This window comes from Ambystoma mexicanum, chromosome 4q (genome assembly GCF_040938575.1).
Source record: "Ambystoma mexicanum isolate Mex_15411 chromosome 4q, UKY_AmexF1_1, whole genome shotgun sequence".
NCBI classification, from domain to species: Eukaryota; Metazoa; Chordata; class Amphibia; order Caudata; family Ambystomatidae; genus Ambystoma; species Ambystoma mexicanum.
The window spans coordinates 758,753,034-758,825,122 of record NC_090928.1 but is presented as its reverse complement, the minus strand read 5'-3'; positions in this window follow the sequence as shown (position 1 = coordinate 758,825,122).

Here is a 72,089-nt window from a genome sequence, read left to right as displayed (position 1 = left end):
TACGGTCATAACACTGCATAACCACTGAATAATATCATAATACTTGCAAACCACCAGCAGAAACCAAACGCATAAAGAAACAATGGTACAAAAAGGAAGCAGTGAAACATTTACAAATCAGCATCTGCTATAGAATGCAAACCATCCTACCAACACGTATAGTGCACATATCGTGCACCATTACATTTCCTCCTACTTCAACAGTACACCTTAAAAGGTGCTGTAACCAGTGCAAACGTCACTATCACTCATTGTGCACTATTTAGCAACTCATTTTCGACGTTTTTTTTTTAAATCCAGCATGGATTTATTTCCACCACAGACCCAATGATTATGCAAAGAACCACAGGATTTGCTCTGATTGCACAGAACACTGGTTCAAAGCATAGTACTTACGAAGTGCTAGTCATGAGGGTCAATAAAATAAAGAAATGTATGCTATGTAGTGTACTTCAAAGTAACGAAATACCTGCGCTAACAGTGTGTTCTCTTTTCCCACAGATAATACAGCAACCAGTACGACAACATTTTGCACTCCATACCCAAAACACAGTGCAGGGCTTCCTCAATGCAAACAGTAAGTCTTCAATGATTGCTATTATACTTCTGTACAATATCCACCGTGCAATAAGTACACTTATTTCTGTTATACACATACCAATAGCACCACTGACAATGCACAACTATATTATACTATGCGGCTTGTGGCCACACCCTACACGCTTCACTATACCCTCTACATTGTAGGGCCTCCAGCCATACACTAAACATTATACACCCTGCCCACTATTGCCGCTGCGCTGCAGAACTACACATACAAACATCTATGCACATACAACTAACCCCACACATAGCACAGCCACCTACCCCTTAGCCACTGAAGTTTACATTGCCTACTACTTCTTCCACAGAATACATAACCTGTTTCCTACGTACACTGGTCACCTAACCCTATCATAAGTGCACACACTGAATTAATAACACTACAGTAAACTACCCTAGAATCTGCTCAATTACAACAATGCCACTTCATGCATGCATCCATACATCTTACGTAATTCTCCTAACTTCTCCAACATTTGCCTCCTTGCTTTACACTGCCACCATGTACGCCATTAGGTCACTATCAGTGTTATGTACACCATTTTCAAAAAACGTAGCCAACCCATATTTCAGTACAGCGCATACATCATAGCTCCCCAGCCACATTGCAACCACTACCGTACCGCTTTACTTTTTCAACTTCTGTTACCCTTTTTTCTTCTGTAAAGAAAACACCATTTACAGGCCATAACCGCCTTACAATGTTAAACAAAAGTTCACACTAACTGCTTTGCTTTCGTAAACAGTCGCCCCAAAAAAGGTCATGCAGTACAACACCAAACTGCGTACTATGGACCACCCATCCATGTGTTCTCAAACGGCAAACACAGTGTCACATTACCCAATGTTGCCCCGTAACACAGTGCACATCTAACTTTTCCTTACACACTGTAAAAACGCATTTTGTGTATTTTGCCATCTGTGTATTAAAGTGGCCATTTTTACAGCACCATCATATCTACTTGTACGTTGCACTACCTTCACTGTAATGACACTAGCAACATTCCCGGCTAACTCCTTCTTTTTTTCCTGCCTCATCTCAGGAAATCGAAACTTAACATACCTCTCCTTAAGCAGAACACACGCTCATTGTAAAACAGCCTTGAGGGGGAAGCATGTGTAGCTCCAAGGTCATATATTGTGTTGAAGTCTAGCAAAACAAGATACATAACTTGCACTGCAGTTCCTCTGTCCATGTGCCCCAAATGTACTCTGCAACTATCTCATATGTAGTGCACTGCCATTTCACGGCCTCCAAATAGAAGGATTGAATTTGCCGAAATTATGTAAGTACACCTTTACATCACATGTGTATTACACATGTGTATTACGATTAACAGTTATTTACGTGCTCCTCAGTATGCATATTTACAAACTTGCCCTACCGCTCACTTTCTCTCCATACATTACACAGACCTTTGTGATGGCAGTAAAAAAACACTGTCATACTGTCATGTCTCCACCATTCCCAGTAACTTGCTACTGTCCTTGTACTTTCTTTTGCTTCTCGTACACTAAAGCACCTCACCTTCTACGCACTCGTACACTGCTATATTCCCTGTTCTGCACTTTGTATGCCCTTTCACACAATTACTACGTCTACGCACCCTCAGTGTAGTATATGTTATAACCGACACAGGTGCACGCAGCGGTCAACCGGCACACAAGTATGTACAACTCACATTTTCTTCACGCGCTTTTTACCAAAGCAGCTACTCCATTCTCCAGCAATCCGAGGTAACCCCCATTTCGTTTCCTATTTTATTACTTTCTTTGTAAACACACTGATACATTGCACCGTGGGTCCAACTACACTCGCTACCACTGTCAGCTTTTGTAAAAAAGCAATACATGAAAACATCATCTTGTCCCAACGGTTCCCACACATTTTCTTCCGTGCACCCGTACAATCACTGTATTACCTACAAACCAGACACCAAGGCAGTGAGTTCAGATATGGTGCTACGCACGAACACACACGTCATTGTTCCTCAGCCATTCAGCTATTACTACATTATACTTCCCGCAAAGTTTTGTCCTGTACGCTACAACTAATAGCCGCTACTTACATGTACTCTTATTCCACTTTCTACTCAGATATGTTGCACCCTACTGTGCATGCCACACCTTCCACATTCCAATAGACGGCTGGTGCACCAACCATTGGGAGATTACCATAAGCAATGTCTTTTCCATCGTTATTATCTGGGCCGACTACTATGGGTCGGTATGTCCACTTGCGGTTCCTGCTATACGAATCAACCTGCAAACCTACATTCTATAAGCCATCCCAGAGGCACCGCAAGCTACCTTCGCTACTTTTCAGAGACAATGTCTTCTTCCACATGGACCACCAAGCAGCACTACATACTCCTTTTCCCATTGTGCTACACGAGAACAGAAGAACATAATTGCACAGACGGCATTGGTCACTGTATTTTGTTTTGCGAAATAAAAGAGCAGTGAATCCACCAACTGCGTTTACATTCTGTGGCAAAATAAAGCACTTCCAACCACTCACTGTATTATTCGTAAAGTATGGAATGATCTGGAAGCGTACAGTCTGTCTCTGCAAGCCTGCTTTTTCTTTTGTTTATGTTGTTCCTTTCCAGAGCTAGGTGATCACATGACAGAGTGCACTACGCTTGGCACAGACATAAAATAAATACCTGGAGTGCACGCCGTGAGGAACGACTGTCACAAGTAAAGTCACTGACTACAGTGACTGCTGCAATGGTGTATGCGCTACACAGGCGTAGCTAACAGAATGTCACACACATTACAATTGCACACACTTCAAGCTCCACTGCCTTCCTTTCGCCATCTGAACAAGTACGCGAAACAAAGGTAACAGACAGATGGCCTGCTATCGTGTATATAGCTCCACTTAACGGCGTTCATCATGTTGCCGGCTGCAAATGTATGTGTGTTCGAATATGCATTCTCCATAGTGTTCATATGTAATACTTATTACCTTGTGTCATGTCGCACTGCCTTCCTTCTCTCTCAACGTACTAGGTGTTATGAGAGGTGTACCATACTGTACAATAATTGTGTCATCTCAGCATGCAAATGGGAACAAGGCCAATAACGGTCACCATATTCACGTGTTGTCACTTCACACAACCTCTACTGGTATGGCACCTGCAGAATTTCCTCCACAACCATGCTGTGACAGTGAGCATCCACAGTAGACATACATATTTCCAGGGCTGTACGCTGGACTTAAATATCAGTCTAAGAACGGACCCAAAGAAGGGAACATTGTTAAACCTACTTCCGAACAATGTCCACATTGTTACGGCAAACGCCCGTAGCCATCCATACACAGCAGTACGCGCTTGCCACTCCCAACACAACATGATACACCAATTACAGCAATCCGTATACCATCTGCAATAGACTCCCCAACCCCAATAGCCTCGCAAGGTTATCACCTGCGCACCTACCCCACAACTGTTTATGTGTTAGTATCTGAGTACATGTGCCATGTCGCAAACGTTTAGTACTAAAACAAGTCGTGCATTTCCGACTTTCTTACTGCACTCTCTGAACCGAACCTCTGGTCACGTACACACCCCTCCGAACACAAATGATGTCATATCAGCAATTCCCCTTTACGACCAGCACCATGTCCTCCACATTAATTCTGCAGAGGGGCGGATCTTACGGCACTTACATATTTACAAGTGTATTTCATGGCACAACATGAGCTTATAATTTACTGCCTACAAGTACGTATAGATACAACAACATACTCAAACAAGGCAACATTCTCACACCTACTTCCAGACTGGAAGGGCTGTACCCATGCACACAAGCCAGGATGGGTTTTACAGGCACAAGACAACATGGCAGTCCGACTGCAAAATTCCTCATGTTGTCTCCAATGCACTCCCCATCCCCAATAGAGTCTGCCTGCACTCACCAAAAAATAATAGTCGCCTCCACAAGTGCCCATCAATTAACTATCTGCGAGTACCTGCATATAAATTCCTTCCATCTGCCAATGTCTACCTGCCCTTCCTAAAGCAAGGCTGTGCCCAAGCCCTACGCTCTTGGGTACATAGGCGAATACACAGATGCATGGAACATATCAGCACTTACCCTTTCTCTCTAGAGATACATATCGGGTCAGTAATACACCCAATCGAGTCAAATTTCTGTTACCTACTTCTAACCAGTACCCACCCTCGTATGTGCAATGGCCCCACCCATGTGCAAAAGTCAGTATAGGTTTTGCAAGCACAAAACCACATACCACTAATGCTGCAAATATCCTCATATTCTGTACAATGCCCTCCCCAATGGAGTCTGCCAGCACACACCAAAAAATGATAGTTGCCTCCACAACTGCCCACCAATTAACTATCTATGAGTACCTCCGTAACAAATGCCTTCCATCTGCCAATGCCTACCTGCCCTCCATAAAGTAAGGCTGTGGCCAATCCCTAGCCTCTTGGGTACATAGGCGGAGGCATATGGCCTCCGCCCATGCACCCAATTGCCTAGTCCTACTACACACGCACTAGAAGGCAATACAGGCATGCATGCTAACATTTCCAATGATGCTTGCCTGCCTACACGTACATATACGTACAGTAAAGGAGCAAACCAAAACAGGATTCGCACATCTACTTCCAACCAGTGGCCACACTGTTACAGCCACAGGCCATTGCCATGCACACAAGGCAGTAGGGCCTTTGGAGGCACAACAAAACATAGTACACCGACTGCTAATATCCTCATATTATCTCCAAGGCACTGCCCATCCCCGATAGAGTCTGCCTACAGTGACCAACATATCATACTTCCCTGTGCAACTTCCCGCCATTCCAGTGTATGTCAATAGCTGCGGGATTGGTGCATATCTCGACAGTGTGCTGCCAAACAATCCTTCTTTTTCCCTGTGTTGTTGTGCACTCCCTTGCAGCAATGGTGTAAGAAAACTCGCCCACCTACCTAATCGCTATGTGCCACATTGCTCTCCCATATATTCAGCCCTTACATTAGGGAGGTTGTACCCAAGCCGTATGCGCTTTCTACATGGCATGGCCATGCAGTGAAAAGCCTACGCCTTACCCAGACCCACAGCGAGCCAAGTAAAAGAAGCAGGTTAATATTTCCTCACAAACCCGCCGCAACAAAACAACTCAAACGCACAACCTCAACATAACCACCGGCAGCCGTAGTGTACAGCACAAAATATTGGCAATATCTTCGCTTCCCCCTCTGTCACCCAGCCAATCCTGCAAAGCAGTCTTTCGAATGCCTTTCGGCGCACCACTATCTTCCGATACACCATGGTGGCGTCTCTCAAAAACCTTGACGCACAGCACGCTTCCTTCCAGCCAACCACCGGCCGCGTCCACTGTTCGCCGATAGCACGGTGTACCGCGACCCAATCAGAGATCGGTCCGCAGGGCGCACTGGGAAATGGGTCAGTGGAGCAGACCCAGATATCACCAATTTTTTGGGACGTACATTTCAGTGTTTTGCAAAAATTTACCGGTCCGATTTCCATCGAATACACAAAAGCACGCTTTTTAGTCCAAGCCCCCACTCCTGGCGCACATTTGTTGAAAATCCATCCAGCCGTTCGACCTGTAGCCGTGCGCAAAGATTTTCCCCATTCAGTCTATGGGAAAAAAAATGTTGGGACCCCCCTATAACCCCCCCGCACGAAACCTCGCCAAACTTGCCGAAAAAAATCAGAGCCACCCATATACTTTTTTTTGCAAAGTTTGGTGAGGATTCGTCCAGGGGGAGCGAAGTTATAAGTCGCAGAAAAAGTGCTCTTCCTATGAGTTTAGCATTTTAACAAAAACATATATATATATATATATATATAGAGAGAGAGAGAGAGAGAGAGAGAGAGAGAGAGAGTTCCTTGATCATGCAGAGAAATAAATGGAAGAAGTTTAATACGGAGTTTATATAAATCTGCATGCAGTGGGGTTTTGTAAGTTTACTCAGACTTTGTAGTTAGCAATTACACATTGCATTTTAGGCAGCAGGGACATTCTCGATTTTCTGGCCTGGGGGGGGGGGGGGGGGTTGAAGGATGAAGGAGTCATCCAGTAAAAGGTCAGCTTGCGAGCAGGACGAAGGTTTATGATTAACAGTTCCACAAGGAAAAGATGTAATCTTGCTCGTTGCATTGAAGTCGCGTAGAGGGGGTTGACCATTTTCTTTCAATAAAAATGGGGCCCAAGGCAATAAAAATGGGGCCCGAGGCCATGGTGTACGGTGGTCAACTGTTTTCCCAGGCTGAAACTAGAGGCAGTACGTGCTGGAGTAGTGGTCACATAAATTAGTATGTCTTAAGATCTTAAGAGAAGCCTGGAGTCTGGGGCGGATGAGATCGCAATCTATAGTTCAAAGACAACCTGTTTGTTCAGGCCTTCATCGTATTGCTAAAAAATATCCAAGTGGATCATGTGCAAATCATACATATGATATGATATATTTTATTTATATTGCGCTCATACACAAGTGTTTAATAGCGCGACCAACCAAGGGGAGGAGAACAAGGGAGACCAAAAACAGAGATCTTACTAGGCCCAGTGACATTAAGAACGGGCAAGTGCATGGAAAAGGGGGAAAGTGCATGGAGGGGGGAGGAGTGGAAAGTGCGAAACTGAGGAGAGAACAGAATAAATAATAAGTGCACTAAATAAATAAATACAGGCAGTGAAAAAGTGGTAGTGCAGCCAGCTAGTCGCAAGAGCTTGATTAGTCAGATAGGGTATATCTAATAAGTGCAGAAGAAAAATGGGGGACTGTATGGGTAAAGATACAGATCCTAGTGCAAGAAGGGGTGGCCCAGAGGCAGTGCAGGAGGGAGGCAGGGTGAGCAGGTACCTGGGCCCGAAGGACAGAGGGTGGCCAGGTGCACGTGCCGAGAGAGAACACAGATCAGCAGGTGAGAACAGCAGCAAAGGCAGAAGGGAAGAGGAAGGTCTTGAGGTGCTTCCGGAACCGGAGATGGTTCTTCTCAAGTTCCATGGCGGCCGGGAGGCTGTTCCAAAGGGAGGCCCCAGCCGAAGACAGAGATCTGCCCCCAGCTCATTTCTTTGCAAAACTACTGACCCTAAGGGAGTTAGAAATAGAAGAGAGAAGGGCTCGAGAGGGGATGTATTTACGGAGGGATAGTTGAAGGTATTTTAGACCCAGGCCCCAGAAAGCCTTGTGGATAATGCAGAGTGTTTTAAATGTAATCCTTGCATCCACTGGGAGCCAGGGAAGGGATTTCAGAGCTGGAGAGATATGATCCCAGGGCTTGAGGCCAAGGACAAGTATCGCAGTTATGTTTTGGATTTGTTGTAAAGGGCGGAGAGTGCAGGCAGGTAGATTTAGAAAGAGGCTTTACAATAGTCCAACCTAGAGAGAACCAGAGCTTGGGAGACAGTGAGCTTCTGGGGGAAGGAGAGGAAAGGCAGAGTACCTCTAAGGAGGTGCAGTAAGAAGTTTGACGTTTTAGAGATGTCAGAGATGTGTTCAGAGAAGGAAAGTGTGGAGTCAAAGATGACCCTGAGATTCTTCGCCTCGCATATAGGGGTAGGAGGAGGGCCAAGGGAGGCAGGCCAGAGAGTGAGGGGAAAGGAAGGTGAAGGTGTACCAATGAGGGGGATCTCAGTCTTGTTGGCATTTAGACAAATATTGTTTGCTGCACATCAATTTTGAATGGCAATTAGGCAATCGGAGATGAGGGAAGGAGAGGAGGAGTCTGAGGGAAGTCTGAAAATGAGTTGGGTATCATCAGCATAGCACTGGAAGTTTGAGAGGAAAATGGAAATGTAGTAGGCGAGAGTTGCCAGGTATTGGTTAAAAAGCCAGGGCGAGAGGTTAGACCCCTAACACCACAAGTACAGAGGGAGATAGAGGATAGGAAGGACCCAAGTTGTACCTGGGAGGGTCGATCAGAAAGGAAAGAGGTCAGCCAGGCCAGAGCCTGATGGGTTATACACAGGTTGTCACAGAGACGATTGAGCAGGATGGTATAATTGATTGTGTCGAAAGCAGAGGAGAGATCAGAGGGAATGAGGATGAGGACAGAGGGAATGTTAGAGGGAATGTTAGAGTCAAGGTTGGAGAGAAGGTCCTCACGGATGTTCAGGAGAGCACTTTCCGTGATTCTGGCGGCTCTGAAGCCAGATTGATGGTCATGGAGAAAGCCAACAGTCGGAGTGAAGGTTAAGCTGAGAGATGGCCAGCTTTTCCAGGAGCTTCCCCAAAAAGAGGGAAATGGAAATTGGGAGATAGTTAGCCAGACAAGAGGGATCACCTGTGGGTTTCTTGAGGAGAGGATGCACAAGGGAGTGCTTCAGAGGGGAGCGGATAGATCCAGAAGCAAAGGAACTGTCACAGAAATCAGCAAAGGCCGGAGCGAGGGTATCGATGTGGTCCTTAAGGGTTTTAGAGGAACAGGGATGGACCTGTTTTGAAGAGGCTTTCATAGATCAGACCTGTCTAGCAACCTCATCAAAGGAGAAAAGAGGAAAGGAGGAGAACGAAGGAGGGGAAGATGCTGTGGAAGGATCAGCAAGCCGGGAAGGAGAGGGGAGAGGAGGAGGGGGCAGAGGAGAGGGTGGACAGGATGTCCTAGGTTTTGGAATTAAAGTGAGAGACAAGGGCATTGCCAAGAGCCTGGGAGGCGAGGGGAGGGGTGTAGACTGCAGCAGGGTTGGCCAGCTCCTTTCAGATTTTAAAGAGTTTGGCCGAGTTACTGGAAGCCGCAGAGACACAAGCTTGAATGTGGCCTCTCTTCTTGGAGTGGACAACGAGACAGTATTGACTTTGGAGCAGGCGGCAGGCGGCAGGCCAGTTTATCAGAGGATGAGCAGGAGGTCCTCCATTTCCTCTCAGCCGCCTTAGGCATATGTTTAAGTGTAGCTAGGTCAGAGTCATACCAAGAGTTGCACTTAGCTTTGGACTTCAAACGGATCCTCATGACAGGGGCAAGAATATCAAGTAGTTGCAGAAATAGAGGAGTAGAGCAGGGACAGGGCTGTGTCAGGGTCTGAGGTGGAGGCAGGGGGGAGAAGGTGGCAGCGAAAGCCTCGAATGACACACGCCAGATGTCCGAGAAGATGGGTGGCAATCTTGGGGTAGGCTTGGCTTGGGTAGAGGAGATGGAGAGATGAGAGGAGAGGAGGCAGTGATCACTGCAGGAGAGAGGAGTGGTAAGGGAAGTAGAGAGGGGGAGGCCGGAGGAGATCAAGACATCAAGTGTGTGGCCGGCAGAGTAAGTCGGCCCGGAGGAGAGGATAGAGAAGGAGAGAGAATCGCAGAGGTCGTGAAAGAGCGCAGATGAGGAACAGGGAGAATCAAGATGGATGTTAAGGTCACCAAGGAGGAGGTGTTGAGTGGTAGAGGCTGGGGGGAGGAGGAGAGGTCTGCCCACTCAGAGAGAAAGAGGGCATTTGACCAATGGGCCGATAGAGAGTAGCAACAGTAAGAGAGTGGCTTGGAGAGAGAGAGAGCCTGCAGACAAGGCATTTGAAAGAACAGTACGTCTGAGTGGGGATAATAGAGGCAGCAATCCACTCAAGGAAGATCAGGGCTACACCCCCTCCAGGCCTCCACACTTAAGGTTAAAGGCACTAGGCCAGTTGTTACTAAGTAATGAATTATGTTGTATGTGAATGTTTCATTATACCATGATATCAGGTCCTACCACGGACCAATCCCCAGCAAAGACGGACTTCGAATATGATCTGAAGATGGTCATAAAAGATTGTCAATGACCAATGAGAAAGAATGAATTTGTAAAAGATGGAAGTTCTTTGTAAATGCTTTGTTCAATCATGTTTGAGGGGTGGGTGGTAATACAATCTGGGAGTGTTTTAACTGTTGCTAAAATGTATACAAATGTAACAATTGATGTAGTCAGTTCAGACTTGAGTTGGTTTGGTTCTACAGGACTAACAAACTGCACCCTGGATTTTTCTACAATAAACCTTGCTTTATGTACACAAAGTGCACTTGTTCCTCATGTGGTGGACCCCGGTTTGGGCTGAGGTAATTAGGAGTCTACCCCTTTACAGATTACTAGGTGGGAGTTGTTCCAGCTAGGCAACGGTACCGAGCAGGGGTTAAATCCAATCAGAGAAGAACTCAGGGCCTTTAGTTTGGCCACCCTGCAAAATCATTATGTCCTCGACCTCATAACATCTATGGAGTGTTTGTGAAGATAGGAAGCTCCTTCTGCACTTTTGTGCACTCAAATGACACAGAGAATGGAAACTTGACTGAAGCTATCAGTGCACGGCATACACTCCACGCCACTATGGAAAAAGAAAGCAGCAGGGTGGACGAAGATGACTGGTACTCGAAAAGAAATTCTTGGGTGCCCACTTGGTTGAGTACAATCGTAAAAGTGAAAGTTCCTCTTCTCGTAGTGGTGCGTGTTGCTCTTTGTGTATTTAACAGTTTTCTGGGTTGCTGCAAAGGGGGTGGGGCAAAGGAGACATCTATGATGTCTGTTACAATGAAGAATCTCATGACACTGCCACACCCCTCTCAAGACATGTACATCAACAGACAGATAAGTGGAATGGAGAGATTGAACAAAGTATGATCCAGAAAAGGAATCTGATTGGTCCCGCGAGTACGCTCTCTAATCCATCTCCAGATCCTGAAAATTACACTGAACCTTGGGTAGATTGTAATGCCGATGATGATTGCGCTTTTATGACCTGTACACCTGAGGAGTATGCAGCACATGGAGAAAGCTTACATGGTGTCTGTAATATATGGATTCCAAACGATGGATGGAATAGGAAGAAGGAGGAGTTATTAGTTAATGAATTAACTGAAGAGGGAGTGTCAACATCCATTCCAACACCCTAAAGGGGTGTGCAAGTACTAGATAACAAAAATCTTTTAGCAAGGCATCAGAACCCTGGTAGGGAGCTAGGTGTTACTTGTTTCCTGTGGTGTGACATTGTAGGTAGAATAGATGTCATTTTGCCACACTTCAGGGAATGTTTGGGCTGTATGCTGTATAGAAAAACACACATGCAGAAAAGTAGTTCTTCATATTCTTTTTATAACACTTATAGTATTGGATAAGGTTATGTAGTTTGGATTGTGTAGGTTGAGTTTTATTAAATGTAGTTGGTAGATGATGTATTGAGCAAAAGGTCTGCCATGTCAGAATACACCATTGTTAAAGGCTGTAGATTTTCCCATTCTAGTGTGCTAGGCCACATTTTCAAGCTATGATCATTTAATTGAAGGTTTATTTCTGCTGTTGGACAGAAAGTGCCAAGCAAGCCAAGGTTAAGATGGTATGAGATGCAGAAAAGTGTTTCGCTAATTGCTGCAGGGAATACGTTCTCAGGACTCTGAAATGTGACTCAAAACAGCATGTGCCTTCCCAGATGATAGCGAAATGAATACATAAAGTTTGTGAAGGACACACTGAGACACACAAGAAAGCCTGCACAGTAGTATTGTCAAATTGAAGAGTAGGATGTAAGCACAGCGCCCACACTGAGAGCAGAGCATGTAGTTTAGAGGTACAAGTGCCAAATAGAAAGAATTAATTTGCCAGATTTGCATATGGTCTTTGCCCTTCTGTAATGGCTTGGTAGGCGAAGAACGATGGTCTGGATGGTTGCCCAGAGCTATGCCAGTGATTAAGATTCATTCTAAACCTTCCAGCCATTACCTCTTTGTTTTTGCTTTGTCACCACGAGTGGGACAGGTATGCCCAGACGTGGGTCCCATGCCTGCTGGGCCTAGAGACCCAAGCTACTCCTCACTGATGAGACCCAACAAGGTCGAAACATGTTTGGGGATGCTTGTGGGCTCGTGCAGAAGGGATGTGACCTAGCAGTTCTGGCTGTACTGCCCTTTTTTGGGGTGGGGCCAAGCCTGATTTGCATATGGTCTTTCCCCTTCTGTAATGGCTTGTTAGGCAAAGAACGATGGTCTGGAGGGTTGCCCAGAGCTATGCCAGTGGTTATGATTACTTCTAAAACTTCCAGCCATCACCTCTTTGTTTTTGCATTATGGGGAACATGACATTATGGGGGACATCAACAGGAACATGGCGAGATAATCCCACATCTGCTGAATTTCAATGGTTTTGTTTGTTAAATCTGCACAACTTAACTGCACTGTAACAAAGGTTTTTTCAGTGTATATATATGTGTATGTGTATATATATATATATATATATATATATATATATATATATATATATATATATGGGATACATTACTCACCGTAATCGTATTTCTGATGCTTGTATCTGCTTAGATTCACATGCTGTGCATAGGCCGACATCTAGTGGAAGCTGCGGAGTATTACAGTTTGTTTTTCGAAAGTCGAAAATGGGCGTCGACACAGGCGTGCCAGTAATACTATCCCTAGTGTGACGTCCACTGTACCCAAGATCCCTCACGCGTGTAGGATCCTCAGATTGTATTTTTTCTGACATGAGGAAGCATGAGGAGTAGCGTGAGTACAGATAATCCAAGCAGATAGACAGAAAGGTAAGACTACAAGCAATCATGCGCCTTCTCTCGGAGGGGAGGAAGGGTGGGTCGCATGTGAATCTAAGCAGATACAAGCATCAGAAATACGATTACGGTGAGTAATGTATCCCTTCTGAGGCTTGTGGAATCTGCTTAGATCACATGCTGTGCATAGATTAGCGAGCAGTACCAGAAGAAGGAGGTGGGATGTGAGAAGGGTCATGAGCAAACAGGTGTCTTAGAACCGCGTGTCCCACTTGTGTATCTGTCTTGGAATGAGTGTCAATGCAGTAATGCTGAGTAAAAGTGTGAATAGAGCTCCAAGTAGCCGCTTTGCAAATGGTGTCGAGGGGAACATTTGCAATGAAAGCCAGAGTGGCACCAATGCCTCTAGTAGAGTGGGCCCTTGGCGTAAAAGGCAGAGTCTTTTTAGAAAGAGAGTAACACAGCTGTATACAGTTGATAATCCACTTCGAGATAGCGCCCTTAGAGACGCGATCCCCCTCTCTGCCTGTAGCTACGGAGACAAACAGTTGATCTGTTTTCCTTAGCGGTCTGGTTTTATTTACATAGTATAGGACCGCCCTACGCACATCTAGGGTGTGTAGTTTCACCTCAGCCGAGCTTTGCGGGTTCTGGAAGAAAGTCGGAAGCTCGATGGACTGGTTTACATGGAACTTGGATATGAATTTAGGAGAGAACCTAGGGTGTGTGCGTAAAACCAGTTTGTCCTTGTGGATAGTAAAGAAAGGATCCTGCACTGACAGAGCCTGAATTTCACTGACCCTTCTTATGGAGGTAATGGCTACTAAGAAGGCCGTTTTATAAGTCAGGTGTTTGAGACTACTTTTATGCATGGGTTCGAATGGGGGTCCCATGAGCTTAGCTAGCACCACGTTGAGGTCCCATCCTGGCGGTGGGTTCGAAATAGGAGGGTGAAGTCTTTTTACTCCTTCCATGAAGGCTTTAACCACTGGTACTTTCCACCACGAGACCTTGTTATGGGATGTGGTGTAAGCCGAGAGGGCTGCCAGGTGTACTTTCAGCGAGTTAAAAACCAACCCTGCATCCAGCAGGTGGAGCATGTATGTCACAACGTTGGAAGGAGTGCAATCAACCGGGTTGATTTGTTTATTCTGGCACCAGATAACGAATCTTTTCCACTTATCAAAGTAACAGTGCCTTGTATTTGGTTTCCTGGACTCCTTTAGAATGTCCATACACCTCTGTGGTAATTTGAGATGTCCAAACTCTATGACTTCAGGAGCCATGCTGCTAGGTTCATAGAGTTGGGTTCCTGGTGCACTGTTTGACCCTGTTGCTGGGACAGTAGGTTGTACCAGGCTGGGAGTCTGATGGGTTCGCACACCGCCATCCTGCGTAGGTGTGGAAACCATGGTTGTCTCGCCCACATGGGAGCAACTAGGATGAGCGTCATCGATTCCTTGTTCATCTTGTACACCACCTTCCTGATGAGAGGAGTTGGTGGAAAAGCGTACGCAAACATCCCCGACCAGTTCATCCACAGGGCATTCCCTTGGGAGTCCGGCTGGGGGAACCTGGATGCAAATCCTGGGCATCGTTTGTTTTCGCTTGTGGCGAATAGGTCTATAGTGGGGAAAACCCCACTGAGAGAAGAGATCTTCTACTACGTCTCTGTGAAGGACCCATTCGTGTTCTTCTGGGAGGGAGTCTCTGCTTAGAGCATCCGCTAGGGAATTGAGCTCCCCTGGAACATGTTGCGATGACAGGAAGATGTTCCGTCTGAGTGCCCATATCCATATTTTCTGGGCAAGCTTGGACAGATTTGGCGAACGAGTCCCCCCTTGCTTGTTCAGATAGAACATGGCTGTCGTGCTGTCCGTCCTGATCTGCACCGACAAGTTCAGTAGATGGGGCTCGAACGCCCTTAGCGCTCGGAATACTGCCAGAAGCTCTAGCATATTGATGTGGTTCTTGGCTACTGAGTGAGACCAGAGACCCTGAGCTGTGTGGTGGAGATGGTGAGCTCCCCACCCAGTTAGGCATGCATCTGTAGTCACCATGGCTTGTACTTCGGGATCGTAGAAGGGTTTCCCCTTTGCGAGATTCTCTCTTGTCCACCAGTGTAGGCTTTTTACGAGTGTTGGCGAAACGACCACTAGATCGTCCCAATGACCACTTGCCTGAGACCACTGTTTCGCCAACCATTCCTGCATGGGACGCATGCGCAGACGCGTGTGGGGGACCAGGTAAATGCATGACGCCATCATGCCCAGTAACCGCATAGCTTTGCGTACTGTTATCTGTTGACCTGACTGATAATGCGGAATTTGCAGAAGTATATTCCGAATTCTCTCTTCCGAAGGGAAGGTCAATCCTTTCTGAATATCTAGGATAGCTCCTAGAAACTGTTTTGAGGTGCTTGGCACCAGACTTGACTTTTTCTCGTTGATGGAGAAGCCTAATTCGTGGAGGAGGTCGATAGTCCTCTGAATGTTCGATCTGCAAATTCTTGGGGTTTCCCCCGTTATGAGCCAGTCGTCCAGATAAGGGTACACCGGGATTGCTTCCCTGCGTAGGTGTGCAGCCGCCACCGCCAGTACCTTGGTGAATACCCTTGGTGCTGAAGCTATCCCGAAGGGCAGTACCTTGAATTGGTAGTGGCGACTGTCCACCTTGAAGCGCAAGTACTTTCTGTGCGCTGGGAGCATGGAAATATGAAAATAAGCATCTTTCATATCCAAGGTTGCCATGTAATCCCCCTTTTTTAGGAGGGGGATTACCTCTTGTAGCGTGGTCATACGGAATTTTTGGGGCTTGACATACTTGTTGGCAGGCCGTAGGTCCAATACTGGGCGCATTGTCAAATCTTTCTTTGGCACAAGGAAGTAAGTTGAATAGATACCCTTGTTTACCTGGTGTCCTGGGACGAGTTCTATCGCGTCCTTTTCTAGCAGAATGGCGATCTCCTCGAGAAGGATCTTTTGATGCTCTAGGGAGTGCACTCTTTGTCGTGGAGGATGATTCCGGGGACGCTGCAGTAGTTCTATACAATATCCTGCGGATACTGTTGACAGCACCCATCTGTCTGAGGTGATCACTTCCCAAGCCTGGGTGAAGGTGGAAATGCGTCCCCCTACTGGGGTTGCGTGGCAAGGGACCCTGAACTGAGCGTCACTGTTTTGGTGGAGGCGTGCCACCTCCCTTGTTGGGGCTGCCTCTGCCTCTTCCACGACCTCTTTTGTTACCCCTGCCGTAACCTTGGGTAGACTGCTGGTTGTTATTCCATTGTGTACCTTGTCCCTGGGCATAGTTGCCTCTTTGTGAATTTTGGCCGCGTGGGCGACGAAAATTACTGTTCCCCCTCTGGTTAGGGGGTTTGTTGGTAAGCTGGCCAAGGGATTTGAGAGTCTCATATTCATCTTTGGCATTTTTAAGTGCGTCTTCGACCGCTTTCCCAAACAATAGGTCGGGTTCCACTGGCTTGTCTATTAAAGAAGCCTGGGTTTCTGTCTTGAATCCCGACTGCCGTAACCACGCATGTCTCTTGATAACAGTACCCTCTGCTATCAATCTCCCTGCGTTGTCAGCGGCGTCGAAAGTTGCTTTTAAAATGCAACCAGACACGGCTCTCCCCTCTGCTGAGATCCGAGCCAGCTGGCCTTTTAACGGTTCTGGAGCAGAGGCAATGAGCGCCGCGACTTCTTCCCATTGATGGCAATTGTAACTAGCCAACAGGGTGGTGGAATTCGCAATCCTTGCTTGGTAGGCGGACGTTGAGGCTACCTTCCTGCCAAACCCGTAAAGTTTTTTTGCTCTCCTTATCGGGAGGAGCTTCTGATGAAGATAAGGGCGTGCCAGCCCTTTTTCTAGTGTTGGTCACCACTAGGGAATCTGGTTTAAGATGTCCCCTTATATACAGAGGGTCAGACTGGGCTGCCCGGAAAATCTTTTCAATTCTGGGGTTGACAGCTCTGGTGAGGTTAGGATTCACCAGGGAAGGATCTATTCTTCGTTGGATGGATTTGAGGATAGGGATGGTCTGAGCGACCGGTTTTCTCTCTCCTACAAACTCCTCCGCGAAGTCCCTTTCCTCCTGTACACCGTGGGTGTCGATGTGGAAGTGTTCCGCTGCTCGAGCGAGAACCTCGTTGAGGAGGGGCTGGTTATCAACTGGAGAGTCAGTAACTGGGGCTTCGCTTTGTACTGGGGAATCTACTCTGTAAATTTCCTGCTCATCTTCTCCCTCCTCCAGGTCCTCATCCTCTGCATAGTAATCTGTCCCGGTTTGTTCTTCCATAATTTCAAACTCCTGGTCCTCTTCAGGGAAAACTTGTCCCCGGTAACTGGGGAGTGGAGTAGAATATGGAGTGGAATAAGGCTGAACCTCGAATGGTTCAGGTCTTTCGACCCGGGGCTTTTTACTTAGCGGGATAGGATCGGAGGAGCCTGAGGGTGTGGCCCCCTGAGGGTTATATGAAAGAAAGTGTTCTGGGTTCTTATCATAAAAATCAGCCAAGGAAGACATCCTAGACATAACCCTGTCTATGTCTTCACTGGACCATTCCCTGGAACAGGGTATTACTTTAGCAGGAGATGATTTATGGGACTTTTCAAGGGTAGACTTGTGTTTACTTGTCTGCCTAGGGTGAGAGGATGGCTTTACAGGGGTGGAAGGCTGTGCTTTCCGCTGTTTCCCCCCCTCCCCGTGCGTGGAAAAATGTTTTCCCTGTCCCTTGGAGGCCCCAGAGATTTTCGACGCCGGGCGCCGAGGGTCTGGAGAGGTATCTGTGTGCTTCCGTGGGGCCTCACTGGTGTTAACCGCGGTCTCGGTATCTTGGAGCGCGGCCTGGGGGTGGAAGTCGTCTTCGTCTCCCGACGATCGAACTTCCGTTAATGTGTGTAGCGAGGCACTCTTGGCAAGAGTGGATGATTGCCTTGCGTCGTGAGGTGATCTCGATCGAGAGCGCCCAGAGGACACCGAGTCGGACCGTTCTTTTTGTGCCTCTTTCCGGGAAGTCGACGTCGTCGAGGTCCGGTTGGTCTTAGTGTGTTTAGTGTGTGTTAGGTGTGTAGCGCTTGCGTCGCCGGGGGTCTTCCCCATAGCCGCCCTGCCGGACGACCTTCCGAGGTCGGGGACCTGCGCTCGCCGGCTGTCTTTCGACGCCGTAATGCCCTCGCCGTCCGAAAGTACGGCGTCGCTGCCATCGCTGAAGGCGCCCTCCGCTGCCATGGCCTCCTGCCTGGCGTGGTGGGCCCAACGCTTTGTCGAACGGTCCTTAAGTGTCTTAGGTTTAAACCTACTACACGCTCTGCAGTTCGCTTCGGGGTGATCCCTCGGCAAGCAGAGATTGCACGTGGCGTGCCTGTCGACCCAAGGGTATTTGCGATTGCACTTGGGGCAGAATTGAAAAGGGGTACCCTCCATACGCACCTTAAGGCAGCGGGCTGCTAAGTGTAGGAATATATAAAATGTAACTATATATCAAGAGTGAAGAGTATGTACCACCCCCCACTCTCCCTACTTGTAAGGGCCGAGGCCAGCGGCCTACTAGGCCCGGGCCGAGGCCAGCGGCCTTCCGAGGCCCAGATCCGTCGTGCAGCAGTCGACGGTCGATGACTTCTCCAGCCGTCGTCGAGGTTGAGGGTCGACGTTGGGGTGGGGAAGGGAATGAATAAGAATTATAATTATAATAACAGCAAAGTATGGCTAAGGCCAGGGAACTCCGCAAGATGCTTCCGACCAGTATGGCGGAAAAAAACAATCTGAGGATCCTACACGCGTGAGGGATCTTGGGTACAGTGGACGTCACACTAGGGATAGTATTACTGGCACGCCTGTGTCGACGCCCATTTTCGACTTTCGAAAAACAAACTGTAATACTCCGCAGCTTCCACTAGATGTCGGCCTATGCACAGCATGTGATCTAAGCAGATTCCACAAGCCTCAGAAATATATATATATATATATATATATATATTTGGGATGCATTACTCACTGTAATCGTATTTCTGATGCTTGTATCGGCTTAGATTCACTTGCTGTGCATAGGCCGACATCTAGTGGAAGCTGCAGAGTATTACAGTTGTTGTTTTTGAAACTCGAAAAGGGATGTCGACAGGGTGTGCCAGTAATACTTTCCCTAGTGTGACGTCCACTGTACCCATGATCCCTCACGCGTCGAGGTCCCTCAGATTGTTATTTTTCTGACATGAAGTAACATGAGGTGTAGCGTGAGTACACTTGTATCCAATCAGATACGTACCAGACAAGCTCATAAGCATCCATGCGCCTTCTCTCTGAGGGGATGAAGGGTGGGTTGCATGTGAATCTAAGCAGATACAAGCATCAGAAATACGATTACGGTGAGTAATGTATCCCTTCTGAGGCTTGTGGAATCTGCTTAGATAACATGCTGTGCATAGATTATCGAGCAGTGTAAGAAGGAGGTAGGATGTGAGAAGGTTCATGAGCGAATAAATGTCTTAGAACCGCTTGTCCCACTTGTGTATCTGTCTTTGAATGAGTGTCAATGCAGTAGTGCTGAGTGAAAGTATGTATAGAGCTCCATGTAGCTGCTTTGCAAATACTTTCTAAGGGGACATTTGCAATGAAAGCCAGAGTGCCTCCAGTACCTCTTGTGTAGTGGGCCCTGGGCGTAAAAGGCAGTGGGGGTCATTACGAGGTAGGCAGTAAGGGGTTAACGGCGCCGGTAAAGGTGCCGGAGCCGTCAACCCCTTACCGCCCTATGACGAGGTCTGCTTGCGGGAACCTGCTAAGGACGCCTCGTTTTACCAGGCGTCCTTTGCGGGTCCCGCAAGCAGACCAGCATGCTAACAACGGACCCTCTATTAACGGGCCCATTGTTAGCATGCACCCCCTTCCCAGTGAGCCCTATGGGGCTCGAATGGGAATGGGGATGTACCGGGTCTGGGTTCCTTGAATGAGGAATTACCGGGCCCTCCAAGGTCAGAATGGCACGGTAATTCCTCATTCAAGGAACCCGGACCCGGTACCCGGTAAGGGGGTAGCAATGCCGCTAATAGCAGCATGGTTACCTCCTACCTCGTAATGACCCCCAGTGTCTTATTTGAAAAGGAATAGCACAGTTGGATACATACATCTGACAATCCACCTAGAGATGGCCTTTTTAGAGATGCAGTCTCCTTCTCTGCCTGGCGCTATGTGTTAGGCAGAAACCTGTGCAGTTCCCTTAGGGACCACTGCAAACGATTTAAGACTACAGGTGTTGGCAGTAAACCCACTTGGTAGCAGTCTGTACCACCCAGATTTACCTGGTAGCTGTGGCTGAGCAGTCAGACTTCCCTCAAGAAGAGTTAGGCAGTATGCAAAGTATACACAATAGGCACTCAGATACAACAATACAAGCAAACACTGACCAGAGCTTTGGTATCAAAGTATATAATTATTTATTTAAAAACACACAGTTTGAAACACTCCAGCACTCTTATTGTAAACTATTCTAAACACAGTTACTATTGTAATATATACACCCCTTTTCCCTTATCGGATAAATCACAGTAAAACACCACTTATTTTCATACAGAGGTGAGCGCTTAACTAGATTGCACTCTGATAAGTTTGTGAGAAAGGGGGGGAAAAAGACAGAATATGGAAAGGTACACCACTCTAAGATTCAGGAACACTGTTAGCAAGGCAGAAGAGCAAAAGTCACTGGTGAGCCAAAGTCCAAAGGCTGGGCCCACTCTTAGAGAGAGCAGAGCACTAATGCGCCCAAGATCACACAGTTACACTAGGCTTAGAAAGTCTTGCAGAGGGTTCAAAAAGAGTTGAGAGGCTTTAAGAAAGTTTAGCCTGGGTGTCCCAGACTAACCCAGGTTCGAAAGCCGGGGGCTAAATCTACCCCGTACAGTCGGTAGCAAGGGAAGCCAGGCGGGACACGGTACCTTAAGTGGGAAGGATCCTCCAGCGGTGGCAGTTGTTCCTGGTAGTGGGTGCAAGTTGCGTTGTCATCCAGGGGAAGAGAAGATCTCGACTTGGAGGAAAGATGAAGGTCGTTGCACTACCAGGGAAGAAACCAGCCGTGGAGTTTTCCGGTTAATGGTGGTACCTTTGTTTCGCGGTCGTGGTAAAACATGGTATCCCGGTTGCCAGGGTGCTTGGCACAGGCAAGGCGGCCACAAGGTACGTCAGGAAGGCGAAAAGACGGTGAAACTGGTTATCCCCACCAGTCAAAGGAAGAAGACTCTCCGGCGGGAGATCTCCTCTGTCGTTGGGAAAAGTGGTGAGGCAGTCCAGCAGGGCTCCACCGGTGGTGGTGTCGTGGCAGGTCGGCTCAGCTTCTCCCTCATCGGATTCTTAGGTCCTGTGGTGACGTCTGAAGTTCCAGTCCCCAAAGCCCTGCTTTTATGCAGCAAACCCCCATTCACTCAGCCTAGCTGTCACTCAAACATGCTAAGTGGTGAGCCGGTCGGCTCACCACTTGGGCCAATCAGGATGGAGTGCGACTTGAGTTGCCTAGGCAACTCAGTCCAGGGTACCTAAATTTCCCTCCACCCCTCCTAAGTACCCCAGACAGAGTGGCACCACTTTGGAGGGCTTCTGTGGAGAAGCCCGCCAAAAAGTGGAACAAAGGGCTCGACTTGGGTTGGAGTCACAGAAGAGAACACAAACGCCATTTTAGAATCAAGTTTTGGCAAAAAATACCAACCGGAGAATTAATATTAATTAAATAAACCGGCGGTATGTTCGAAGCTACCGTAAATAATAAAATAAAGATAGTAGCCTAAAACAATGGGAAATCCCATAGGAAAATATTTGCGGTTGAATATAAAAAGTAGTATCCACTGCCACCAGCCAAAACTCGATCAGGGGGGACGGAGACGTGCCCCCTCGACTAACAGACCCCGGGGCAATTGAATCGCCCCAGCTAGTACAATATGATGGTTTGTACTGGTTCTGTTCAGAATTTAAGACAAGTAAAGTCAATGGTGACTTTACATGCCCTGGGAGACATTAGTCAGTCCCAGGATATGGAGTCTATACTGGGGGGTCACTATGACACCCCTGTGCCACTGCACTGAGGGTGCGGTGTAACACACATCACAAAAACACATGAAGCCCTATGGGGTAAAAGACCCCATAGCCCATTAAATACATCTAGATTCAAAGAAACACACTCAAATCATGCCCAAGAGTGAGGGTAAAAGAGTCTTACTCTTGGCAGGAGAAAAAAATAAACCCCAAAAATCCAGCAAAGCTGCTGGGGGACTCACTAGGTTAGGAAATTCAGCCTACACAGAGAATTCTCCCTAACACTATGGAGACAAACAGTTGATCTGTTTTTCTTAGCGGTCTGGTCTTGTCTACGTAGTAGAGGACCGTCCTCCTCACATCTAGTGTGTGGAGTTTTACCCCAGCAGAGCTTTTGGGTTCCTGAAAGAAAGCCGGTAGCTCAATAGACTGGTTAACATGGAATTTGGAAATGAACTTAGGTGAGAACCTAGGGTGAGTCCGTAAAACCAGTTTGTCCTCCTGTATAGTAAAGAAAGGATCCTGCACTGACAGAGATTGGATTTCACTGACCCTTCTTATGGAAGTGATGGCTACTAAGAAGGCAGTTTTATAAGTCAGGTGTTTGAGACTAGACTTGTGCATTGGCTCAAATGAGGGTCCCATGAGCTTAGCGAATACCACGTTTAGGTCCCAACATGGCAGTGGGTTAGAGATTGGAGGGTGGAGTCTCTTTACCCCCTCCATAAATGCCTTGATGACAGGTACCTTCCACCATGAGATCTTATTATGGGAAGTGGTGTAAGCTGACAAGGCCGCCAGGTGGACTTTTAGGGAGTTGAACACTAACCCTGCATCAAGTAGGTGGGGCATATAGGTAAGAATGTTAGATGGAGTACAATGAATGGGATTGATTTGCTTATTCTGGCCTCAAATTATTAAACGTTTCCATTTATCATAGTAACAGTGCCTAGTGTTTGGTTTTCTCGATTCTTTCAAGATATCCATGCATCTCTGTGGCAGATTGAGATGCCCGAATTCTATGACTTCAGGAGCCATGCTGCCAAGTTCATAAAGTGTGGCTGTGGGTGCACTGTTAGTCCCTCGTGCTGGGAGAGTAGATTGTACTGGCACGGGAGTTTGATGGGATCGCACATCGCCAGTCTTCGCAGATGTGGATACCATGGTTGTCTTGCCCACATAGAAGCAAGTAGGATGAGCGTCATCGGTTCCTTGTGTAACTTGTTCCCCACTTTCCTCATGAGAGGAGTCGGGGGAAAATCGTAGGCAAACTTCCCTGACCAGTTCATCCATAGGGCGTTCCCCTTGGAGACTGCCTAGGGGAACCTGGATGCGAAGTCTGGGCATTGACGATTTTCGCTTGTGGCAAATAGGTCTATAGTTGGAAAACCCCAGAGAGAGAAGAGGTGTTCTACGACCTCTTCGTATAGACGCGACTTGTGTTCCTCTGGCAGGGGATCTCTGCTAAATGACTCTGCTAGAGCATTGAGTTCCCCTGGAACATGTTGTGATGATAGGAACATCTGTATAGAAACGGGAAACCCCCTTCTTTTCTACTTTGTACAATGGAGGGTATATCTAAATCAAAATATGAAGAGCAACAAAGTAGAGTGGCCACCACCAGAAAAACCCACAATTCTCAAAGAACAAGGAATATATCAAATTTTATTCATTATCGTAAAAATAATCTAAAAAAGTCAAAACATTATTAAAAACAGGGCAAAGTGCTGTAACATTAACTACCTTTACAATCTTAATTTGCAATAGTTCAAAACCGATGTCAAAGTGACTTTGGTATAGTCCACCTTTCAGTTACCAATAGCATATAAAGGTGAGACAATGATCCCTCGCCGGGTTTCAATATATAGAAAAAACACAACTAGTACAATTCATCACTAGTCTATTGCCTCGACATGTTTCAGTTCTACCAATTTCGTACAGAACTTTCTTCAGGAGGAAAACTTGATTTGTCACTTCAACCTTGACATCATTTCTAAGAGCACTTAAAAAATGTGTGGTCTTGATAATATCTTTCACGGGTGGGTATACTGGTGATGGGAGAGTAAAAACAAACAAAGAGCAAAGTTAGCCCATTGTGTAGATTTACATTTAAGTTTAAAAAGACAGCCTCATTCTGTCTAACATGAGGCAAAAAGTTAATTATTTACCTCAAAAAGTTAATTATTTACCTCAAGTATCAGTGGTCAAGTCCTCAAACATATACTGGAATCAGCAATTTTGCCAGTCCCACCGCGTTCCAAAATAAATTAGGAAGGGTAATCTGTAATAATACAGAAATTTTATGTCAGACTTCTTGGAGAACCTAAATAACACATTGCCGTTATGCACACCTTTTTAAAATTCCAAATTTCAATAGATGACCAGCATTTCAGGGATATAATTCTGCTCCCTCCCGACACAGTTCTATTAACACATAGTACAACACATAGTGGTGCCACCTTGGTTGATTACCAGTTAACTATTTTTGGTTCTCCATAGCTCATTTAAACCCCGGACTCCCCCAAAACAAAATTTAGGGCACCCTGGAGGTCAAAAGACTATTCATCAATGGGGAGGAAAAAAAACCTAACTGTCAGATTTGCAGGCATGCTGCATGCAGGGCTGGAAAACATATACAAATATAATATCCCACCTTTTACCTGCTTCCGGCACACAGGCTTACCGTAAGATTATTAATGTTGGCTCTTGGTGTCTTCCTGGGCTCGGATGTAATCAATAGAAGCACCAGGCTTCAACCGGGCATTACACCTCAGCTTCCCAGAAACTCTAAACAAACAGATTCATAGGTCCGGTTAAAAACACGAGCCTCAATACCCTGAGTGCCAATTTCAAAGCTTCATCACTCACATCATCTCTCCCCCTAAGTTCGGAACATTCGTTCACATCACTTACCGGGAAAGAAGATCTTGACGTGAATTAATCCTTTATCACGTAGTGGCAGTGCGGTTCTGTGTCCGCATTCAGCACTATGCCAGATGTCCCGCATGTGCTTGCCGTGTGTAGCATTCGCGGTAGTTGCCGCCCTTGCAGTAGTGGCCGCCATCTTACTAGAGCTGGTGCTTTAAAGCTTCCGGGCCTGCCATGCCGCTTGCAAGCCGTAGTCCGTTTTTGATGTTGTCTTCCCTCCCATCCCGCTCACAGCAGAGTGCAGATGGGGAGCACATCCCTACTAATGCTGTATGGCTCATATTAATATCAAAATGAAGATTAAGGCTTCCAAAGCTCGGGTGCCGTAACGTCTACAAAAAGAATCACACGTAGACGGCAGCTCACAACATACTTTTGATGTAGAATATTTTTTTTTTAAATAAAACAAATTTTTTTTTTTTAACAACACTCCAAGCTTAACCAACACATCAGACATTTTCGTTTAGTAGTTTCTTAGCTTACAATTACATGTTACTCATTGCAGTCCTCTCCCCTCCCGCCCCATTATTAACTCGAGCTCCTACTTCAATGCCTCGGATTTTGTTTCTCTTGGGTTAATCCCCTTCGCTGTTCTCAGACGTATTATACTCACTGGGTTCGACATGGGAGAGTCCCGCCATCGTGGCCACCATTTGTCTCCATGCTATCAGGGGTCCCGCTTCCTCCTCCCCACCCGTACTAGCTGCTTCATACCATGCCGCCGTCTCAGCATCTGCCCATTTCAGGAGATCATTCCACCACACTTCTAGTCTAGGTCTTTGGGCTGCTTTCCAGCCCATAGTAATTCTCTGTTTGGCCAAGATGTAAGCCCAGTCTTTCAGTTTACTGATATGCTTAAGTTGCATGGTCTGGTAAATCCCCCCAACATGCATGCCAATACTGATTCCACCTCTAACTTAATGCCCTTTTGGGACAGGCGTTGTGTGACTTCCACCCAGAATCTTCCCACCTCCCGGCACGCCCAAAACATGTGAATCATCCCAGCGCCCACCTCCCCGCACTTGGGGCATTTCTGTACCGCTGTACCTCCGAACCTGGCAATTTTGCTGGGGGTCATATATGCCCTGTGGGTGACATATAACTGAATTTGCTGCAGCCTCGCATTCCTGAACACCTTATTATGATATCTCTGGGCTCTTTCCCATTGCCCATCTTGCATGGGTTCTCCCGCTTCCTCCTCCCAGTCCCGCCTCAGTTGGACCAGCTCCTTACCTACTCTAGACATCAATAATTCATGAATTCGGGATATTTCGTGCCCACCTTCCGAGATATCATACATCGTTTCAATTACTGTGTCGGGTTGTTCTGCTAATACTGCCTCAGGCCACTTTTCTCCCACTCGTTTAATGATTCTAGTATACGTAATGCATTGTCCTTTGTGTACTCCGGTTTCTTCTATTATCCTGTGGAAGTCTAGTGCTTCCCCCTCTTGCCATATATCTCCTAGGGTCGCGAGGCCCACCAGTTCCCAGAAGTTACGGATCCCTTTCACCAATTGCTTGTCCTCTCCACATAGTGCCACGAGTGGCACCTGCGGGGAGCATGGGGTCGGGTTTCCCACTACTTGGCACGCTTTGTGCCATGTTTTGCAGCCTAGTTCTAAGAAACTCGCTCCCCCTTGCAGCTCTAGCTTAGGTAACCATATCAGCTCTTTTAAGAAGAATGGGTTGCAGTCCCTCCTCAGCAGTCTAGCTTCTGCTGTCTCTTCTTCGGAGAACCATCTAGCCATGTACTGTAGCTGCCCCGCCAGGTGGTGTATCTCGAAGTTCGGCAGGTTTATGCCCCCTCTGTCATACATGTTTTGCAATTTCCACAGGGCCATCCTGTTTCTAGTGTTATGCCATATAAAACCCCTGCATAAGCTCTGGAGTTTTGTGAAGAAGCGTTTGGGGGGCATATATGGGATATTCGTGAAGAAGTGTAGTAGCCTAGGCAGGACTACCATCTAGAGCAAGGCGGCCCTACCCACCATGGCCAGGGGGAGTTTTGCCCAGAACCACATGCTGTTCTTGATTCCTTCCACTGCCCTTTCCGTGTTGTGTCGGTATTCATCTACAATCTTGTGGTAAATATTGATCCCCAAGTATCTGAATGTTCTGGTCTGCCAGGGTATTTGCAGGATGGGTAGGTTCACCTGTGGGACTCCCCTTTATCTCCCCAGGGGGAACATGCATGACCTCTTAGGGTTTACTGCTATGCCCGAAAGGGTTGCATAACGCTCTATAACAGCATATCATTTGCGTACAATGATGTCAAGTGCGGCCCCCCCTTTGTGGGAACCCTATCTCTCCGTACTGCTGTCTGAGACATATTGCTAGTGGTTCTAATGCAAGGATATACAGCATGGGGGACCAGGGGCAGCCCTGTCTCGTGCCCCTGCTGAGTTGCCATTTATCTGAAATTATTGCTTCCGTTTTGACCCTTGCTGTTGGAGAGCTATACACCATCTTCACTCACTTCAGGTACCCTGGTCCCATCCTGTATTCTTTCAAGGCCGCCATCATCCAAGGCCACCTTACGGAGTCAAAGGCTTTCACTGCGTCCAACGAGACTATTACCATTTCGCTAAGGTCGCCCTCTGTCTGTTCTTTGATATGGTGGAGTCTCCTGTGGTTATCGGATATATTTCTGCCTGGGACATAACCAGTTTGATCGGGGTGTATGAGTTTGTTTATTACCCTTTTGAGTCGGTTTCCCAACACGGCTGTGAGAATTTTGCTGTCCTGGTTTAACATGGATAGGGGTTTGTACGACACGCATTCCGTGCTCAGCTTATCAGGTTTGAGAAGCGAAATAATTACTGCCTCCCTCAGGGATTCCGACAACCTTCCCCTCTCGAATGCCTCATTTAGCATAGCCAGCAGCGGGGGGAGCACTTCTTATCTATACGTTTTATAAAATTCGCTGGGGAGCCCGTCTGACCCCGGGGCTTTGCTCGTGGGTAGGTGCAGTACCACCGTCTCTAACTCCTCTATTGTGATTGGGGCCTCCAGGTCCTGCCTTTCTTCTTCGTTTAATTTAGGTAATTCTGTGTCTTCCAGTGTCTCCTGAGTCTCCCGTTCTGCAGTCTCCCTTGTGTCTTCATAGAGACGTTTGTAGAATCTGAGGAACCCCTCCTTCACCCTCTCCTGGGTGTTCCACATCTGGCCTTATTCTCCCTTTGTCTCCCTGATTACTGGTCTTGGTATCTCGTTTTTATATACCCATGCTAGCAACCTCCCCGGTTTATCCCCCCCTGCGTGTTGCCTTTCAATATATTTTTTATAGTTCAGATTGCAGAGCCTCTCCCAAAGCCCCTCGCTGGCTTGTTGTAGTTGGCTCACTTGTTCGGCGTCCCCCTGTGAAGTATCTCCTCAATTCCTTATTTCTTCTAATTTCTTCTCTGTCTCTTGTAGCTCACGCTCTATGCCCCCTTGGAGCCCTCTGGATTTGGATATGGCCGTTCCCCTCACTACCACCTTGAACGCCTCCCACAGGGTTCCCTCGGACTCTATGCTCCCTGTGTTAGTATCGAAGTACCCAATGATCTCCTCCCTTAGGTCCTCTCGGAATACTGAATCCTGCAGGGCCTCGGCTCTAAGCCGCCATGTCGGAATTCTTGCTCTGGGGGGCTGATGTCTCCACTCCAGGACCAAAGGGGAGTGGTCCGATAATACTCTTGCCTTATAATCTGAGCCCATCATTTCCCCTACAAGTTCTGAGGCGACGAACATATAGTCCAGTCTCGTATACAGGTTGTGCGGGGCGGCGTAGTGTGAATAGTGCCTGTCCTTCGGGTGTTGCTGCCTCCAGATATTCTCTAGCCCGAAGTCTCTCAGCAGGGCCTGTAGTGCTTTTGCTGCGGGGGTGGGTTTATCCAGTTTTGTATCTGACCTGTCCATTTTAGGATGTAGCGTACAGTTAAAGTCCCCTCCCCATATAATCGCGTCTCCCATAAGGGGGCTGATTTTGCTGTATAGTGTCCTGAAATAGGCCGCCGTATCTTAATTAGGGGCGTACATATTTATGATACTCAGCTCTCTATTCTCTAGCAGCCCCCGCATCACTATCATCCTCCCATCTGGCTCCGCCGTGGCCTGAAGCATCTGGAATGGCACATGGGGTGCCACCCATGTTACCACCCCCCTGGCGAAAGCTGAGTATGTAGCTCCCATGGTGGTCCCACACCACTTTTTCTTGACCACCTCTAGTTTCTCTTTGGTGAGGTGGGTTTCTTGCAGTAATGCTATGTCCACTTTTCGCCTTCTCAAATACATCATTACTTCATTCCTCTTCAAGTAACTGTTGAGGCCTCTCACATTCCAAGTTACAATTCTAAGACCTCCCATTGTCATCCATATTTTCTCCCTACTCCCTCCCTCCTCGTCCTTCTCTCCGATTTTGCTTGGCATGAATGTGGGCTTGTTCCCAATTCCTTTTCAACATTAACTCCCCAACTAACTCCCCACCCCCCATACTTCCCAACTAGGTTCGCTACACACATTCCCTTCCCACCCCCCTCCCTACCCGTTCCCAACTGATGCCCAGCTCCATCCCTGGATCTCAGGCTCCCCTGCATTTGGTCCTGTCTCTGTGTGCTGAAATCAGGAGCCCAGCAGGGTTTTACCAGTCTATCGGTAACTACTCAATACTTGGGGGTATAAGAGTGAGTCACCTGAGGCTCCTGTAATTTGCACCATATCTCCGTGCGTGAGCATTCATGTTTATGCAGCCCGTGTTACATCCATCCCAACTGGCTTTGTCCTGTCTTATATTCTAGTCCCAGTGTCTGATTCTGCAGCACCATAGGTACCGCAGTTTCTGTTTTACTTATCTGCGCCGTCCTCTTTCTGATTGTCGGTTTCCGATGGGCAGTTCTGAGTGTACAGCCACTCTGACGCATCCTCCGGGGTGTCGAAGAACAGTGCTCTATTTTTGTGGTACACCATCATTTTGGCCGGGTACATTAACATGTATTTGTAGCCTGCTTCTCGCAATCTTCTCTTCACTGACCCATAGTTCATTTGGCGTCTTTGCACCAGCAGTGTGTAGTCTGGGTATGCCGTGATATTTGCCGATGCCCTTTGTATTGTGCCTCCCTTCCGGAAGTGTTCTAAGATTTTTTCCCTGTCCCGATAGTTCAGGATTTTAGCAATTATTGGTCTTGGAGGGGCTCACGGCCGCGGCCTCCTTGTCAGGGCCCTATGCGCTCGTTCCTCTGCAAATCCTTGAGTGAGCACCCATCCTCCTATTTCTTGCAGCAGCATCGTCTCAACGTAGTCTGTTGGATTTGATCCCTCTGCACCTTCTGGTAGTCCCACGATGCGTACGTTGCTTCTCTGGGCGCGTCCCTCCGCTTCTTCTGCCCTATTTTCCAAGTTGCTCACGCGTTGTTTCAAGATGTGGATCTCTGATGTGTGAGACACACATGCTGCAGTATTCGGGGTCACTTCCTTTTCCAATTCAACTGTGCAGTCTGCTAGTGCTCTGAAGTCTTGTCGGAGGAGGTTCACCTCTTCCTGTACTGCGCCAACTTTAAGTTCCAGTGCTGCCTTCAGTTCGACCATGGCCGATTCCAGTTTGGTTTCCCACGCTAGTTTCAGATCCGCGATTGCTTCCAGGATCTGCTGGTCTTTGCTCACCGTGGCGGTATCCATGACGGGGGTCTTCTCCTTGCTCCTAGCCCATTCTGCCGGCTGTGGTGTTCTTGCATATTTTTCCAGCGTGGGTTGTTTGCCTTTTGCCTTGGTCTATTTGCTCGCCATCTCGGTGTTGTTGTATGCTTCAGTTTGGGTTCTCTGGGATGTGGTCTCCGGCACTTCAGGGCTAGTCCAAAACCACCTATGATGACTGAGGGAGGCTGTAGTAAAGGTCCTTGTGTTCTGTTTGTGTTGTTACGCAAGTGGATTGTGTACCGTGTCGCCTCTCGTTCGGCCAGGTCTCTCTAGGCAGTCCATCTCCTGGCCCTTTCCTATGCCGTGTTACTCCAGTGCTCCCTTGGCAGTGCTGTTGCACGGCGATGTGCCCCAGCACGACTCCGCCCACTGCCAACCATGCATCTGTCCGTCACTGTGGTCCTCCCAGGCTGTGGCCTTTGCAGCCCGATATGGGGATGGGCAATGTGTTCTGTGTCCCTTGACGACCTTCATAGGGCAAGCTTCTCCCGGCCTTCACAGTACCATCAATGTCCCCTGATGGGCAAGGCTGTTTTGTCCTATGTCGCTTCTGCAGCTGGTTCTGGATATGTCCCTCTGGGGGCAGTGTTGCCCACTATTCAGTGGCTTCTACGTGGTGTTTTATCTAGACCCATCTGTCTGTCCACTTATAAAATTCTCGTTTGGTGGGTTGGCCATCCGTTTGTCTGTATGTTCCTCTGTTATGGGCATTCTTCGCGCAACACTTGTCTTGGAGCTGCTATTTCGGCAGTCATGCGCCCCTACGGGCCATCTCATAATTACAGGCTGGTTCGTAACAAACAAAGAATTTTCATCCATCCAGCGCTTGGTGTTATTAGTTGCGCTCCGGTGTGGCACTATTGCTCATTTGGACATGTACAAATATCCCAAGAGGGGGGCAGGGCATCCCCCTAACGCTGCTTCATCTAGATATCCACATCGCACCTCGCGTTCACTGCCTCATTCAGATTTTGCAGCGGCTGCTCGCGCGGCTACCCCTTTGCATCCGCTATGAGACTGCCCTTCTTCGTTGGTTCGCGTGTACACTATTTTCGTGTGTGTGCTTCAGTGGGACCATGCATCCCTCCTGGGGCTTGATCGTTCCCAGCATATCATTGTCAGTTCATGACTAAAGTGTTGTTGCCCCACGTAGATCCTTGTGCGTGGAGCACCGACAGTGTCTTGCGAACACCTGCAACAATGTATCTGTCCCAGTATACGTGGCCTCCCTTGCGTCTTTCATAGGAGGTCTCAGTGTTTATAATCACAGCCCGCTCATGTTGGTGAGCCTTCCTCGCCCTAGGGGCCCCTCACGACTCCATGCGACAACCCGCTGCAGGTTTCTTTGTCCGCAGTGGGGTCCGCACAATCATGCCCTGCAGTCGCTGATTCTCTCATCCAGCTGCACGTTTCTATTATTCACGGCCGGTTTCTTGTTAACAGATGATAACGGCATCTGCTCTGGCGGCAAACTTGTTGCAGACCTTCGCGTCCTCTATCCGTTTCTTTGTTCTGAGTGGGCCACCATTTTGTTTTTAGTTCCAGCGAGCCACGGTATACTGTGTCTGTTCAGAATTCCTGCATGCAGGCCTCGATCCTCACAAATCCATTTCGCTTGTGTGCGGTGGATATTCGCACAGCGGCTCCTTCTATTTCGTTTCCAGTTTCAAGGTTTCTTGCATGGTATTCGTCTGTTACATCCAGCATCAACAGGAGCTCCATCAGAGACACGTCCTTTCACATGTCTCTGTAGCCACGCCCCCCTTTTGATGTAGAATAGTTACCCAGTTACGGGCACATCAGTTCCAAGGAGTATTATTCCATGGTGTGTCATGCCTGAATATACAGCTCAGATCACACATATCGCGAGGCTAAAGAAAGCAATTTATTTAATGTTATGGCATTCAATTGACTCGTTGAGACCCACACGGTCACTCCGCATTTTGAAAATAAGATTTTGTTCTTTCTGGATCAGGATTTTATTTTTCACCCTCGGATTATCACCTGTAATTACAAAGAGAACTGTCCATACAAAACTTTCCACACCATGATTTTTCTCCACAAAATGCTTGACCAGGGGTCCTTGCATCACCTTATTCCTCACGCAACTCTTGTGCTCCGTGATATGGATTTTGATCTTTCGGTTAGTTTTGCCAATGTAGTTCAGGCCACAAGGACATGTGATCAGATATACTACATATTTCGTATTGTAGTTTGAAAAGGACTTCTGTGTCCAGGGGACACTCAACCCTATGTCTACTTCTTTGCTTTTTTTGGCTAACTTGCAGACAGAACAATTCCCACATGGGTAAGGGCCTACAACTTGGAGTAAACCCCATTGACTTTTGATGTTCCTCATAGGTGCTGTTGGCACCCGTTATCGACTGGAGTTCACACAGTTACCTATCGACATTGATTTAGTATAGGCAAAGAGAGGCAATTCGGGATTTGCTTTAGTAGTCCTGAGTAATTTCCAATGTTTGGAAATAATATTCCGAATAGCTAAGCTATGCTGGGTGAATGTATTCACACACACCATTTTGTCCTCCATCCTCCATCTGTTTTTTGGGGTTAGTTTCTAACAGGGCTTCTCTGTTATTATTAAAGGCACGTTCCGCTGCCCATTTTATTAATTTCTTAGGATACCCCCTCTTTCTAAGCTTAGCTTTAAGGTGGTGTGCTTCCTCCTTATAGGCTTCTTTAGTGGAGCTATTTCGTTTCAATCTGAGGAATTCACCATAAGGCAAATTGTCCCTCAGGTGCTTTATATGATGGGACTGATAATGTAAAAGAGAGTACTTCTCAGTACTTTTGTGAAAAGGTTTCACAAGAATGGTGCCATTTGAATGGTACTACGTTAAATCCAGGAAATTAATCCTGTCTTGTTCTATTGTCATGGTGAACTATAGATGTCTATTAAGACTATTCAACCATGTTAAAAATACTTGTGCTGTTTCTCGAGAGCCTTGCCAAATTACCAGGACCTATCATCAATGTAGCATAGCCAGGTTTTGATGTTCTGAGTAAATGGGTTAGGTGTGTATAAAAACTGTTTTTCAAAAAACTCGACATATAGGTTTGCCAAACTGGGGGCCATCATTGCCCCCATGGCAGTGCCCTCTACTTGCTGGTAAAAATTTCCGGCGAATTGAAAAAAGTTTTTGGTAAGTGCTATCGTTATGCACCACATAATAAACAAAGTCGGCACTGGGTCCTAGTCCGTCCGGGTGAGCAAAATCTCTTCAATTTTCTCAATGGTTTCCTGTTGTGGGATATTAGTATACAAAGATACTATATCCAAGCCTAGCAGTAACTGTGTCTTCGGATCATAGACCATGTTTTCGATTTTATTGATTACATCTTTCGTGTCCTTAATGTACGATCTCATCATTTTCACATGACTCTTTAGAAAGTGATCAGCAAAAACCGACAGGGGTTCTAGTATAGAATTAATCCCTGCCACGATGGGCATACCAGGTGGATCCCCAAAAGTTTTGTGGATCTTCGGGAGGCAGTAGAAATTCGGAATCGCAGGATCTTTGTTGATAAGGAATGCATTTGCTTGTGGACTGATCCACTCTCGGTCCATGCCTTAGTTACTTTCAACAGAATTTCTATAGTTAGCTCTTGGGTAGGATCATGGCTCAATTTTTTGTAGTATGTTTCATTTAGCAGTTGCCGATGACATTCTTCAACATACTTATTGCGATTGAGAATCACTTATCTGCCCCCTTCTGTCAGGAATAAGGGTTGGTGCAAAAAAGGAGTGTGTAACAAATGCTAGAAAAACTTGTACATGGAAGCAACTACAATTCCCAGCAGTACTTGGGGGAAATTGTAGTTGGAAGCCGTGCGCCTGTGTGACCAGCTGTGAGAGACTAGCAACAGCTTTAAATGGGCCAACGGCGCACAGCAGGTGTGGCTTATTTTGTTTCCAGGCAGGAGCGGGCGGCGAAGGACTACAGCGCTTGCAGGATGTCTCTGTGAGGGGCTAAGGACTATCAGTGGCCGCGGGCAGAGAGTTGCTGCCAGACGGCAGAGGGCGTGTTACTACTGCGTCCGGGACGACTCGCGGGCCTCCCGGACATCAGATAAGTACAGGGAAGGGCTGGAACAATTGGAGTGGCGGCGGGTGGAGAATTGCTGCCAGACTGTGGAAGGCGTGGTACTGCTGCGTTCAGGATGGTTAACGGGCTTCCCAGACCCAAGTGGGGCGGTGGGAGGGAGGTCTGATAGCCTAATAGGCTGATATATGAATCTCCTCAAAACTGGGTTACAATGAATGTGGAAATTGTATAAGTCTCATGAACATTATTTCACACATCTAGCACTCTTCGCTGGTTTGAGTTCAGCAATGCTGGCATTCCAATTAAGTGCTGGGAAAGTACGACAAGAGAGCATGGGTTGTTCTCGTTCATGTTCTATGTCCAGCGTTTTATGTTATGTTTGTGCTCATTGATTTTGTGCACCCTAGGGGCCATGTGTTTGTTAATCAATGTGGGTGTTTATCCAACTGTGTATGTTCATGCTGTTTACCATATATGTGAGACCTTGTATTCATGAATCATCAGTGCACGTATTAAGGTGTACTTACATCAGGAAAAGATTCTGGATGATGCAGGTGCTGTGGGTTCAATGCATGTATTAAGGTGTATAAGCACAGCTGTGGTTAAGCAGGATAGGTTTATTAGAGGGCGATCCTACATTGGAGTTGTGTGGAGTTGTGCCTAGTCATCAGAGAAAAGGTTAGAGAGCTTTCGAAACAGAAATGATCTCTAAACAAGAACGAGATTCTGGTAGAGTACCAGTGTTTTACATACTTCCCAAAGTTCACAAACACCCTACCAACCCCCTGGGTAGGCCGATTGTATCTGGGGTTAGTTCGATTCTTGAACCTCTGTCTAAATTTGCAGACTTCTATCTCAGACCATTTGTAATTAAAATGGCGAGTTATCTAAGAGACACCACAGATGCAATAAATAAGATAGAAAATCTGCCTTTTGAACCAGGGAAGACCCTACTCATTTGTCTAGACATTCAGTCATTATACACCATGATCACTCAACGAGCTACCCTGGAAGTGATAGAGGAGACTCTTTTTTTATTAGAGAGGACGGACACCCAGTGAGCAATGGTTTCATCTTATGGTGCACAGAATTTGCTTTAACAAAGGATTTTTTCCAATTTCAAGGCACCTTTTATCAACAAACAGAGGGCACAGGGATCGGAGCAGCCATGGCTCCCAACTTGGCCAATCTGTATGTTGAGTTCTTCGAAAAGAGTGTGATGTATTCCACAGATAATCCTTACCAACAGTTTGTGAGAAAGTGGCTCAGAAATATAGATGACATCTGTATTGTTTGGGATGGATCAATGCAACAAGCTAATGATTTTGTCAATTGGCTCAACCGACAAAATAGGTTTTTGAAATTCACCGGTACCATCCAGGAACAACAAATTGACTTCTTGGACATCACCATATTTCACCACTTGGGGGTCCTTAAAGCCAAACCTTACAATAAAAAGACTGATAAAAATGCCTTGTTGCATTACAATAGTCACCATGCCAATCATCTCAAATCTAATTTGCCTTTTGGACAGTTCCTGAGGCTTAAACACAATAGCAGCCTCAAGGAAGATTTTGTTTCATGTGCTAACGTCTTGTCTAAAAAACTGTTAGATAAGGGTTATACAGCCAAATTGGTCAAGACCTCTTCCAAAGGGCTTATAACAACAACTGAGATGTGATTTTGGAAAAAACCAACAAAGAACGAAGAGAAGTTGGCAATGTATTTGTTAACACTTTTTCGAATTTGTCTTATAAAATAAAGACCATTATCAGTAAGACATGGAAGAAAGTCTACAATAATAAAGAAATACCACCACCGTTGGTAGCCTTCAAAAGAAGCCAGAACCTAAGGAATATCCTAATTAGGAATGATGTCACCATAAAACTCAATAGGCCAGGGAGAAAACTACTCTGTGGGGTCTTTCCCCCGTCCTGGGCCATTTTCCATGTGGTCAATGTGTTATGTGTGATTTCACCAAAACTACTAAGTCTGTACAGATTAATCCAGACGTGTTATGGACTATGAGCAGTATGACCAATTGCAATACACAGAATGTGGTTTATATGATCACATGCCCTTGTGGTCTTCGTTATATTGGCAAAACCAACAGGAAATGCCGCACTAGACTTATTGAACATCGCAGCTGCATTAAAAACAAGGTGCTAACAGCACCCATGGTCAAACACTTTGTTGACATGAAACATGACCACACGAATTTTGAATGGGTGATCCTCAAGAAAGTTGAAGGTATCAACAAAGAGGCAACTGACCAAAAGTTGCTGAATTTTGAACAAAAACTGATATTCAAACTCCAAAGCCATTTGGTGGGGCTGAATGAGAATGTGGATTGGCACCAAGTTCATCTGTGAGACAGTTGTCCCACAGGTTGTAGCATGTATCTGTGTTGGGACATTCTCTCCCCCTGGGAGAGGCCTTGTGGTGTGTCCACTACCTGTTGACACTTTATTAACTATGAAAATATACCAGCTTAATTGTCTTCGAACTAGAACTGGTGTTGGGTTGATGTTTTAAAAAACATGCATTGTGTTTTGAATATAGACATATTGTGTAATTGAACATGATGTGCTTTCCATTGGATGTCGAGTTGTATGAATTTTTGGACTTCTAGAAACATGAGGGTTATGGTTTCTCTTTTCCATGTCGCCCTAAAACTTTGTCTTTATACATTGAATTTATTTTGTACAGATTCCTGCTCATTGATGTATTCAATCTCTCCTATATGTTTTGAATAACGTGACAAACTATCTTCAGTTCATTCAATATCGTGCACCATAGGATGTCAGTCTAGTGGTGGCCATTTCTTCTTCCAATATGGCGCCATTCATTCATATATACAGGGTTGAGCCTTAGTCCTATTTTACTTTCTCTGTTTTTTCCGACAATGCGTAAGTGAGTTGGCCGAGCGTTGCCAGCCGGTCTTAGACGAGAACGTCTTCACCGTGGCTTCGGGCTGAGGTGTTTTGAAAGTAAGTGTGTATGACGGCATTCCTACTTTCTATTTTGCTTTCTGACTAGTGCCGTGGTTCGATGTATTAGAGCCTGTGGATGCATCTTTGAGCCTTGATATTTTTGTACATCATACGGCGGTGAATTCAAGATGCTTCGTTACACACGTGTGTGTCGCCCATTGTGATATAATGTGCCCCGCACACGCTTTATGTGAGAACATGCTGTTTGGTTATGACTTGTGCTTACACGTTGCCGGTCCAGATAAATGTAGGCGATTCTGTTGATTTATAGCACTTTGAGGAGCCTGACTATTCACTATCTATGTAACAGCTGTGACATACGCATGTGACATTAGTAATGGGTCCATTTCTGTGTGTTTTCAGATTGACAAACATCAGTGTGTCTACGTTTGAAGTGAACTGACGCCAGATTTATGTTTATCGGCATTGTGATTTGCAGGCCGTCATTTATGAGATCTTCATGTTGAAAATTGAACATTTTTGGAATAATTCAAGGTATTTTGCAGCTTTGTTTTTCTGAACATTGATTTTTGATAACTGCTCCTCCTGTCGCATGCAATCGCTGTGACATACGGGTGTGACATTAGTAATGGGGTCCTTTTCCGTGTTTTAGATTGACATACATCAGTGTGTATACGGTTGAATCGAATTTACGCCATTTTGATGTTTATCGGCACTGTGATTTGCAGGCCGTCATTAATGAGATCTTCATGTTGAAAATTTAACGTTTTTTGGAATAATTCCAGGTATTTTGCAGCTTTGCCTTTCAGATTATGGATTTCTGATAACTGCTCCTCTCGTCATTATACTTCTGGTGATGGTGCTGTTTCTCTACTCGCCTAAGGTGACTTGTCCACCTTCCATATTAATTTGACCACACTTTAAGCGGTCAGGCGAACTAATGTAGTGATTTCTCACCCCAGAAGTGATTATTAATAACTCTTCGATAAGGTTGTGAATTTTTTGTTCACGTCGAGGGTGATTGTTTAGACTCTTGATAATACTGTCATGGTGACGGGCTTGTCCTCCCTCTTTCACGTCTGAGGTTGTTTTCCTCTGTATATGTAAAGATGGTAAAGGTTGTTGAGTTAATTACATGTGATTACTGAGAACTCTGGGTGTTTTATGCCCCTTGTATCTTTCAGTTGGTTTAATGACAGCCGTTGGTGGATGTGCTTAGGACCCCTACTGCACAATATTGAAAGAATTTCAAACAACAGAAAATAAGTTTTTGTTTCCCCTGAAGTGAGTTCAGCCAAATCAAGGCATCAAGAACTGAAACATGTTACATGTAGGGAATATATGTATTGTCTGGAACACATTTGTTTTATGATATTGTGATATGCTGCTAATATTGCGTTTATGTATGTTGTGTCAACAGTTTTTTATGTAAACTGAGTTTTTTATGTAAACTGAGTAATTTTACAGTATTTTTACGATCAGTTTTGTGCTAAATTGTGGGTCTTTTTTCATGCATTTACGCTTTCATTTTTTATGTATAATAAACATATATTTTTGTATCTTTTTGTACTCTATTTTTTCAAGGTACGAGTACGCGATTTCTAGTCAGAAATACGTGTAGGTTCCCATTATTACACGTGGATTCGATTATTTCATTGTCCTATCTCTTTGATTAAGAATATATTTAAGGTGTATAAGCACAGTTGTGGTTAAGCAGGATAGGTTTATGACGGTTTTAGGTATAGAGCATTAGAGTGTTACAAGAGGCTATAGGTAGGGTTCTCTCCCTGTTGCTTCCCTCGTCCTATCCAACTTAGGTGTGCCCTAACCCTCTATCCAGTGTTCCTAACTTCCCTTACCCTATCCACAACTTCTCCCTAACTCCTCTTCCCCCCATTGGCTGCCACGTGGTAACCTGTTTTCTATTATCAGGTACCTGTGCCAACCACGGGTGGAGGGTCGACTTCATTTGGCTTCCGTGGTTCGGGAGAGAGTGTCGAATTCTCTCCCCCTTTGTATGGTGTACTATTGACACCTTTATCAGCCTTTTTAATAATGATCTGCTCATTCTGTGCTAGATTCGTTAGTGCAGACTTTTCGGCTCTAGTAAGATTGAAGAAAGTGCTATTTGGATTGTTCTAATTTCTCCACCTCAGCTAGAACCCATTTTTCAATCACTAATGATTCTGGGGAGAAGGCATGTCCCGGGGGGAAGAAAGTAGATGGTGAACGGTGGCTGAAGCCCAGTGCAGTTACTTATGGCTGGAACAGAATGGCTCTCAGTGGCAAAAATAGAAAAAACATCTTCCGTTTGAGTGCCCATTTCCAGATGTTCTGTGAAAGTTTGGATAGATTTGGAGAACGTGTCCCCCACTATTTGTTGATATAAAACTTTGCTGTGGTGCTGTCTGTTAGGATCTGCACCGACAGGTTTGTTAAATGGGGTTCGAATTCTTGAAGAGCTTTCAATACTGCCAGAAGTTCCAGCACATTGATGTGGTTCTGAGCTGCAGTGTGAGACCACAGACCCTGAGCTGTGTGGTTGAGGTAGTGAGCCCCCCACCCTGCCAGTGAGGCTTCCGTTGTGACCACTGCCTGTATCTGTAGGTCGTAGAAGGGTTTCCCCGTCGTCAGATTTTCTCTCGTCCACCAGAGAAGATTTTGTACCAGTGTTGGCGAAACGACCACTAGATTGTCCCACTGACCGCTTGCCTGAGACCATTGTTTCACCAACCACTCCTGTATGGGACGCATGCACAGGCGCACATGGGGAACCAGGTATATGCAAGATGCCATCATGCCTATTAAACGCATCGCTTTGCGCACCCTTATCAGGTGGCCGGACTGATAATGTGGAATTTGCAGTAACAAATTTGTTATTCTCCCCTCTGAGGGAAAGACCAACCCTTCCTCTGTGTTTAGGATAGCTCCTAGGAACTGTTTGGAGGTGCTGGGCACCAGGCTTGATTTTTTTGTCGTTGATTGAGAAGCCCAATTGAAAGACGAGGTTGATAGTTGTTTGGATGTTTTGTCTGCAAATCAGAGGGGATTCTCCTGTTATGAGCCAGTCGTCCAAGTAAGGGTACACTGGGATTGCCTCCCTGCGCAGGTGCGCTGCAACTACCGCCAGTACCTTGGTGAATACCCTTGGAGCCGAGGCTATACTGAAGGGCAGCACTTTGAATTGGTAGTGCTGGTTCACTATCTTGAAACGCAAGAATGTTCTGTGCGTTGGGAACATTGAAATATGATAATAGGGCTCTTTCATATCCAGTGTTGCCATGTAATCCCCCTTTTGTAGAAGCGGAATTACCTCTTGTAGCGTAGTCATGCAGAACTTTTGTGGCTTGACATACTTGTTCTCAGGCCGCAAATCTAATACAGGGCGCATTGTTAGATCTTTTTCTGGCACAAGGAAGTAAGTTGAATAAATACCTGTTTACCTTGTTGACTGGGACCACTTCTATGGCGTCCTTTAATAGAAGAGCTGTTATTTCCTCTAGAAGGATCTGCTGATGTTCTCAGTGGACCTTTTGTCTGGGAGGGTGATCGCGAGGACATTGGAGAAGTTCTATGCAGTAGCCCCCTGCTACCGTGGACAGCACCCATCTGTCTGAGGTGATATCCTACCATGCGTGGGTGAAGTTGGAAATGCGTCCTCCTACTGGAGATGCATGGGAAGGCACCTGGAGCGGAATGTCACTTGCTCTGGGTACCACCTTGAGCTGGGCCCCGGCCCCGATTATCACGACCTCTACGTTGTCCTCGTGGATAGCCCTGAAAGGCTTGTCCTTGGTTTTTACCATAGGAATCTTGGCCTTGGTTGTATCCTGATCCCCTCTGAGAATTTTGGGCCCGAAAGCGGTGAAAATTGCTGTTACCTCTTTACCCCGTGGGCTTGTTCGTGAGCTGACCTAAGGACTTTAGAGTGTCATACTCGTCCTTTGCTGTCTTTAGTGCGTCTCCTACAGCCTTGCCAAAGAGCACATCAGGTTCCACTGGCATATTGATTAAGGTGGCCTGTGTTTCTGGCCTGAAGCCCGATTGGCGAAGCCATGCATGTCCCTTTATGATAGTGCCCTCTGCGATAACTCTCCCTGCATTGTCAGCCGCGTCAAAGTCCCTCTTGAGGAGACAGGTAGACACAGCTCTACCATCTGCTGCCACCTGGGCTAATTGGGATTTAAGTGGCTCAGGTGCGGATGAGAGTAGCACGGAAACCTCCTCCCACGTATGACAGTTGTAGCTTGCCAAAAGTGTAGCATTAAGGCTACTTTTCTGCCCATTGCATACATTTTCTTGCTCTCCTTATCTGGAGGAGCCTCGGAGGAAGCAAGGGGTGTGCCTGCTCTCTTTCATGTGGTGGTAACCACCAAAGAGTGGTTCTGGTGGTGCAGAAGCTCGGTCGCCTGAACCGGTGCCTCCTCAACCCAGGCTGTTTCAGTCGATAAAAAACAGTTTATATTGCAATTATTTCACCCAATTTACCTACGTTCCTGGTCCTTGAGCCTGGGGGCTCCTCTGACGCTGATTTCTTCCTGATTCGGACTCTCCTTGCCCAGTCAAGGCTAGGTTCCTTGGTCCCGGCCTCCACAGCTCGAGTCGCAGGGACTTCCCGCCGGCCATTCTCCGCCCACGCCTCCAGTGACGTTGGTCTGGCGGTGCATCTTGCCTGGGCCCTCGCGACTTTGCTGCCGCCCACCTCCATCCTGGTCCTGGCCCTCAATTCCTGGTCCTTGAGCCTGGAGGCTCGTCCGACGCTGATTTCTTCTTCTTTCGGACTCTCCTTGCCCAGCCCGGGCCAGGTTTCTTGGTGCAGCCTCCACAGCTCCAGTCGCAGGGACTTCCCACCGACCATCCTCCGCCTGCGCCTCCAGTGACATTGGTGTGGCGGTGCATCTTGCCCAGGCCCTCGCGAGTTTGCCGCCGCCCGCCTCCATCCTATTGCGGGCTCCGGCTGATCCCGACCTGGTCCGCACCTCCACTGGCCTTGCCGCAAAGTTCTCCATCCAGCCCGGCCCCTTGCTGCTTTTCCGCCGCCCGCCTCCTTCCTACAGCTGGCTCCTCCTTGAACAGCTCTTGTTCTAGCCTGCACCTCCATTGGCTTGCGTGAGGTGTTCCATCTGACCTGGATCCTCCCTGCTACGCCGCCGCCCGCCTTCATCCACTAGTGGCCCCCCTTTTCATCAGAGGCCCTCGCCTCCGGTGGCCTTGCTGTGTGGTGATCCATATGGCCCGGGCCCTCCTTGCAAAGCTGCCGCACGCCTCCATCCTGTAGCGGGCTCCTCCTCAGTGGATCCCGGCTTGGCCCGCGTCTCCAGTCTCCTCGGTGCAAGTCACTGCTTCTGATCTCGGCCCCTCTCAGGGGATCTCGGTACCCCTGCCCGCCTCCATGCTACGGCTGACTCCTTCTTCATCAGCACCCGGCCTGGCCCGCGCCTCCAATGGCCTCGGTGTGGGGTGTTCCATCTGTACTGGATCCTCTCAGCTAAACCGCCGCCCGCCGCACATCCAATTGTGGCCCCCCTTTTTATCAGAGGCCCGCGCCTCCAGTGGCTTCGCTGTGTGGTACTCCATCTGGCCCTGGGCCCTCCTTGCGAAGCCGCTGCCCGCCTCCATCCTGCTGCGGGCTCCTCTCTGTGGATCCCAGATCGGCCTGCGCCTCCGTGGCCTTGTGCAAGGTGCTGAAATCTGTTCTGAGCCCCGCAGCCCGCCTCCTTTCACCTACGGGCTCCTCCTCAGCTGCTCCCGGCTTGGCTACGTTGTCTGACTTTCGTACTCACTCCTCCTATCTGCAGCGGTGACGGCGTGTCCTTCGCCTTGGATAAGGTCTCCTCCCTTACGGCTGCAGTTACTGCTGCCTTCCTCAGGCCTGTTTCCCAATGTTTTTAGCAGTCCTGCTGCCGTGCTACCACCAGCCTGTTTCGTGATCCTGTGGTTCCTCGACCCCCACTGCAGCCTCCTCTGCCTCTGTCTCCTGTGTCCATCGCTTACCAGGCCTCCTCCCTCCCTGGACTGGAGTCCTCAGTGCCTCCTGTGACTTCTCGTCTTTGGCATCACTGCCCTCCCTCTTCACGCCCGAGCCAGACCTGACACCTTGATCTAGAACTGACACCTTGAACTTCTATGCCTAGCAAACCTCTTTCCTATGCTGTTCCTGTGCTGGCACTTGTTAGGCAGAAACCTGTGCAGTTCCCTTAGGGACCACTGCAAAAGGCTTAAGACTACAAGTGTTGGCAGTAAACCCAATTGGTAGCAGTCTGCACCACCCAGATTTACCTGGTAGCTGTGGCTGAGCAGCAAGACTTCTCTCAAGAAGAGTTAGACAGTATATAGAGTATACAAGGTAGGTACCAAAATACAGTAGCACAAGCAAATACTGACCAGAGCTTTTGGTATCAAGTATATAATTATTTATTTAAAGACACACTTAGAAACACTTTAGCACTATTATTATAAGCAAGTTCAAAAACACAGTCACTATTAATTTTTTTTTTTTTTTTTTTTAAACATCTTTATTGGGTTTTAACAATTAAAACAATTAAAACGAACAGTAGTCATAATCAATGAGGCATTTTCAATTATGCATCAAGTTTCTGTCCCTCCCCTCCCACCCTCCCCACCCCCGCCAAGACCACGGACATTCCATCCACTCTTAGTGCCAGCTTCTGGGCCAGGACTACACGTTCTGTCTGAGGCATTATCTGGCATCCTGGGATTAAGTAGCGGTACTGTTAGCGCTACCCAGCGCTGTAGTTCACCGCTAGAGTCCAGCCTCTGTTCATGGATTGCAGTTTCCCATGCTCCAGTCTCGGCAGTTATCCATCTCTTAAGATCCCCCCACCACTGTGCTTCGCTTAGGCCTCTGGGGCTCTTCCATCCCATGGCTATACGTCTCTTCGCTGTTATATATATCAGGTCTTTGAGTTTGTTTAGGGGCTTGTTTTTAGTGCTGCGCTTGTAACTGCCCAAAATACAGGCCGTTGGCCTATGAACTTCCAATTCGATGTCTGCGCCAGCCACTCTTTCCTTTATTTGTGCCCAGAAATCCTGTATCACAGAACAACCCCAGAACATGTGGGTCATTCCAACATTGGGTTCGTTGCATTTGGGGCACACCTGTGTTCCCGCGCCTCTGAATTTCGATATGACTTCTGGTGTGAGATAGGCTCTATTGAGGATGTACAGCTGGATAAGTTGTAAGCGGGCATTCCTGGAGATTTTCTTGTGATAGTGGGATATCTGCAACCATTCTTTATCTTCGAATTCGAGGCCTAGTTCGCCTTCCCACTTAGCTCTACTCTTGAGTTCACCTCTGGTCGCGCCTTGCATCAAGGCTTCGTAAAGTCTTGAAGTTTCATGGCCTCCCTCGGCTGTATCTAACATTGTTTCAATAGTCTCCTGTTCAATTGAGAGGTTGGTGGCCTCAGGCCATCTGTTCTTAATGGTTTGTACTACTGCTCTGTGGAGCAAAAACTGACCGGGGGGTAGCCCAGTGGCCTCGCTAAGTTCATTGAACGTTAAGATCTCTTGTTCTAGAACCATGTCCCCTAATGTAGCCACGCTGTAGGGTTCCCACTGGGCACGCACTTCCACCTGTCCCCATGCGCGCCTGGCCATGATTGCTGCTATGGGGATTTGCGGGGAGTATGGGTCTGCCGCCCCCACTGTTTTGCAGGCCCGTTTCCAGAGCTGGATCCCAAGCTTGGCCAAGAAAGGGCAGTGCCGTGTTGCACCCTCTTCGACCCAAAGTAGGTCCCTGAGTAGTAGTCGAGGCAAGGCGGGTTGGAGGAGTCGGGTGTCTGTGGTAGCCTCATCAGCCATCCACCGCATCACATGTCTTAACTGGCTCGCAAGATAGTACCATTCAAAGTTGGGGACTTTCAGTCCTCCCCTCTCATAGGGTCTTTGAAGTGTTTCTAGCGCCACTCTATGCCTACCCCCCTGCCAGAGGAATCTCCTACAGAGTTTGTGTATGTGTCTAAAAAAGGAGGAGGGGATGTTGAAAGGGACATTGGTAAAATTGTGTAAGAGGCGGGGGAGTGCCACCATTTTGAGGAGGCCTGCACGTCCGGCCACGGAGAGTGGGAGTCTGCCCCAAAAATCCATAGATTTTTCCAAGGTGTCTTTAGCCCTAACCGTGTTGAGGATGTGTTCTGTGTATGGATTCCGATGTATAGTGATGCCAAGGTATCGGAAGGAGGACACTTGCCAATGGAGATCTAAGGGGGGCAGGGACCTAAACCCCTCGTTATATAGGGCTGCGAGAGGGTAGAGGCAAGACTTGTCCCTGTTGATCTGTATCCCCGTACATTTGTGAAATCCGTCCAAGGTTTCGAGGATGTAGGGTAGGAGATGTTCTGGGTTGTGTAGGAACAACAGCGTGTCGTCTGCATACATGGAGACGAGGTGGGTCACACCATCTATCTCGATGCCCCCATCCCCGTATTCCTGTCTAAGGTAGGCAGCCACGGGTTCGGTAGCAATAATATATAACATGGGGGAAAGGGGGCATCCCTGGCGGGTACCTCTATGGAGGGACCATTTGTCAGAATAAATCTTATTTGTGCGCACCCTAGCGGTTGGGTTAGTGTAAACCAATTGGGTCCATTTCAAAAAAACTGGTCCTATTCCCATTTTTACCATGGTGGCGTAAAGCCATTCCCACTGCACTGAATCAAAGGCTTTGGTAGCGTCAAGTGATGCGACTGCATATTTCTGGGGCCTATGTTCTGTGCTGTAAATCACGTGGTGTAACCTGCGCAGATTTTCTGTGATGGAACGCCCCGGCACGTAACCCGTTTGGTCGCAGTGAATCAGTAGGGGGATTACTCTGCGCAGTCTATTTGCTAACAGGGCAGTTAAAATCTTGCTGTCTACATTTAACATAGAGAGCGGCCTGTAAGAGCCACAGTCAGACCCGTCCTTCCCAGGCTTAAGTAGGGGGATGATAACGGCCTCTCTCATAGAATCAGGGAGGGTGCCACGTTCGTAGGCTTCATTAAACACTAGGGCCAGCAGAGGAGCCAGAGTTTCCTCGTATGCCTTGTAGAATTCCCCGGGAAGGCCGTCTGTGCCTGGGGTTTTCCCGGATGGTAGGGATCTAATGATAACCCTCACTTCATCAGGAGTGATGGGTTCGTCTAGGGCTTCTGAGGACTGTGCGTCTAATTTTGGCAGCTTGATGGTGTCCAGGACATCCTCAATTTCAGTGCCAGTAGGGGGCGAATTATTAGAATAAAGGTTACGATAAAACTCAGAGAAAACTGCGTTGATTTCATTTTGGGCATGTGCGGTAGTTCCATCTGGTTTGAGTATGTGACAGATTGGTGTCCGGGGGATCTCCCTCTTATAAAGCCAAGCTAGAAGTTTCCCAGGTTTATCTCCCAGGGCATGGGTTCTTTCAATGTGCTTGGCGTAACTCAATTTCCCCAGGGATTCCCAGTGTGTTAGGCAGGTTTGCTTCAACTCGGTTAACCTACGCTGGTGTTCGGGGGATGAGTCGGCCCTGTTCTCCAGTTCCCCCAGCTGTCTCTCAGATTGTTCTAGAGAAGTTATGATGGATCTTTGGGCCCCCCCTATGGATGCAATCATCTCTCCCCTCATGACCACCTTATACGCTTCCCACGCCGTGCCCACGTGTTTCACGCTGTTCAAGTTTCTCAGCCAAAAGTCCTCAGTGCAATCTTTCATGCGCTCGTGGAAGACTACGTCTAGCAGGGCTTCAGCCCTAAGTCTCCAAGTTGGCAAGGGGGGCCTAGGTGGGAACACCTCCCAAGTGGCGACCAGTGGGGAGTGGTCAGACAGCACTCTGGGAAGGTAGTGTGCCTCGTTAAACATGGCTTGCTGTTCTTGGCTTACAAAAAGATAATCCAGCCTGGTGTGGACGGAGTGAGGTGGGGAGTAGAAGGAATATTCCCGTTGTACGGGGTGGAGCTCCCTCCACAAGTCTTGGAGAAGCAGCTGGTGTGCTAGCTTGGATAGTATTTTGGCCGGAGGGGATGGGCGAGTATGCTTGGAATCTGACCTATCCAATAGGGGGTTAAGGGTGCAGTTGTGGTCGCCCCCCCAGATCATAATGGCGTCCCTATAAGGGCTGAGTCGTGGACATAGGGAGTGGAAAAAAACTGTCGCATCATGATTGGGTGCATAGGTGCTAATCAAGCATAACTCCTTACCCTCAATGGTGCCATGCACGAGGGCCATCCTGCCCTCATCATCTGTTTTGGTGCCTATCAGCCTGAAGGGGATGGTCGGGTTAATCCAAATCAAAACCCCCCTTGCATAGGAGGAGTAAGAGGATCCTATCAGGAGTCCCCGCCATACCTTTGCTAATGCGTCCAGTTTTGTCGGGGTTAGGTGCGTCTCCTGGAGCATAGCAATCCCAATCTTGCACCTTCTAAGGTGTGCGTGGATGCGGCGCTGTTTAACAAAGTTATTCATGCCTCTGACGTTCCACGTCATAATCTTTATCGCGTCAGCCATGGGAGTGAAGCTTGTTTGGTGGTCGCACCTGTGGGCATATGAGGACTTCCTAGTGTCTCGTTGCGTGCAAGGTTTCTCCGTGGTCTTGGTGTTTCCCGGCTAACTATAACTCCCCAAAACTTAACAACGAGATAAACAATGGACTTAAAACTTCCCATTAACAAAACTGGTCTAGCGGGGTTGCCCCCGTTCTGACTACCCCGTTTCCGCACCATCCGACCTTGGGTCTTTTGGTGCCCTACGGGCGGGTTAAATACCCAAACTAACTCGGTGGGGGAGAGGTGAGTCTGCTTCAAATGGTGTCACTAGGCAAGCAGTTAGTGTCCAGTGTAGCTCCAATTAATTCTATGTTGCCGCATTCAAATCGTGGTGCAATGTTCCACTATAAGATTGCCTGGGGGATGTATGCGTGGCACATCGGGCTACAGCCGTGGTCTGCGCTGCTTAACTTCAACGTCGGGGATCTGTTCTCTATCCATCCATTCACTAGCTTCAGCAGGTGTCTCGAATAGGAGGGCTTTATTGTTATGCAGGATTTTCAACCTCGCTGGGTACAGGAGCATGTACCGCAGGCCGGCACTCTTCAGCCTAGCTTTAGTATGAATGAACTGGGCTCTACTCATTTGGACCTGGAGGGTATAATCGGGGTAAATGGCAATTCTTGCTGAGTTCCTTAGGATGCAGCCTCCCGATCTTGAAAAAGCCAGAATCGTCTCTCTGTCTCTATAATTGAGGACCTTGGCAATTATTGGCCTGGGAGGGTTGCCTGGGGGCGGCCGTTTGGTGAGGGATCGATGAGCTCTTTCAATGGTAAATCCCTGCGAAAGTTTCCCGGCTCCGATTTCTTGGAGTAGGAGGTCCTCGACATAGTTCGTGGGGTCGTTCCCCTCGATGCCCTCGGGCAAGCCTATAATTCTGATATTGTTTCGGCGCGCGCGCCCTTCTGCCTCATCAGCCCTGTCCTCCAGGTTTTTAATCTTTTGCGCTAGGATGTCTGCCTCCTTTAGGAGCTGAGTCTTAGTTTCAGTGTTCTCGCGCACTTGGGTTTCCAGTGCATCAGTTCTACTGGCTATGGAGCGTACGTCCTGCCGTAGTAGGTTCAGATCTATAGCAACAGCGTCTATTTTGCTCTCCATTGTCTTTTGTAACGTTATGATGGCCTCCAGGAGCTGCGAGTTCGCTGGTTCAGGGGGGTCGGCTCCCTGTGCCTCCGTGGTGATGGTGGAGGCATTGGGCCTAGCAGCTGCATAGGTTTCCATGGTGGTTTGTTTATTTTTACTTCTCGCCCCCTTGATGGTCATTCCCCCGGAGACAGGCGGGGCCGCAAACTTACTTTCCGATTAGCCTGGTGGGGACCACGGGGAGTGCAGCCTAGGAGCGGTGCCAGCGGGGCGCGCCGCGCTCGGTCCTCCAGCTCGAGTGAGTTTTGCTCTTCTTCTGCGGTGTACCTAGGGTAGAGCCCAGGGTAGCAATGGCTTCTGCGAGCCCCCAGCCCCCAACCGTGTATCAGGTGAGTGGGGAGCGTAGGGGTGGAACCCTCAGGCGGGCAAGTCCGGGCGCCCTTCCCGCAAGGGCAGTAGAGTTCAAGGGGGCTGGGGGGGTGCTGCAATGAAGCTCAGCTGTGCTTGGATCCGCCTGAGGGGGGTCCTGGGGTCCGCTTGAGGTGGTCTCGGTGGTGCCCAGCCAACAATGAGGGACGTTGCCCACAGTCCCGCCGCCCAATTGTGCTTCTTCCCCCTCTTGTAATGTATGTGGGGGGCGACAAAGGCTCTAATTTGCGCCCCCTGTCAATGTCCGGTGAGTTGGGAGCGCCGTGGAGGGTCCTCCAGGCCGGGAAGATTAGGTGTCCCCTCAGCGGGGTCGCAGCGTTCCAGAGGGGCCCGGTGGGCCGACAGTGAAGAGACTCTGTCGTGCCCAGGGCCACGGTGGCCGGGCACAGCCGTTAATGCCGGGCACCGCAGGAACGGAGAAGGATGATCCTGAGCAGGGAGAGCGGGGGGGGGGGCCACCTGGGCGAGGCGCGGAGCAGCGGCGTAGTCTATGCCCCCACCCTCCAACTCCTCACCTCACTCTCGCGGGGCGCCCGGTGCTCCGGAGCAGGTGTGCCGCCGCGGCTCGTCCCCCCGATGCACCCGCTCCTCACCGCCCCGCGGGCTGCCGCGATGCAGGTCTGCGCGGGCCACCGAGTCTGGTCTGCCGCTCCTTCTTCTCAGCAGCGACCGCGAGAAGCCCTCGACCACAAGGCAGGATCCTCGCCGCGCAGAGCGCTCCGCTGTATCCGCGTTGCCGGCTTAGCTACTTGGAAGGCGGCGATCTCGCCAAGCGGGCACCGCCCGTGATCACTGGTGCGAGGCGCGGCGGTGAAGGTAATTCCGTGGTGGGCGCCATTTTCTCTGTCCCGGCATCTCTCCTCGCTCGGCGTGCTGTCGCAGAGGGGACCCGCAGGTGCTCCAAAGTTCGGCCGGAGGTGCCCCAGGCAATCTACTGCGTGCTCAGGGATTTTCAATAGTTTACAAGAGGAAAAGCTACTAGTTTACGGCAAAATCAAAGGCACATCGAAGGAGCTGCCTGAGGACACGTCTGTTCTACATGGCAGTTAGCCACGCCCCCCAACACAGTCACTATTAATATATATACATCCCTTATTCCTTATTAGACAAGTCTTAGTTAACACCACTTATTTCCAGACAGAGGTGAGCGCTTAACTAAAGATGGCACTCCAATAAGTTAAGAAAAAGGGAGGGAAAAGGCAGAAATTAGAAACAGCACACAACACAATACTTTAGAAGCACTCAGCAAGGCAGGAAAGTCAAAGTCTACTTGTGAGCAAAATGTTCAGAGGCCAGGCTCCCTCTTGGAGAGAGTAGAACACCAATGCGCCCAAGATCACACAGTTTAAAAGGCTTGGAAAGTCTTGCAGAGTTTAAAAAGGAATCAGTTCAGCTCAGAAAAGTTCAGTTAGCCAGCCTAGGGCCAACCCAAGTGGCAAGTTGAGGATTTACGAGACACCCCACACAGACCGTTGTGAGGGAGGCCAGTACCTTGAAAGTGGAGAGAATCCTCCAGTGGGGGCAGTTGTTCCTGGCAGTGGATGCAAGTCGCTGCGTAGTCCAGAGGAAGAGAAAATCTCGACATGGAGGAAAGCTGAAGGTCGTTGCACTGCCAGGGAAGAAACCAGCTGCGAAGTTCTCTGGTTAAAAGGTACTACCCTTTTATTCGCGGTGGTGGAGAAAACGTGGTATTTCGGTTGCCTGGGTGCTTGGCACAGGCAAGATGGCCACGAGATGATCCGGAAAGGCAAAAAGGCGGGCAAACTGGTTATCCCCACCAGTCAAAGGAAGAAAACTCTTCGGGATGAAGATCTCCTCTGTCGTTGGAAGAAGTGGTGAGTCGGTTCAGCAGGGCTCCACCGGTGGTGTCGTCGTTGCAGGTCAGCTCAGCTTCTCCCTCTTCAGATTCTTTGGTCCTGTGGCGACGTCTGAAGTCCCAGTCCCCAAAGCCCTGCTTTTATGCAGAAAGCCCCCATTCATCAGTCCTAGCTGTCACTCAAACATGCTAAGTGGTGAGCCGGGCTGCTCACCACTGGGCCAATCAAACAAGAGTGCGACTTGAGTTGCCGAGGCAACTCAGTCCAGGGTGCCTAAACCCCCTCCCATACCACCTGTGGTACCCAGACAGAGTGGCACCACTTTTGGAGGCTTCTGTGGAGAAGCTCGCCAAAAAGTGGAACAAAGGGCTCGACTTGGGTTGGAGTCACAGAAGCGAACACAAACGCCATTTTGGAACCGAGTTCTGGCAAAAAATACCAACCGGTGAATTAATATTAAATAAATAAACCGGCGGTATGTTTGAGGCTATGTTAAAAAGTATTAGCCTCGAACAATGGGAAAATCCCATAGGAATATATTTGCGGTTGAATATAAAAAGTAGTATCCACCGCCACCAGCCAAATCACCCAAAGACACATGAAGCCCTATGGAGTAAAAGACCCCATAGCCCATCAAACACATTACAAAGTCAAAGGATATCTCAAATCATGTCTACAGTGGGATAAAAAAAGTCTCACTCTTAGCAGGAGAAAAAAATATACCCCAAAAATCCAGCAAAGCTGCTGGGGGACTCACTAGGTTTGGGAAATTAGCCTTAACAGAGAATTCTCCCTAACAGCACTCTAGTTCTGTGCCCAGTGGTTCCCCTCCCTGTGCTGTCCTAGCGCTTGCACTCTGATCTCTAGAGCCCATCCGTGCCTCCTCCTGCGCTTCTCCTGCATTTGCACTTTGACTTCAACTCTGTTCCTGCGCTAGCACTTGTCTTCAGTTCGCGCCAACTCTCCTCATATATTCTCCCCTACCCTCAGTCTCACTTGCCTAACTCTTCCGCCAGCTCTAAGTGCTCCTCCTCACCTACTCCCCCCTCCTGACCTCTTACCCCACCCCCCCTTCTCTACCTTCCCTCCTCTGCCACCTGCTCTCCCACCACCTCCTAATCCCTCCTTCCTCTCTCCCCCCTCGGTTATGCGCTTGACCAAATCTCCCCCCTCTGTTCTCTTTTCCCCCTCCCTCTTCCCTCTCTCCTCCGCCTTGTCCTCTCTTATTCTACTTCTCCCTCCTCCTTTTATCCTTTCCCATCTTTAACCACCCCCACCCTTCCTCTACTATGCCCTCCCTCTCCCACCGCCCTAACCTCCTCTACCCCCCACCACTATCCAACCCTCCTCCCTCATCAACATTGCTCTCTGGAACGCTAGATCCCTCTGCAACAAGACCACAGCTGTTCTTGACATGTTCCTTCGTCTCAACCTTAATTTCCTCTGTCTTACTGAAACCTGGATCGCTTCTCACAACACTTCAGTCCCTGCCTCCCTAACCACCTCTTCATCCTCCTTCTCTCACATCCCTCGTGCAACTGATCGTGGCGGAGGTATTGGCCTCCTCTTCAACCCCAAATACCTTTCCTCTCCCTCCCCTTCCTTCTTTCCCCTCTTTTGAGTTTCTTTACAAATTCTTCTCCTCTCCTCACCCCATCTCCTTTCTAATTATATATCGCCCTCCTGGCCCTCTCTCTACCTTCTATGATTACCTCGATCAACTCCTTTCTCTCATCTCTCCCTCTTCCTCCCCCCTTACTTTTCTCGGCGACTTTAATGTTCACTCCCCTTCTTCCCCTCACTCCTCTCCCCTATCATCCATCCTCGACTCCTACCTCCTTTCCCCTCTTCCTTCCTCTCCTACTCACTCTGCTGGCTTCACTCTTTACCTTATCTTTAACTCTACCTACCACTCTTCTTCTGTCTCTACACTTCCTCTTCACCTCTCTGATCATGCTTTACTCTCCTTCTCTCTTACCCCCCTCCCTCGTCCTTCTTCCCCTAAACCTTCCCCTTTCTATTTTCTCACGTCGTGACCTTCGTAACTTTGATCCCTTCCTCTTTTTAGAAACTTGCTCTTCTTCTCTCCCCTCTCTCCGCGACCTTTCCTCTCTCTCAACCAATGATGCACTTTCTGCTCTTTCCTCTTCTATCTCCTCCTCTCTTGATCTCCTCCACCCCATTTCCTTCTTCTGTCCAACCCGGAAACCCTCTCAACCTTGGCTCTCCCCTCAACTCCTCTCCATGCAACGTCTCCTCCGATGTCTTGAGAGATTCTGGCTCAAATATCCATCACTTTCCAACCAATCCTCCTACTTCTCTTATCACTCCCTCTATGTCTCCTGTCTCACCTCAGCAAAACGCTCCTACTACTCAAACCTTCTTCATTCCCAAGCTTCCCACCCCTGTCGTATCTTCCAAACTCTCTCTTATCTTCTCTATCCCCCAAACCCTGATCCCTCAACCTCCTCCACCCTCTCTCCCTCTGACTCTGCAAACCTCTTCTCCTCAAAGATTCTTGCCCTTCGACAAAAAATCAATTCCTCCTCACTCTCCCCCCTCCCCCTTCTCCCTCATCACCCTCTACATGCATGACTGAATTCTCTCCAGTCTCCCCCTCTGACGTTTCTAACCTCCTCTCCAAAGCCCATCCCTTGTTTGCCCCATCTGACCCTATCCCCTCCCTTCTTATTCCAAAGATCTTCCCTCTACTTTTTCCCTACCTAACCTCCTTCTTCAATATCTGCCTTTCCTCTGCCTCCTTCCCCTCTGCTTTCAAACATGCCACTATCATTCCGATTCTGAAGAAACCTACAGCTGATCCCCTGCTCACCTCGAACTTCCGCCCTATCTCACTTCTCCCTTTCCTCTCTAAACTTCTTGAGCGCTTTGCCTACTCGCAGCTCTCATCCTTTGTTACTAATATCTCTCTCCTTCCCCCCTCTCAATCTGGATTTCGCCCCAAACACTCTCCTGAAACTGCCCTCACTTACATCCTTAACTCCCTCCTCTCTGCCCGACACTCTAAGCAATCCTCTGTCCTTATTCTTCTCGATCTCTCGGCTGCCTTCAACACTGTTGATCACCCCCTTCATCTCAACACTCTCTCCTCCTTTGGCTTCAAAGGCTCTGTACTGAATTGGCTTTCCTCTTACCTCTCCTCCCGCTCTTTTACTGTTTCCTGGGGAGGCCGCTCCTCTCCCTCCCACCCTCTTGAATACGGAGTTCCCCAAGGCTCTGTGCTTGGTCCTTTCTTATTCTCACTCTACACCTCCCTCCTTGCCCCTGTGATCTCCTCTTTTGGCATCTCTCACCATTTCTATGCCGATGAGACACAGCTCTTTCTTTCCTTCTCTTCTTTCTCTCCTGACCTCCGTCTTAAACTTTCCTCCTGTCTCACTGCTATTAAAAACTGGATGGCTTCTCGCTTTCTTTTCCTTAACTCTGACAAAACTGAAGTAGTTTTCTTCCCTTCCAACTCCCTTCCCCCTCCTTCTCCTCCCCCTTTCATTCATTTTCCTCCCTCTAATCTTACTTTCTCCCCCCACACTCGTAACCTAGCCTTTCACTTTGCCTCTTCTCTCACTTTTTCCCATCATCTCACTCACCTCTCGTGCCTGTCGCTACCACCTCTACAATATTTGCAAAGTTCGCCCCTCTGTTACTTTTCATGCTACTAAACTCTTAATCTCCTCCCTTATCTTTTCTCGCCTCTTCTACTGCTCCTCCTTACTTTTTGGTCTTCCCACTTCACATCTTGCCCACCTAAAATCTATTTATCACTCTGCCATCCGTACCCTCTGTCTTCTCTCCCCCTGTGACTCCATCTCTGCTTCCCTATCCTCCATTGGCTGGCTCCCCTTTCATTCTCAACTTAAATTTCACTTCCTCTGTCTGGTCTTCAAATCTCTCCACGATCTTGCTCCCCCTTATCTCTCTTCCCTTCTCTCATTCTACACTCCCTCTTGTCCCCTTTGTTCCGCTGACCACTTCCTCCTCACTGTTCCTCCTTCCTTCCAACTCCTGCCCCCCCTACACTGGATCTCCTTGCCTCTCTCTATCCGCTCTTCTCCTAATTTCTCCTCTTTCCGCACGTCCCTCAAATCTCTCCTTCTACATTCCCCGCCATGACACCCCCCTCCTCTCACTCCCCTCTCCTACCCCTTTCCCTTCTTCCCCCCTTAACCTCTCCCCCAACTTTGCCCCTTCCCATCCTCTCCCCACCCCCTCCTTTACATCCTCCTCCTACCTTCCCTCCTCCTAGCCTCCTCTCCACTCCCCTTACCTCTCTGAATAATTGCTCTATATACTGTTTTTGGTGACTGATTCATGTTTGTAATTTGCTTCTGTTGTTACAGTTTTTTGTTATGTTAAATGTACCCTGTTGTTGTAACGGTACAGTGCTTTGGTATAAAGCGCTATATAAGATTAATAAATACAAATACAAATACAAAGAGTCTTGTCTTAACTGGCCCATTATGTATAGGGGGTCTGAGGGTGCAGGCCTGAACAGTTTCTCCACACGTGGGTTAACGGCACGTGTGAGATTCAGAGCCTCTAAAGAAGGTTGGATTCTGCGTTAGACAGATTTTTAGCAGTGGGATAAACTGTCCTACTGTTCTCTTGTCTCCTAACAATTGTTCAGCTAAGTCTCTGTCCTCCTGAACCTCTTGTGTATCAATGCGGAAAAACTCTGTCGCTTTTGTTAGGACTTCGTTGAGGAGGGGTTGATTGTCTACTGGGGAATCTATCACTGGAGGGTTTTGAATAATATGGGAACCTATGGAATACACAATCGCCTCCTGGTCCGGGTCCTCATCGTCCCCATAATAGAGTTCGTCGGTGTCCTCATCAATAATTTGAGGATCAGATGTTTCCACAAATGAAAGGTCATCCTAGTCTTCTGGATCTATTTCAGGGTCATATAGATCTATAATTCTGCCTTGAGTAGGGACATCAGAACAAGCCCTCTTAGAGGGAGGTTGAGAGACAGGGGGTTGAGAGCCAGAAGGAGCTGAGGTTGGAGAGGTGGCCTGAAAGCTTTGAAGGTAATGTGGATTTTTTTCAAAGAAATTCACCATAGAGGACATTCTTCGCATAACTCTGTCTATGTCCTGCGAAGACCATTCTTTTGAATTTGGGATTACAGTGTCGGGAATACCCATGTCTTCATTGGTGAGAGGTATAAGCTTTGGCCTAGAGTCTTTGGACTTAGATAAGACTCCCTTTTGTGAAGACCTGTCCCTAGAAGGACTTTTGTCGCTATGAGGGGTCTTAGAGGACGTTTTATTAGATGAAGAACGTCAAACTTCGAGTGTGGGGGCAGGGGTTTCATCCACAGACGAACGACCTTTGGAAGGTGTTTTTTGTGCGACACCCTTGCCGTCTTTCGACGTCTTAGCCCTGTCATGTGGCGATCTCGAACGAGATTGCCCAGAGGACTGGACTCAGTGGACCGTTCATGGGGTGTCGAACGTTGTCGAGTATTCGACTCATCTGTCGAAAGTCGACTGGGGCTTATGTGTTTTGTGGTGTGTGCTCTTGAAGCGCTCCCTGCCGCTGGGTGTAGTCTCCACAACATGGCCACCGGCCTGTCCTACGGGGTCGGGGGCTTGCGCTTTGGTAGCTGAAGCTACTCCGGTGCCCTTGCCGTCCGAAAGTGTGGCGTCGCTGCCATCGCTGAAGGCTCCTTCTATCTCCATGGCCTCGAGTTGCCTGGCGTAGTGGGCCCAGCGCTTAGTGGGACGGTCCTTCAACGTCTTAAGGCACGCTCGACAAGACGTTTTGATGTGGTCTCTCTGGAGACACAAATTACAAACTTGTAACGCTCACCTGATTCCCGCAGAGGCGCCGGTCTTGACTGGGTGAATGCCGTATCTTCAAAGGTGATGTGTAACACACGGTTGGCTCTTTGGGCTGGACCTCTGTGCACTGTATGTCTGACTCGAAGAGTAAGATGTCTGCAGATAGAAAATATGGGATTAATGAACTGGGGTTATTGGGTGCCTCTCTCCTCTTCCCTTTCTCTTCTCCTGTAGAACCCCAAAGGTTAACGCCCTCACCTTAAGTAAGTGAACGCCGAGCTCTCCATCTGCCTCGGGGCAGGGTGCCGTAACCAGTTTCTTCACTGGATAAGGGTGCAGGCCTCTTGACCTCAGAGGACTGCTGTCCGTCGTTAACTGCACGAACGGTAAGTTCTGAGCACTTCAAATGTCTTAAAAGTCTTTTGTAATGATATCTCTTGTTTTGCAGGGTTCCGGCGATGGCGGATGGCGGGCTGATGAGAGTTGAGGATCGAACCCGCGTGAGGAATAGAAGCGCCTGGAAGCACGTAAGTAAGCGCTTGAAGCCTGCTTCACGATGCGCACTAACTGTCCTTTTTATCTTGCAGGTACAAGTTCGGAGCTTTAGAGAAGCTGAAGGGTGCTGGAATACCCACTGGATTCGGCGTGGGAAGGAGTAATGGCACGTGAGTAATAAAGTTGCCCAATGTCTTTAAACGCACCTTCTTTTGTCTTTCAGATGCGGGATGCAGCGCCGAAGGCCTCCGGAGCGTGCGAAGAGCTGGTAAGCTTTTGTCTTTCAGATGCCGGAATGCAGTGCGAAGACCTCCGGAGCATGCGAAGAGTAGGTAAGCCTTTGTCTTTCAGATGCCGGAATGCAGCGCGAGGCGTTGGTGACAGCCGATGGACCAGGTAAGAGATGCGCTGCCACTGAAGACTGTAGTGCTAACCTGTTCTTTCTTTGTCTTTACAGGTGCTGCTGAAGACTGGATTCCAGGATGGTAAGCCTTTGTTCCCTTAGGCCCAGGATCAGAAGCAGAAGACACGATGAGCGTTCTGCTGCAGAGAATGCAGAATAACGCGAAGCAAGATTCATCCATCGGGTGTGGTTTAAATAGCCTCCTGTAGTGCTTAGGTGTCTCCTTCCACAGCCACGCCTAGGTAAGAAAAGAGTTCCTGCTTTCCAGAAGAGTTCCAGTGTTCTGAAACTAGGGAGTGGCTCCTGCCCCACCCAACAGGAAAAGTAGTCCCAAACAGAAGAGGATCAGGGGTTCAACTGGCAGGTAAGTAAGCAGCATGGTCTGCTGCAGGTAAGTCCACCCAAGCATTATGAGCCCGGCGCTTCCAGCGCTGGGACTGGGCATCTTTATGAGCCTGGTGCCACTGGCGCCAGGACATGGTCCAAAAGGTCCCAATTGGGACTGGCTGGCACTCGGAACCAGGGTTATGGGTCTGCTTCCAAGGGAGTCGGGCAAGTCCTGATCTTTTGGAAGCAGAGATCATGACAGTACCCCCCCTCAAGGCCCCTCCCAAACCGGGCTTCTCCGGGGGTTTGGGCTTGTTAGGAAATGTTCGATGAAATCTTTTGATTAGACGAGGCGCGTGGACATATTCTGCAGGTTCCCAGGATCTTTCTTGGGGACCGTAGCCTTTCCAGTCAATCAGGTAAAATAGTTTAGATTTGGAGATCTTGGAATCCAGGATGCTTTTGACTTCAAACTCGAGTTCTCCATCAACTAGAATAGGTTTTGGAGATGTAGTTAGTCGGGTTTGAGGTTGCACGGGTTTTAATAGAGAGACGTGGAAGACCGGATGTATCTTCATGTGAGGGGCAAGTCCAACTTGACCGCTACTGGATTTACTATGGTAGTGATGGAATAGGGACCAAGGTATCTTGGGTTGAATGTGCGTGGTCCTTTTAGAGGTAGATATTTGGTGGATAACCAGACTTGATCTCCTACTTGATATTGGGGGGCTTCCTTCCGATGTTGGTCTGCTCCTTTCTTGTATTGTTCTTTAGCCCTTTGAAGGTGAGAAACGGCTTCCTTAAAGGCTTGGGTGATTGTAGAATGCAGGTGGTCTACTGCTGGTGCTCCAAGATCTTGGAGTGGATCCAACTCCGAGGTTCGAGGGTGACTACCGTATAAAAGAAAAAACGGGGTCTTCCCAGTTCCCGAGTGGACAAAGTTATTGTAGGCATATTCGGCTATCCAAAGGATATCTTTCCAAGTTTTTTCAGTTTGTTGTAGCATGCAGCGCAAATACTGTTCCAGAGTTTGATTGGTCCTCTCGGTTTGTCCGTCGGTTTGAGGGTGGTGGCTGGTCGAAAGTCTCACATCAATTTGAGCCGACCGACAGCAACTTCGCCAAAAATGAGAAATAAATTGACTACCTCGATCCGAAATTAGAACTGAAGGAAAACCGTGCAGTCGGACGATGTTTTCGAGAAATTCTCGGGCCAGAGTTGCTGCTGTTGGTAAGCCTTTGAGTGGAATGAAATGCGCCATCTTGGAGAATAGGTCCACGATTACTAGGATCGTATTGTATCCGGAGCATGGAGGTAGATCGGTGATGAAGTCCATAGAAAGCGTATGCCAAGGGTGAGGCTGTCATATTCCATAGAAGGAGATGGTCATTGTGGCGCCGTTGGTCCCAATCACGGGTGGCGGCCATTTTTTCTCCCAAGATGGCGGCGCCGTCCGAGGGCGGTGTTCCAGTCTTGCAAGAGTTGCGGGCTGTGGAGGCTCCTCCTCCTCAACAGAGATCCGGTTATCTTGCGGCAGGCACAACGCTCGAGTGCGTTGCTACTCTTCCCAGTCAGCGCTTCGTAAGTACGTCCCTAGGCTTACCACTATTTGCATTTTCAATTACTTCTTGCTAAACCTTCTTCTGTCTCTGATTGTATAGAAGCCTTCTTGTTGCACTCCAAGAACAGAGATTCCGCTTCTTAAACTCTATTTACGAGTTCCAGTGCTGATCAAAACAGATCCTTCTCCTTTCTCCGACAACCGCTTCCATTCACACCAGGTTGGACAGTTTACACACATTGATTCGAGTCAGCTGTTTCACTCAGTTCCCAGCCGCGTTGTTCGTAAGGCCTTTGCTTCGATTCGAATCTGCTGCCAGGTACCCTTCTCTCCTTCTCTTCTCGTTATTTAGAACTACAGGCCCGCCTTTCCTACCTTCTAGTCTCCTCACGTTTCCTTTTATATATATTAGGCTCCCGAGGTTACATCGCGTTATCCACGAGTCATCACTCTCAACGTTCCACTGATGAAATCCGAACGGATGCAATCTTGAGGCAATATAGATCACGATCCTCTTTATACTGGTAACTATTAGGCTACTGACATCCGCTTCTACTCTGTGTTTAAGCACATACTTACCTTTCTCTAATCTGTGCCTTTCTTATTTTTCTTTACGGTACCTGCATCCAGTCACCTGGAAATGTGTTAAAGACTCGCCCTTACCTGCTCACAGAGAAGACTTCCAACAACTGAGGCGGACAGGGTTTTCTTCCCCAGAGGGTTTCCCTGGGGAGTTCATTCCTTCCTGGTGTAAGCTATCACGGGATAGGAGGGGATTCCCCCGGGGGGGCTTCTCAAATTCTACACGTCCGGGCTACAGGATCAGGTCAGTGGGTGCATGTTTATAGGGAAACATTATTATTACTGGATACGATAAAAATCTGAACAAAAAGATTACAGTTAGCAACGCCCAAAAAATATATATATATAGAGATTATCTTAGTCTCTTTTTTTTACTTCCATTCAGATTCCCGGCATAATTGTTCTTTCCCTTACGCTCACACTGAAATGGATCCGGCTCAACAACAACAATTACTGGCGGCGGTCCAGTCACTAACGGCCGAAGTCCAGGCACTTAAACAAGAGAACGCGGTGTTACGACAACACATGGGGAGGTCCCCTAGTTGTTCCGAGCTACCTCCTGGACCTTTACCAGGGGGACGCTTTGATGGAGACCCGCATAAGTTGAGAGAGTTTTTAGAATCTTGCACAGTGCAGTTTACGTTTAAGACGGCATTCTTTCACACTGATAGGGATAAGGTGGGACACATGATTGCTCACCTTACCGGTCCCGCTCTAGCCTGGGCTACCCCTTTAGTCACTTCAAACAATCCAATTCTAGATTCATATCCCGCCTTTGTGAATAGTCTTAAGACCATGTTCGGGAGGCAGGAAGTCACAGTATCAGCTCAAGAACAACTATTAGACTTCCATCAGGGTTCTTTGGATCTCTTGGTTTATATTACCCGTTTCAAACAATTGGCAGCAGGCATGTCTTGGGCAGATGACGCCTTGATTACGCTTTTTAGACGGGGCTTGAATGAGGAACTAAAGGATGAGGTCTCTAGAGTTCCTCGCCCACCTAATTTGGCCGAATTAATATCCATGGTTATGCAGATGGACTATAGAAATTTGGAAAGACGTCAGGAAAAGAGACGGCAAAAGAATTCTAGGTCTCAGCCTGAAAAGTCACCTGAAAAGTCAATGAATTCCCCCAAGGGAAACTTCTCTGACGAACCAATGCAAATAGGAGCTGCTCGGGGTCCTTTGTCCTCTGAGGAGCGGCTTCGACGTCGCACCTTAGGGCTATGCATGTACTGTGGTTCCAAGGAGCATTCTTTACAAAATTGTCCGATAATTCTCTCTCGGAAGCAGGGAAACGCTCGAACCCGACCGTCAGGGGAACCGCGGTTAGGGAATCAGTGAGCGGTTCCCCTTCTTCCTCCATTTCATCCAATGGTACTGACGTCCCTGACACCTCTATGTTGGTTCTAAAGGTTACTTTTTCTTGTGATTCCTTAGGTTTAGTTGAGGTTCCCGCATTGGTGGACTGCGGGGCAGCAGGCAATTTTATTGATGACATTTGGGCGACCCAATTTAGGATTCCCCGTTCTTCCAAATCTATGGCTATTCCCGTTGAATCAGTTGATGGGAGTCCGTTGGTCTCAGGTCCCATTAGGGAGCAGACAGTTCCTTTACAGATGTCTATTGCTAATCATAGGGAAGTCATCACGTTAGACATTATCCGGACTGCCCATTATCCTGTGATATTGGGTTTACCTTGGCTTAGAGTGCACAACCCCTACATCAATTGGTCAGCAGGAACATTTTTTCTGGGTTCTGTTCACTGTCAAGCTCATTGTTTTGTTCGTGGTACTGGTGAACTACTTTCTTCCTCGTCACGCGAAGGGGAGGGATTAAGAACCACTGTGCTAAATCAGATTCAGGGGATTCCTGAACCTTATCAATCTTTCCATAAAGTTTTTTCTAATACTGAATATGCTGAACTGCCACCTCATCGTAGGGATGATTGTGCCATTGATCTACTTCCGGACCTCCCTATCCCATTTGGTCGCTTGTACGTGCTATCCGCGAGAGAAAAGGAGGTTCTTAAAGAGTATCTTCGCAAGAATATGCACAACGGTCTCATTGCCGAATCCACCTCCCCTGCTGGGGCTTCCTTGTTTTTATTCCCAAAAAAGACTCTGCTGAACTCCGACCTTGCATAGACTTTCGCGGATTGAACAGGATTACGGTTCCTGATTGTTATCCGATGCCCCTAATAGCTGACATCCTTGAAGCCATAAAAGGAGCCAGGATTTTCACCAAGCTAGATCTGCGAGGAGCCTACCATCTCATCCGCATCAAATCGGGTGATGAATGGAAGACGGCTTTTCGGACGCCATTTGGTCATTATGAGTATCGCGTGATGCCTTTTGGATTGTCCAATGCTCCGGCAGTTTTTCAGCGCTTTATGGACCATTTATTCTCTGACATTCTCCTGCATTCCGTTATTGTATATCTCGATGATATTTTGGTTTTTTCTAATACTCCCACTGAACACATTGGTCATGTTACGGATGTTCTACAGCGCCTTCTAGACAATCATTTGTTCTGTAAGCTGGACAAGTGTGAGTTTCATCAAGACAGTGTGGCATATTTGGGCTTCATTCTATCCGCTCAGGGGGTTTCTATGGATCCCCGGAAGGTTTCTGCTATCCGAGACTGGGCTTCTCCGAATTGCGTTAAGGATATCCAGCGATTCCTAGGGTTTGCCAACTTCTATCGGCGATTTATTCCCAGATTCTCTGAGATCATCTTACCGTTAACGGCTCTCCTCAAGAAAGGGGTTCCATTCCACTGGTCCAGACAAGCAGAAGAAGCTTTCACCTCCCTGAGAGACTGTTTCATGACCGGGCCTATTCTACTCTCTCCTGATCAGGGAAAGCGATTTATCGTAGAATCGGATGCCTCCCACTTTGCCCTTGGAGCTATCCTTCTTCAAGAAGATGATCAGGGGGTGGAGTGTCCCGTGGCGTATATGTCTAAGACCCTTTCTCCTTCAGAACTGAACTATACGGTCCTTGAGAAGGAGTTACTTGCCATCAAACGGGCTTTTGAGGAATGGCGACATTTACTGCTAGGAGCCCAATTTCCGGTGGAGGTTCGGACTGACCACCACAATCTTCGAGCCCTTCAGAATGCACAAACTCGCAATAGCAGACAAGCCCGTTGGGCTCATTTTTTCTCTCCATATAAGATCGTGTTTACCTTCATTCCTGGCAAAAGTAATTTAAAGGCTGATGCCTTATCTAGGAAGGAATCTACTGAGTGGGCTCATTTCCGGCCCGAACCTTTATTTCCCAATGCTCGTTTTGTGCATGTGATTTCCAGTTTTCTTCAGTCCGTAGCAAGAGCTACGTCGGTTTTCCAACAGGATAACCCGGACCTGTTTCGGGCCCTGGGACTCACTGTATTTCAGGACTGTGCTTACCGACGTCAGAAACTGTTTTTACCCTCAGCGGAACTCCAAAAATCTGTTCTTACGATGTGTCATGACTCACTCATAGCTGGTCATCGAGGAGTCAACAATACTATGGAACTGGTCCGCCGCAACTACTGGTGGCCTAGTCTTGTGGAAGATGTTAAACAATATGTGGCTGCCTGTACCGTCTGTTTACAATCAAAGGCACCTCGAGGTTTCCCCTTAGGTCTACTCACGAGAATGCCCGTGCCGATTCGTCCTTGGCAGATCATTTCCATGGACTTTGTAGTGGACCTTCCTAAATCAGCAGGATGTACGACCATTATGGTCACTATTGACTATTTCACTAAGATGGCCCACTTCGTGGCCTTGCCTAAAGTACCTACCTCAGCACAGATGGCAAGGATCTTTATTACGCATATCTTTTCTGTTCACGGCTTACCAGATACTATTGTTTCGGACAGAGGACCCCAGTACACGTCTAGATATTGGCAGCAACTGTGCAAGATGCTTGGTGTTACCCGCGCCTTGAGCTCGGGTTTCCATCCGCAAACCAATGGACAGACGGAACGATTGAATCAGACCCTTGAGGGCTACCTCAGATGCTATGTTTCAGCATCTCAAGACAATTGGACGGAGTTATTGTCGTTGGCTGAATTTGCTTATAATAATGCGCATCTCACATCATTGGGATCCAGTCCTTTTCACTGTTCCTATGGATTCCATCCTACCTGCTTCCCTGTGGGGGTGTCGTCTGCGTCTTCTTTCCCGGATGTAGTCTGTCTGCTGCAGGATATCCAGCAGGGTCACCGGAAGGCTCTATCTTCTCTTCAGAACACTCAGGAACGAATCAAACGTTTTGCTGATCGCAGACGCTCTCCAGCTCCGGTTTTTGCATCCGGGGACAGGGTGTGGTTGGCCTCTCGTTTTCTTCCTCGACACCTGGTGCCTTCCAAACTTTCTCCTAAGTACTTTGGTCCGTTTCCTGTGCTGCAACGCCTGGGGGAGGCAGCCTATCGTCTACGTCTTCCTCCTTCTTGGTCCAGGATTCACCCAGTATTTCATGTTTCTCAGCTTAAACAGGACGTGGCGGATCGCTTTTCCCGTCATCGGATGGCTCGTCCTCCTCCTATTTCGACTCCTTCGGGGCCGGAGTTTGAAGTTGCCGGCATTTGCGATTCCCGTTACCACCGGGGCCGTCTTCAGTACTTGGTGGATTGGCGGGGTTATTCGCCGGCTGAACGGTCCTGGGAACCGGCTTCTGCCGTTCATGCTCCGCAACTGGTTCGCCGCTTTCATCGTTCTCATCCAGGCAAACCGGGTACGTCAGCTCTTTGGAGGGGGCATACTGTCATATTCCATAGAAGGAGATGGTCATTGTGGTGCCGTTGGTCCCAATCACGGGTGGCGGCCATTTTTTCTCCCAAGATGGCGGCGCCGTCCGAGGGCGGTGTTCCAGTCTTGCAAGAGTTGCGGGCTGTGGAGGCTCCTCCTCCTCAACAGAGATCTGGTTATCTTGCGGCAGGCACAACGCTCGAGTGCGTTGCTACTCTTCCCAGTCAGCGCTTCGTAAGTACGTCCCTAGGCTTACCACTATTTGCATTTTCAATTACTTCTTGCTAAACCTTCTTCTGTCTCTGATTGTATAGAAGCCTTCTTGTTGCACTCCAAGAACAGAGATTCCGCTTCTTAAACTCTATTTACGAGTTCCAGTGCTGATCAAAACAGATCCTTCTCCTTTCTCCGACAACCGCTTCCATTCACACCAGGTTGGACAGTTTACACACATTGATTCGAGTCAGCTGTTTCACTCAGTTCCCAGCCGCGTTGTTCGTAAGGCCTTTGCTTCGATTCGAATCTGCTGCCAGGTACCCTTCTCTCCTTCTCTTCTCGTTATTTAGAACTACCGGCCCGCCTTTCCTACCTTCTAGTCTCCTCACGTTTCCTTTTATATATATTAGGCTCCCGAGGTTACATCGCGTTATCCACGAGTCATCACTCTCAACTTTCCACTGATGAAATCCGAACGGATGCAATCTTGAGGCAATATAGATCACGATCCTCTTTATACTGGTAACTATTAGGCTACTGACATCCGCTTCTACTCTGTGTTTAAGCACATACTTACCTTTCTCTAATCTGTGCCTTTCTTATTTTTCTTTACGGTACCTGCATCCAGTCACCTGGAAATGTGTTAAAGACTCGCCCTTACCTGCTCACAGAGAAGACTTCCAACAACTGAGGCGGACAGGGTTTTCTTCCCCAGAGGGTTTCCCTGGGGAGTTCATTCCTTCCTGGTGTAAGCTATCACGGGATAGGAGGGGATTCCCCCGGGGGGGCTTCTCAAATTCTACACGTCCGGGCTACAGGATCAGGTCAGTGGGTGCATGTTTATAGGGAAACATTATTATTACTGGATACGATAAAAATCTGAACAAAAAGATTACAGAGGCGGGATGTCAATAGGGCGTAAGAGGCCGGCTGGTTTTTCCTTTTGACTCTTGTTTTGGGCGCATACTCCACAGGACATTATAAAGTCTCTGATATCTTTTTTCCAAGACAGCCACCAAAAGTAGCGCTTGATCTTTTCCGAGGTCTTGGTCATACCGGGATGTCCTTCCATTAAAGAATCGTGATAACAAGAGATTACCTTTTTCTGTAAATCTGTGCTGGGCAGGTATAACCGTTCTTGGAAATATAATAGGTTGTCCTTCACCGTAAAGTCCTTTCCCTGCAGATGCCAATTCTGTATGTCTGCTGGAGTTACCAGTAGCCTGGCTTTATCCTTAACTTCCTCTATGGATTGTGTGGCGATTACACCTAGAATTCTTTGTTCGGGAATGATAGGTACAGGTTTAGGATTGATCAAATGTTCTTCCACTCCCATCCGAGAAAGGGCGTCAGCTTTACCGTTTTTTGTACCAGGTCGATAGGTAATTATGAAGTCAAACTCGGCAAAGAATAGTGCCCAACGGAGTTGCCTAGAGGATTGAGCTTTTGCGGTTTTCAAATATTGCAGGTTTCGGTGATCTGTAATCACAGTAACGGTGTGTCGGGCCCCCAGAAGATAATGCCGCCAAGCCTTAAAGGCGGACTTGATAGCTAGAAGTTCCTTATCAGTAATAGTGTAATTGATTTCAGGAGGTGAGAATTTGCGGGACCAAAATGCCACGGGATGCAACTGATTGGTTACTGGGTCCTTTTGTGATAGAACTGCCCCCATGGCAAGGCTCGAAGCATCAGTTTCAACGATGTAGGGGAGTTCTGGGCGAGGATGTTTTAAGATCGGTGCAGAGATAAATCTAGTCTTCAAATTCTGGAAAGACCATTCAAAACGTTTGTTTTTCTTTAACAAGGCGGTGATGGGCTGGACTATTCGAGAGAATTCGGGGATAAACCTGCGGTAAAAGTTAGCTAAGCCTAACATGCTTTGAACACCTTTTACGGAAGATGGCGATGGCCATTTGAGAATTGCATCGACCTTCTTTGAATCCATACGCACTCCGCTAGGTGATAATATGAATCCCAAGAATTCAACTTCAGTCACGTTGAAAACACATTTTTCCAACTTAACGAAAAGTTTGTGTTGACGCAATCTCTCGAGGACCATTTTCATGTGTTTCCGATGTTCAGTTTCCGATGAAGAATAAACGAGGATGTCGTCAATGTAAACAACAACACACACATCTATGAGCTCTCTGAGGACATCGTTCATAAAATATTGAAAGGCGGCCGGGGCATTGCAAAGTCCGAAGGGCATGACCTGATATTCAAATAGCCCATACTTGGTGCGGAAGGCCGTCTTCCATTCATCGCCCTCTTTTACTCGTACCAAGTGGTAGGCTCCTCTAAGATCCAGCTTTGTATATATGCATGCTTTTCTGACTTGGTCCAGGAGTTCAGGGATCAAAGGTAACGGATATCTATTCTTAACGGTGATCTGGTTCAGGGCGCGATAATCTATACAAGTTCTAAGGTCCTCTTCTTTTTTTGGAACGAAGAACAAAGCTGAGGAAGCAGGGGACTTGGAAGGACGAATAAACCCATTTGCTAGGTATTGATCCAGGTATTGTCGGAGGTGAAGATTCTCAGGCTCGGTGAGGGCATAAATTCTACTACAAGGAGGAGTAGATCCAGGTATCAGGTCTATCTGGCAGTCATAAGACCTATGAGGAGGTAGAGAGTTAGCCTGATCCTTCCGGAAAACATCTTGGAATTCTAGGTATTCAGGAGGTAACTGGGGAGCCTCCGAGGAAATTGCTGCCAGTGCAACACCAGGTTGAGGGTGACAAGTAGAGACACATTCTGGAAACTGAACCGTTCTTGCTCGCCAATCGATCTGAGGATTGTGCTTCTCTAACCCAGGAATTCCTAGAATAATCTGGAACTGAGGGGCCTTGATCACATCGAACACGATCTTCTCATGGTGTCCATCTTGACTTACTAGCGTCACTTCTTGGGTGGTATGCGTTACTGGTCCGGAGGCTATCTCCGTACCATCCACCGTAGTAATGACGTCCTTTACAGCCTTTGGACAAAGAGTCAGATTCATCCTCAAAACCATTTCATGATCCACATAATTGCCGATGGCACCGCTGTCGACGTAAGCTTCAATCGCATGTAATCGATCCGGATGTTCAGGGCTAATGAGGACCATAGGTATCACGAAATGCGAGGTCACGGAACGGGTTTTAACGCTCGGCAAGAGGACCTCTATTCTTGTCGGGCGAGGTCGTTTCCCTGCTCAGAGTTTGTGACCCTGGTAACTGCAGCTCCTACTGCCTTCTTGGCTGGTTTCACCGGACAGTCTCGAAGAAAGTGCCCCGAGTTTCCGCAATAGAGGCATAATTGCAGCTGTTTTCTCCTTTCCCGCTCCTTTTGTGTTAGTGGTCCTTTCAGGCCCCCTATTTGCATGGGTTCCCCGGAGTCTACTCCTTTGGTAGGAGTTGGTGGTTTGGAAAATACTTGAGCATCAAACTTGGAACGATCGGCCTTCCTGTTCTGCAGTCTGTGGTCAATTTGAACGACTAAGTCAATATAGTCCGAACAGTCTTGCGGGGGATTCACTACTTGGGCTAACACATCTTTGAGCTCTCCACGTAGACCTCTATAAAACAGCGTAATCCTTTTGTCCTCAGGCCATCGAGTTTCCACTATCAGTCTGTTGAAAGATGCAATATAAGCCAAAAGGTCTTGATTACCCTGTCGCAATGAAAGGAGCTCATTGTCCAAGGCCTGCCTCTGTGAATGTCTTGCAAACAGTTTTTCCATACTGAGCTGAAAAGCTTGAAAATCATGGAGAACCGGATCATCTTGATTAACTAGAGGGATCGACCAGTCTGCCGCATTGCCACTAAGGTACGAAAGCACGAAAGCTAGCTTAGCTTGATCAGTTGGAAAGGCTGCTGGCCGGCATAAGAAGTGCAACCGGCACTGATTAATAAATACTGCAAACCTCTTTGGGTCACCAGAAAATCGTTCGGGCGAAGCCAGAGGTACATTCCCAGGTAGGTTGATCTGCACTGGGTTCGTAGAGGATGTTGAAGGAAGATTTGCCCCTGATGCGGGTAACGGAGTTTGTCCGGCTTGTGACTATAGCAATTGTCTAGCGAGATCGTCTGTTCGCTCCTTGGAAATAATCAGTTCCCTTCTTAGAGCATTCGTTTCCTGACGGGCTGCATGCACTTCTGCTCTTAGTTCCCCAAGTAACTGGGCTAGCTGGTCGGTATCCGAGGTTTCCATAGCGCCTGGGTGGGAGTTTTGCGGTTGGCTTTGCGTTCTGTAACGCTCACCTGATTCCCGCAGAGGCGCCGGTCTTGACTGGGTGAATGCCGTATCTTCAAAGGTGATGTGTAACACACGGTTGGCTCTTTGGGCTGGACCTCTGTGCACTGTATGTCTGACTCGAAGAGTAAGATGTCTGCAGATAGAAAATATGGGATTAATGAACTGGGGTTATTGGGTGCCTCTCTCCTCTTCCCTTTCTCTTCTCCTGTAGAACCCCAAAGGTTAACGCCCTCACCTTAGGTAAGTGAACGCCGAGCTCTCCATCTGCCTCGGGGCAGGGTGCCGTAACCAGTTTCTTCACTGGATAAGGGTGCAGGCCTCTTGACCTCAGAGGACTGCTGTCCGTCGTTAACTGCACGAACGGTAAGTTCTGGGCACTTCAAATGTCTTAAAAGTCTTTTGTAATGATATCTCTTGTTTTGCAGGGTTCCGGCGATGGCGGATGGCGGGCTGATGAGAGTTGAGGATCGAACCCGCGTGAGGAATAGAAGCGCCTGGAAGCACGTAAGTAAGCGCTTGAAGCCTGCTTCACGATGCGCACTAACTGTCCCTTTTATCTTGCAGGTACAAGTTCTGAGCTTTAGAGAAGCTGAAGGGTGCTGGAATACCCACTGGATTCGGCGTGGGAAGGAGTAATGGCACGTGAGTAATAAAGTTGCCCAATGTCTTTAAACGCACCTTCTTTTGTCTTTCAGATGCGGGATGCAGCGCCGAAGGCCTCCGGAGCGTGCGAAGAGCTGGTAAGCTTTTGTCTTTCAGATGCTGGAATGCAGTGCGAAGACCTCCGGAGCATGCGAAGAGTAGGTAAGCCTTTGTCTTTCAGATGCCGGAATGCAGCGCGAGGCGTTGGTGACAGCCGATGGACCAGGTAAGAGATGCGCTGCCACTGAAGACCGTAGTGCTAACCTGTTCTTTCTTTGTCTTTACAGGTGCTGCTGAAGACTGGATTCCAGGATGGTAAGCCTTTGTTCCCTTAGGCCCAGGATCAGAAGCAGAAGACACGATGAGCGTTCTGCTGCAGAGAATGCAGAATAACGCAAAGCAAGATTCATCCATCGGGTGTGGTTTAAATAGCCTCCTGTAGTGCTTAGGTGTCTCCTTCCACAGCCACGCCTAGGTAAGAAAAGAGTTCCTGCTTTCCAGAAGAGTTCCAGTGTTCTGAAACTAGGGAGTGGCTCCTGCCCCACCCAACAGGAAAAGTAGTCCCAAACAGAAGAGGATCAGGGGTTCAACTGGCAGGTAAGTAAGCAGCATGGTCTGCTGCAGGTAAGTCCACCCAAGCATTATGAGCCCGGCGCTTCCAGCGCTGGGACTGGGCATCTTTATGAGCCTGGTGCCACTGGCGCCAGGACAGGGTCCAAAAGGTCCCAATTGGGACTGGCTGGCACTCGGAACCAGGGTTATGGGTCTGCTTCCAAGGGAGTCGGGCAAGTCCTGATCTTTTGGAAGCAGAGATCATGACAAAACTAAATGTTTGTCTACCCAGGGGAATTTCCGGTTGCACTTAGGGCAAAACTTAAATGGGGTGTTTTCCATAATACTGGGCAAAGGGGGTGGCAGCTGGGCAAACAAAGTGTAGGAAGGAGAGAATATGCATTCTAAAATGGCCTCCTAACAATGGCCTCCCCCATCTCTCCCTATTGTCTGAGCCGAGGCCTGGGGCGGCCTTCCAAGGCCGTAAGGTCCGTCGCGATGGTCTCCGACGGCAGTATTCTTTCTCTTTCCTCTGTGTGGTGTTATGGCAGTCGAAGAAAGGATAGACAGAAAAACTATTGTAATTATACAAATTCAATGGCTTATCGCCGAAAGGAACTCCTCTATACGCGTCCGTCTAGCATGGCAGAAAAAACAATCTGAGGGACCTCGACGTGTGAGGGATCATGGATACAGTGGACATCACACTAGGGATAGTATTACTGGCACGCCCTGTCCACGTCCCTTTTCACGTTTCGAAAACAACAATTGTAATATTCCGCAGCTTCCACTAGATGTCGGCCTAGGCACAGCATGTGATCTAAGCAGATTCCACAAGCCTCAGAAATATATATATATATATATATATATATATATATATATATATATATATATATATATATATATATATATATTACATGGCCCGCAGTACCGGCCGTGTAGTTATGGTTAAGTTGCTAAACTAATAG